This window comes from Parasteatoda tepidariorum, chromosome 2 (genome assembly GCF_043381705.1).
Source record: "Parasteatoda tepidariorum isolate YZ-2023 chromosome 2, CAS_Ptep_4.0, whole genome shotgun sequence".
NCBI classification, from domain to species: domain Eukaryota; kingdom Metazoa; phylum Arthropoda; class Arachnida; order Araneae; family Theridiidae; genus Parasteatoda; species Parasteatoda tepidariorum.
Genome location: NC_092205.1, coordinates 31,833,833 through 31,896,851, shown reverse-complemented (window position 1 = coordinate 31,896,851; position 63,019 = coordinate 31,833,833). Strand labels below are relative to the sequence as shown.

The following is a 63,019-nucleotide window of genomic DNA, read 5'->3' as shown; positions in this document are numbered from 1 at the left end:
CAAGAGCATTGGATAGAATATAATAGAATAAATTGAAATCGTTACATATTTGGGTTTTGGTTGATGGATAAATATAATACAGTTGTATAATCTAGACAAAGAAGAAAAACTTTAATAAACTAAGATAATTTTAATAAACTTTTATTGTACTTAAAATATTAAGATATAAAGTTCTAAGAAAGTCACATATAAAAAGTGAAAGATTTACAAAATAGAAAAATAAATCGAAATCATTACATTTTGAATTTTGGTTGATAGATATATATATAATACATTTGTACTATCTAGACAAAGAAGAAAAACTCGAATAAACTAGAAGATAACTTTAATAAACTTTAATTGAACTTAAAATATTAAGATGCAAAATTCCATATAAAAGGCAAAGATTTACAGAATAGAATAGAATAAATTGAAATCGTTACATATTTGGTTTTTGGTTGTTGGACAGATATAATACAACCGCATAATCTAAACTCTTAGAGAACCTCCGACATTATCTCTTGTGGTTATTACATATTCATAAGCAATCTGTTTGGGTTGATGAACAGCAAGTCACATAGTTATTTATTCTTTACGATGTCAATAAAAATACATCATAAAGATTTTTGTTTCTGTTTATATGGTAATCTAATAAAGAAGTTGATTTAATTTGGTTTCGATGTACTGTGAATGAACAAGAAAAAATAGACTATCGTTCAAAGCTGTGGACTTTAAAGAGGATGTTTTTATTATCATATTTTGAATCGTATGTTATTATTTTTCTTATTTTCTACAAATTGAATATCCATTGTTAGCGCGGGGTAAATAAAAAATTATTAGTCCTGCGGTATTAATTAAATTTAACACTACGCAAATTATACACGAAACTGAAAGGAATGTACCAAAACAATTAAAAAACAAAAATAATGTTTATTATTATTTTTGTTTGCTGCTTATCTTGGTAACTTTGCGTTATTAGATTAATAAAAAATATTTCAAAAACGTTAAATTCAACGAAATAAAGTTTACCCAGAAGCCTTCAGCACCGAATATGATATTATTTATTCACTATATTCATAAGAACTTACTACAATCAAACAATTGTTCCATTGAATTTAACAAAACTTGGATTTCTTATAGTAATCGTTAATTTTGCAATATTTAGAATTATAAGATCACTTTTCAAAAGACTTATTATAAGCAAAATAAATGTTATGGTTTCTAACATATTTAAGAATACTATTTCGGTAGTTTCTTCCAAAATAGTATTCTTATTCTTTTGGGTGGCTTCCGCTTTCACAAGTCAACCAAATTTTTTTAACTGAGCTTATCTGATACAACGAATAAAAAGTAACTAATTATGAAAACAAATGCAATAAACCACCAATGTAACCCGTTTTTAACACAGTTGAACTGCAAGCTAGAAAACATCATTAATGTGATCTTTTAATTAATTGAAATCAAGAAAGAAAAACATAAACTATTGGGCAAAACTAACTATTGCCACGGGAAACACAGGGTGACTAAATATAACAAGTGGTGATTAAAAAATTGTCTGTCAGTCACGTTTTGATATCGTTTTTATTAAATTTTATTACTTGTTAATTGATTGTTCGATGAGTTTTGTTTTCCTAATTTCACACTATTTAAGAAAACATACCAAAAGAAGGCTATGCGAAGTCGTTTCAAGAGTTGGCGCTGTTGATATATGTTCGCACTGAGAACTTGGCCTCCATTTAGTCAAACTTATTATAAGAAAACTTTTATTCACTTAGAAAAAGCAATGACAACAGCCTCTTCCCGTAGAGATAATGGTTTTTTACTTAACATGCACCAGCGTACAGAAAAAAATTATTCTATTTGTTGGAACATCCGAATTTTTATTAAAGCCTGTTTCATGTTTTTCAGGGAAAGATTGCATACATTTCTAAACTTTATTTTCAGAATTTTTGGGCTCAGATATATGGGCAGATAATTCGTTTTGTCTTTCATTTCATTTACCTTTCTTTACAAGAGCAATGCGAATCTATAACTGTCAAAAGTAAACAATGCATTTTTGAATTCAACGAAGTTTCTAAAAAATCAGAAATTGAAATAAATACTTTTAAAACGTCTTTTTGAGCAAATAAAATGCAATTTTATGTATTCTACTTGCATATTTGAATTCGTTAAACAAACAATTTTAACAAGGTAAAGAAATAATGAATTTCAATGTTAAAATTTTCAAAAAAAGTTTAAGGGATTTTAACTTACTGAATTAAAAGTTACTAAGTTATTTCTTTATACTTTTTTTTATTTATTTATTTTTAATTTTGGACAGTTTAACTCAATTTAAATTTGGACAATTTAAATTTGGATTTTTAATTTTTGATTTAGATCACTGTGTAATGGATATGATTAGGGTGAAAAACAGTAAAAACACATTTTGCCAAAAAAAAAAAAAAANAAAAAAAAAAAAAAAAAAAAAAAAACAGCGAGAAACCGTAAATAGTGCGGCAAAAATCTGGAAAAAAACGGGTATTATCTTGCAATATAGCACTAATTATTCAGGAGTTCAATGTATAAGAGATACACACACACTTAAACTCTTTTTTTCATAATAAATTTTTATAGTTTCAATTTTTTTAAAGATTTAATTCTAACTTTTTTATTGCACATGAAATCATATGATTATCTTTCTTTTCCTTTTAATTGCTTACAGTTCATTTGATGATATAATGTTGAAATATAACATCTGTTTATTGTTGCACTATTTTGATTTCTTATAATAACAATATGTAAATAAATTTAATGATTTAAAAAAAAGTACCTATTTCTTAAAAAAAGATTCATCAATCATCATTAATAAACGCAGTAAAAAGTGGTATAGCTCTGATTGCCTACGAAACAATTTGTTCAATAGTAATTATTACATGTTGTGCTTCGTGAAAATCGTTTATACATTGAACCATAATATCGGTAAACTGTTAGAAATATCTCTTAAAAATGGTTAAATAACAATGCTATTTTGTCATATTCAAACAAAACAGCCAAATAACCATAAATATGATGGTATTCAAACTGTTAACCGTGATAAAACCATTTATTAACTGCTTTAATTTAATACGGTTAAATAACCAGAATTTTATCGTACCAACTAGACCCACCTAATGAAGCCATTTAGTTCCTTGTAGCTGAGTAAAATTTATAACCAAGAGGGCTAATCTGTCAATCTAAGGACCCACAGAACAGAGGTTTGAGTCCTAGCGTTGGCAAAATATTTCTTCCATTTCATTCAACACATAAAGACTATTAGAATTCGATACTCTGATTCACTCGTAAATGGCAGCACCATAAAGTTGATAAACTTTCTCCAATGCGCAGGTAAATTTATTTTTTGTGATTTCGAAACCGTGCTGGTCGTAAATGGTTAACCGTATAATTTTGTATTTAAGTTTTTTTAACCATACTAGTTGTAAACGATATCAAAACCTTAAAGGTAAAAAAAGTCATTTACCGTACATTTTACGGCTAATTGGATGGACAGACGTCTGCCGGTTATTTTATTATAATTTTAGAATGAAATTTCTGTTGTGTTGTTGTTGTTTCTAATGTCACTTGCCACACGGGCAAGGCTTTTTTTTCCTTTCCTCCAAGCCCTGAGCATGTACCTAGGTTATGAAAACCCCACGGGCAAGGCTGCATGATGTAACAGAGCAAATTTAAGGCAGAGTGTGAGTTTTTTGTTTTTCGGTGGCCCCATCTATTGCCAATAATTCGACTTCTGCCACACCATACGTCGCACCCGTTTATAGGGCTTACCCATTCATAAATCCATTCATTCATCCACAGATCGTAATTTTGACCTGAATCAGAGAACGATCGATCTCCAATCCAGTACCCCCAGAGGTATTGATTTGTTATGGGAACATGGAGGACTTTTGCGACTCGACTGATTTAACGTGCATCAGTCACTTTACTACACGGGGAGTTTTCGGTCGGCGGGGTTCGAACCCGCGAACTCTCGGACATGGGCCCAGCGCCCTACCGACCAGGCTATCCCAGCCCTATGAAATTTTTAAAAGTATACATTGAACTATAAAACAAAACAAATTATCGTAAATTTAATAAGGCGTTTAGTTTAATCGGTTATTTTGATCACTCTGAACCATAGTATCATGCAATCAAATTTCAGAAGAAATAGATTGCTTAATCTCTTAGTCCTGTTTGCCCTGATCGTATTAATATTGTGGCAAATATAAACCGATACAGCAATAATGTTCTACTGTACTATACAATAGTACACTGATAAAAAAACAGTGCATAACTTTATAGTTTATTTAATATGTTCCTTAAAGTGTGAAATTATTATATTTCACAATGAGAAACATTTGTATATTTTATGGAGAAAAAAAAAATTTTTTTTTTAACTTAAACTTTAAAATTTTTGAAACTGTTTGAAGTTTTAACTACATTCTTAAAACAAACAAAAAAATATTTTGATAAAAATGTGTGAAACATTTGTTTTGTTTTGTTTTTTATTTTGTACTTAGGTCTACTTTTAAAACTAGTATCAAAATAGGAGTTTTGTTCATTTAATATATTTATTAAAGTTGGATGGTTCATTAAATTATTTTCTATTGTTTTTATAAAAAAATTAAATTAGTTTATAAAAAATCACATATAGTTGTACTTATTATATATATTTTAAACATTTGACAGTTTTTTATCTCAATTTTAATATTAATCTTAAAACTATTTTAGTTTAATCAATCTGATTAATTTTTTGTTCGTAAATGTTTGGAAAAACAGATAGTTTATCGTTTATTTTCATTTATTTTATGGCTCTCTTAGGATGAAATGTTAGAAGTGTAAATAAACTATCAATTCATGTTGAGTTACTGTCTAAAGGAATATAGATTACTTTTTCTCCAATGATTTATGGTCTATACTTCAAAAAGAATAGAAGCTTCAGTGAAAATTTATACGCTGTCTCAAGAAAAAAAAAAAATGATTTTAATTTTGAAACAATATTTCATAGATGATTTGAAAACATAAATTTCGAAAATCTATTAAATGTCTACTCATTAAAAAAATTCCTTATGTTTATTTTTTGTATTTATCAACAATTAAAATGTTTAATAGTATAGAAGAAATAATTTTTAAGAATTTATGTTTGTGAAAGAATTGTCTCACATTTTAAGCCTGACAATTTTTAACTTTAAATACCATTTGGTGTTGTTGTCGTCCATCACTAAGCAGGAGGGGTGTTTTCCAGTGGCGCCATCTAATTTAAATATCATTCAAAATAGTCTTTTTAGTAATTGCGCAATTGCTCATAGGATTCATTTGTTGCTTCTACGACTTTGCATGTCAAGTTCTAAATTGAACTTATACTTTTTTCCCTCTAAGTAACAAACACCATATTGAAAAACAACATTTTCTCAAAATTATAGTGCAAATTATAATATTAATTGCAGATAATTGCAGATCGCAGTTTTTCTTTATTTTCTGTTGCATGAGAATTTTCAACAGATCTTAAACACTTTTATATCACTGATTTCAAATCTGCAATCAATTTCTCTCTTCAAGCATCACTTTTTAGGACATTTTTAGTTTATTTTTTGTCGAAATGTACAAGTTTAAGAACGCTCTAGTTTACACGTGGTAGCATAAATGTTGTGACAAACTTCTAGGGGGTCTTAGGCACATTATCAGGATCACAATTGAATAGCAATACATACCCAGATACCCAGAAATGTCATAAACGCCGCTATGGGTGCTTCCTTGTTATAAACTGTTTTTGCGTGTGCATCTGAACAAGTTGTAATAGGGGAAGCGCCCCTAGTGGCATCAATGACATTTTCAGGTATGCATTCATATGCAATTTCAGTACTGATGATGTGTCCTAGATTTCATAGAAGCTTGTTGCAATACTTACGCAAGAGCCGTGGAGGCTCAGAGGATAGAGAACTCGCCTCCTAATGAGGTGACCTGGGTTCGATTACCAGTGATGGCTAGTCGATACGAATTCTGTAGCCGGCTCGCACCGCAGACCACAATGCTGCCTCAAAATATCTTAAGCGGTAGACGGATCATTGGTTAGAGTCCCATTGCCGTCAGGCGAACAATGGAAGGTTTTTGTAATTTTCTTCTCCATGCAACGCAAATGCGGGTTAGTTTCGTCCCTTAAGGTAAATTTCTAAAATTAAAGTTGTCCCTTAAGGTAAATTTCTCCCAATACTTGATCCACAAGTTCCCTTTTCTTCTGGATTGAGTTCAAAATTACAAGGCTACGGAGTTTAATTTTGGTAGTCGTTAGCCGAGTCGGTTCAAAATTAGATCTGCTGATTAACGATGGTAATTAAATATTCACGTGGACCCCTGATACACGTAACATTTTTAAACTCGTGCATTCGACAAAAAATATACTAAAAATGTCTTTTTGAATAAAATTTATAGTTTTGGGAGCAAAACTAACTTCAGATTCCCGAATTAGACAAGATCAAGTATTTGTGCAAATGCAACGAAAACTTTGTTTCCCAGTGCATATAGTATTCTGTGAAATTCGGGCTACATGACTGCATTTTTAAATTTTGAGTTCGATCATTTTTGCGGTCCAGAGAAACTTAAGAATATTGGCTTATTCATATACGCTGAATAATTAATGATCAATCTGTAATTCATTAAAATATTCCATAACTATTTTCATGCATTTATTAATATTCATATATAAATAATTCTAAATATAATAACTCGCACCTTTAAATTAAATGCATTCGTAGATAGATTATTTATAAAATGCATTATTCAAGTTTCAGAAACGGTCGCATCTGCTACAGAACCATATGAATGACGTAAACGAGCCGATAGATCAACAAACTTTGCAAAATTATTAATTTCGAATTTATCAAACAACTTAGAACTCTGAAATGTTTGTTTCGTTAATTTATCGATAAGCCTTACCTTCAAATGTCCAGAGATGTTGATAGAACAAAAGTTAAAACTTTCTCGTAAGTGCTTTCATACTTTAACCCTTTTCTCCATAAATGAGGGTAATTTAAGAGCTAAATTCATCGCAAAACTTTTCATGTCAGCTTAATTGGGTCAACTATTACAATTATTAAAGAAAATTATGATAATGCTTAAAGCGTAATAAATTTCTTAACTTAAAATTTGTTTTTAATTATTTTACATTAATATGAAATATTTTCAAAGTATGATATAACACAATATTCATTAAGGATCCCGTTTTTTTTAAGTAACAATGAATATCATGTTGTGAATAACAAGATCTATCAACCATAATTAAGAAACTTCATTGTGTAAGGCATAGAGCTGCATCATTTTAGTATAATACTAGCTGAATACAAAATTATTTGAGCATCATTGGTGTCGAAAATGGTACCACGATCTTTTACTTTTCTCCTAGAGAAAATAGTGCTATTGATTCTTTAATTTTGCTTTACAGTACAAAGCTTATTATTTTTTAAAAATTTTACTTAGTTCGTATTACCAAAATTAATTAAACATCATTGGCGTCAAAAAAGTTATGGCGATACTTTTACTTTTGTTTAAACGAATTAGGGCGATATCTCCATTTCTTTTGTTTTTCAGTGAAATAAAATAACAATACATATTTTTTTAGATTTCAGTTAGTACCTATAATAGCAAAATTAAGTAAGCATTATTATCGTCAATGATATGGTGATTTTATTTTTAATTTTTCACCTCAACGAATCAACACCATTTCTCCTTAAATTTTACACTTTTGTACATTGTTTTTTATTATTTCAAATAGTTCCTATTACCAAAATTAATTAAACATCATTGGCGTCAACAAAGTTATGGCGATTTTTTTGCTTTTGTTTAAACGAATTATTACGATATCTCCATTTCTTTTGTTTTTCAGTAAAATAAAATAACAATATTTTTTTTACTTCAGTTAGTACCTATAATAGCAAAATTAATTAAGCATCATTATCGTCAATGATATGGTGATTTTTTTTAAATTTTTCACCTCGACGAATCAACACCATTTCTCCATAAATTTTACACTTTCGTACATTGTTTTTTATTATTTCAAGTAGTTCCTATTTCCAAAATTAATCAAACATCATTGGCGTCAATAATTATATGACAATTTTTTATGTTTTTCCTAAATGAGTTACAGCTACTTCTCCTTTAATTTTGCTTATCAGTACATATTTTTTTTTTAATCTCAATTGCCATTGATGTGAGTTTTTTTTTAAAATTTCTTTCTCGTTTTATAGAAACACGTTTTAAAAGCATAATTATAAAAAAAAATTAACACTCAGATGGCCTTAGGAATTCTAATATGGTAACGTAGTCCGCTTACGTTCATTATCTGACATATTGAATAAAAAATAATTAAATGCTAAAGAACGCGCATTAAATTCATGAGAGCTATAACATAGAAAACAACACTGATTCTATCTAGAAAGAAAATTCTAATCATATCCCGTTTAATTTTTATCGGTGATGATATAGTACGAGAGAAATCGAATTTTAAGAAAGTTGTTAATTTAAAATTGGATTTCTCGGGAACTATTTTATAAATTCCGCTCAAATTTTGCATTTTACCATCAAAATTACATTCTTTAAAATGATGTAAAGATTTTTATACCTTACTAGTCAAAACTATTTCTACTATTATTAAATAAAATATTAGAAATGCGCGAAAAGTTATTCTTTGCATGGAATTTCCTTTGTTAAAAGAATTTTATAGTTGTGTGCAAAAGTTTTTCTATTCGCTTAAAAAGTTCTGAAGATATGCAAAATATAATATCAACAAACGACGCCCTAGTTTCTCCACCAAAATTGCAGGAAGTAATATGTGACAGAAGGAACGATGAAAAGAGGTGAAACATAACAGCGTGCTTATTCTACTTCTATTTCAGCTCTATGGTGTGAACAGGCATGATATTTTAAGAAGTTTTATTAATGGAATTGTATTAAAATTTACACGCAGTATTCATGAGATTTTTCTGAACATCATAAGATCTGAAAGGTCGAGAACTATAATTCAATTTCAGAAAATTAATATCTTGACTTAAATAAAGTTCCAAGCCAATTTAAGCAAATGAAGACGCAATACAAGCATTAGTTGATGCAAACAGGCGAACAATAACTAGTGAGATTGCTGAGACATTAAATTCGACCGTTCATAACCATTTCAAAAGTCTAAGATTTAATCTAAAAGCTGGACATATGGATTCCTCATGTTCATGTAAAAAGAAATTTGTGCGGTCGCGTTAACGTCTGTGATTTGCTTCTCAAGCGTCAAGAAATGATCCATTTTTGAAGCACATCTTCACTGGGGACGAGGAATGAATTGTCTAAAACAATCTTGTGGTCTCTACAAAATTTTTTAGACGGTAAAACCGTTACCTTGGAAGTATCCCCTTAGATCAGTTTTTTACCAGCTAAGAACATAAATTTCATGAGCGTGGAATCATGCAACTCTCAAAAAGATGACAAAAGGTATTGGACCAGATTGGACAATTCAACGAAATATTTATTCACTACAAGAAAATAGCCTTTCATTTCCATAAAAAAAAAGGAACGAAATTACTTTTCGAACAACTCAATGTTTTAATATTCTGAAAAACAATTTGCTGCACTTGAAATTTTATGGCATACTCTAAGTTTACCTGAACTCAACTTAGAATTTGGCCCGGAATGTTTTTTTCCGTGGTAAAGCGTCCTCTTAACGCTGATTTTTCGAAGTTCTTTTGCAAAATAAAATTTAAAAAAAAAATCAAAAAAACAAAAAAAATCCGTAGTTCGCGGGCCTTAAACTCTAAACAAAGCTTTAATTAGACTAGTAGACTAGGGACCTTAAATCTAATAAATAGCTTAAATATTGGAAAAATGTATTAAACTTTTCACAAATGGCGAAATTTTTCCGCTGTGTTCCCGATCGCATTATTAAAATCAATGAATAATTCTCAACTTTCATATATTTTATGAGACCAGCAGCGTTTTGTAATTTTTCACATATTAAAGAATAGATCAAAGCCCTTTCTTTTTTCCCCCCAAATGGAACTTTTCTTCATGTTTTCATCATGTGCCATTTTTTAAAATAAAGCAAAAAATTAGCTTGTCGATGGACATAACGTCAATAGTTAACAAACTAGCGGAAATCTTAAATATTTCAGTACTAAGTGGTAAAATATTTAAATTCAGTAAATCTGTTTGATGTCATCTGTGCAAATTAAACACAAAGCGTTTTCTCTTTTTACATGATTTGTAGAACATTTGAAAAGCATATACTACTATTATATTCCTCCTGTTAAGTTTCTATTCTTTCTAAAAAGGCTTTTATTGATTTCCATGAAATAGCTATAGTATAGAGAAATAAGATGTTGAGTAGTGAGGTCACTTTCGTAAGAAATCAGGTTCGATATTTCTTTGCTATTGGAAAAACTTCTTAGATTTTGTCAGAGACATTTATGAGTCAATTGTGTGTTCGCTATATTGATCCACTGTTTTGTTCCATTTCACCCTAAAAACTCCTTTCCAGTGACAATTTTATTTTTTAAGTTCTTCTTTGAAAGTCCTTAATTTTAATTTCTTCCATGTATTAATGATAGGTTTCTGAGATTTGAAAAAGGAAATGATTTATCGGAAATGCAATTGCTGTAAATTTTATAAGGGCTTATAAAAAAGTTTATAAAATCTGGAGCAAAAATATTTCATATCGTATCTAATATGTGCTTATCTATACAAACTGAAAAAAAAATAATAATAATAAAAAAGAGGTTTCCATTTTACAGGGAGAATAGGGAAAATCTGAAAAATATGGGGAGCTTTAAAATCAACAGTGAAAATTCAGGGAATTTTGAGCTTTTTTTTTTTTTTTTTTTTTTTTTTTTTTTTTTTTTTTTTGTAAACTGGGAAAATTTAGAGAATTTTGTTTTTTATTTTCGTGACCACTCAAAGCTATGGGATATTTAAGGATGATATTTCAGCTATACTTAACTATTTCAGCTATATTAAGCTATTTCATTCGCTATATCATTCTATAAATACGTTCAGCTGTTCTTTTTTTATTCAGAGTTTTTCCAGGAATTAAAACTAGTATAGTTAGCCCAAATAGCTCATTCAAGAGCACAGTAATTGTTTCCTTTAAATTTGTGTATAATACGCGTACAGGGAAAACACAGGGAATTTTTCTCCTAGATTTGAGTGGCAACCCTTAGAAAGGTTTGGAAACGGTCAAATGTCTCGAGAAATATACAGAAATATACGAGAAATATAGGAATATATTGAAAAAGATAAATAGACGTATTCAATGCCTTTTAAAAGCTATCTAATGACTCAAATCTCGAACTTGCACTCCAGCCCTGAGGGGCAGGATGGGGGAAATTTGAAATATGAGTTTCTATTTTTATTACAAAATTTCCTCGCTCTCGGTAGAATGGGAGTCTATAAAGGACAGACAGACCTTCATTTTTATTTATATAGATGTGTGTTGACTTCGTTTGGATTATTAAGCCTTTCAATGATTTTAAATTTAGTTAATGGAAAAGTGATTAAATTAATTAATGCTTTGTATTATAACTTAGCATTTGCTTAATATTATAACTTAGTGTTTCTTAGATTATGAAAAGATATAAGAATTGTTTTGATAAATAAGGTCCAAATTTGCCCCGTGACAACTTAATCCGTCTCTGTGTCTGTCCATTGATCTTAAGTATTGGTATGTTCAGTTAACTATTAAGAAGATGTATTTGCTCAGAATTCCTAGACCCTCTAAACAATTTCTTCCACATTTCGACTGTATTGTTCTAAATCTTTTAGCACCTCTTCGAACATGAATCTCCAAACTTTTTAGCCTAAGAACGAGATAGCTAATGAGCCAAAAATGTTTTAATCGGTATGAGGGAGGCAAGATGATCAAATACCTTGATTAATAGTTACAAATAAAACCCAAAGCCGCCACAAAAAAAAGATCAATTTTTTTAAATTTGTGAGAACAATCTGACCTGTGTACTGACCAACTTTTGGTTCCAGGGATTTAATGGAGAAATTATTTTTCGCCCATACAATAGGATTGATTATTATTTTATATGATCAATGTGAAATTTTGAATTAAAATAAACTGGAGCGGACCAGACACCTAGCATGTGAGGCCACTATTGGCAGTGACATCGAATTAAGCCTAAAAATAAATATCGTTTTTACACAGAAAAATATTTTTTTCTCCAAAACTTAAAAAATCACAATGTAGTAAATGGCTTATAGATAGGCTGTTTACTTACGTAAAAATTAAACATGACATAACGCAAAAAACTTTTTTTTCAACTAAGTTGTTGATCCAGTATTTTATTTTTTTACCATTTATCGCAAATCAACAGAACGAAAACCCATTCCACTAATAAACTCATAACATAATCAATCAAATTAATGCGTTTATGTTACCTCCTGCTGTTAAAAAAAGTAAAGATAAAGACCGCAAGAACGGCCATCCAACCGAGTCTTCCCGTCATTCAAAGAAGGTGGATGACTAATTTATGTGGTCATGTCACGAACTAATCTGTGTTTCGATTATCAGACTATTTCGAATTTTATGGTAGAAATAGTAGATCCGTTTCAATGTAAACATAATTTTGGGGAAATTCAGCACGACTGGAACGCATCTTACTTTGATATTAGTATTAAGATTAAAGAGTCTTTTATACTCACTTAGTGAAAACTTGACTAGACGAGTCATTGATTTTCAATCCCCTAACTTACGCTTATGTTATAAATAATGATGAATCTATCTATCAATCTATGCTAATGAAGCAAATATAAATATAATTGAAACAATTCGATGTTTTTTTTATAATAAAAATGGAATATTTTCTACAGGGTATGCCAATAAATTCACTCACGATGTAATCTAGATATTAAAATTGTAATTAATTAATTAAAATTTAATAATTAAATCTTTCTAATTAAAGGTAATTAACTTAAAATTGTAATTTTTTTTTCATTCATAAAATACATAGTATAGGATTATATATGGAACAGTATAACGGATAAATCGCACCTCTGGATTTAAAAGTTGCTTATGCTCTTTTTCGCTGAAATTTTTGATAAAAATCTTGACTATTTGTGGCCAAATTTCGCCGATAGCGCTCAATTTTCTCCTTAAAGAGAAGGCTATATCACGTGAGAAATTTTTCATAGCAAATTCTGTTTCCTCTACATGACTGATTTAAAATTCGAAGTATATAAAAAGTGAGTCTAGGCGAACCCAAAACAAACTATGCAATTTCAGTTTCTGAAAAAAAATCAAAATGCTAACAGATATTTGGAAGAAAACTTCATTGTATTTAAAAAAATTCTTTTCAGTATTTCAAATTTTACGGCTTACCCTAGGTTCACTTGAAATCACTCTTTCTATAATTTAAATTACTTATGAAAGTGAAAAAAAAAATTGCGATGGAAAATTTCTCCCACGGTAAAGCGTCCTCTTAAGGAATGAGGGGTTATGGGGAGTTAGACTTGAGGGAAATAAAAACAAAGTAAAATGTCCTATGGTGTAAAATGGCATAAACAGGGAGGTCGACATTGGTTACTCAAACGGAAAATTTCAAAATTAAAGGACCATTCAAAAACTCTCAAACAATATAGTTCAACTATGAACATGAACTGTACTTTTGCGAGTCGTAGTGGCTCAGGAAATAGAGCGTTCGCCATCCAATGAGGTGAACCGGGTTCGAATCACAGCTATGGTCGGTCGATACGAATTCCGTACCCGGCTCGCATCGACCACAGTGCTGTCGTAAAATATCCTCAGTGGTAGACGAATTATGGGTTAGAGTACCCTGGTTATCAGGATAACTATGAGAGGTTTTCCTCTGAATATCAAGCAAATGCGGATTAGTTACGTCACGTCCATCCTCCACGAAGGCAAAATTTCTCCCAAAACTTGATCCAGGAGTTCCCTTGTCTTCTGAATTGAGTTCAAAACTACAAGGTTTCGAAGTTAAATCAAACTTTAATGAGGTTTATATTATTTCTTCNCGAAGTTGATAATTTATGGTTATGAAATATACCGGTGCCTCATTTGCGTCAGAGGTTTAAAACCGGAACGGAATCTTGAAGCATCTTTCCTCTCTCATTTACGAGACAAAGTGGGAACATGCTTGATATTCTAGGCATGGGCCTTAATTATTGATATTTCACCTAAATTTACATGCGGTTTTATCACTTCATAAGAATTTTCTGTACTTTATTTATTCTAAAAAGTCGTAAGCCATAAATCGATTAAAGGAAATTAACGTCACGTTATAAATGAGGGATGAGGATTTGAAATGTTTTGAATGTTATTTTCAGCTAAGACTAAATGTATTTACAAACTAAATGGTGGGGCAGGTCATACCGTTTTTTATAACCTTATCCTTGAACAGTCGACCCAAATTTGGGTCAACGGCCATCTATGTTCAACTCCGTAACTTTGAACCCAATCCAGAAGACAAGGGAACTCTTCGATCAGTACCACTAGAGGTATTCATTTGTTATGGGAACTAGGAGGACATTGTGACCCCGACAGATTTAACGTGCACCAATCACCATTTAATACAAAGGGATTCTTCGAACTCCCGTTTTCTCAAACAAGAATCCAACGCCCAACCAACCAGGCTATCCCGACCTAGGCAGGTCATACTGTAAACAATATAAAAACAATAATATAGGGTAGAGAGTTTTCTGAAATTTTACTCTCATTTTATGCGTACTACTAGTCACATATTTTTTAAATTCATAATACAAAAATTTTAGGCACAAATTTATATTTTATTTCATTTAATAATCATTAGTGCTAAAACAATTACAAAAAAATTCGCAATTTATAGATTGATTTACAACTTATCTAAAGATAATTCAAAACTAAACTGTTTAGTATCTTTAAAGAAAATTTTTAAATTGGTTTTTCTGACTAAATTGAACAAATTTCCAAACCAAATTAGAAATGTCTGTAAATTATCTTAATCCATTTTTTGTGAAAATAACTGGAAAAACATGATAGTAGTAAATATAACATTAACGAATTTTGTATCTATTGGTAATGAATGCTCTTTGCGTGGAGTTATTTTAAAAATTAAGTGACAAATTTTTAAAATTATGCGGTTCACTTAGAAAGAAAAAAAAAACAGAAAAATAAAATTTTGATTTGAAGGAAAAAAAATACTGTTTATTTTCTCGTTTGCTTTAAAGATAATTTTTAAAAAACTAACCTAGGACAATCAAAAACGTTCTTAGAATTGAAAAAGTGTAAGTGCACGAAAAAAAATCCATTAAAACTAATTTATCTAGTAGATGAAGACATATTGTGAAAAATCAAATGTTTTTGATATTTAACGATTACGTGGGAAATTTTAAACTTCGCGGTTTTTCTACCTTAGCACAATTTCTTAAATCATATATATTGATTACATCTACTTTTATGACAGTGATGTTTATCAAGTAACTGCTCATATCTTTATCTACCTTAATAGTATTACTTACAATTAGCTCATATTCTAAATTATTCTCCAGAAAAAATAAAGATTGCCATTTCTTAAAGTTTTCACTAAATCTTTAAACTGATAAGTTGGATATTGTAGTGAAAACACCGCAGTACTATCTTCACTAATATTATTGAAATACTGACTTTTTGCTTAGGACAAAGCTGGTTAAGTTTATTTTTCTTAAAAACAGAAACGTCATTAACTCTTAAAATTAACAGGACTTATGCAAATGAAAAAGGTGCTATATGAACTTCATAGTAGACACACATGGTTAAAATAGCCTCGTTTATCCCAGTAAATTAAAATTTTTCTATGAATTGCTAAGGAGAAATAATCACAGGGAAAATAAGTTTATTAAGAGTATTTCTAATATTTCTCACAGATGGCGCTCAGTGCAGTTAAGTATTAATAGTCAGATACTAACATATTCTTCTTCATTATTATTAAATATATATTTTTCTGTTATAAAGAGTTTTGTTATAACTTGTGCAGATCACTCATCTTATATGAATCAATGAAATACAGATTCATGAATGAATAACCTAGATCAGGGATGGCGAACCAATGGCACGCGTGCCATTTATGGCACTTGACACAATATTTTGGGCACTCCACCGATCACAATTGTTGTTACACTGTGAGGCACGTGTAACAATTAAATTAAAATTCACAAAAAATAAATATTAACAAAAAAAAAACTAAAAATTAATGCTAAAAAAACAATTAATAACCATAAAAAACAAGCTAACAATAAATAACTAGCTAAAAAAAATTAACAGTCCTGCTTAAACTAACATATTACAACCTAATATAAGTTATTTGTCATCTAATCTGCATCAACAGAAGTCACACTAATGTTACTTGAAAGTTGAATTACGCGTATAACAGATATTGCACAATGTATTTTTTCAATATAAATAAGGAGTTTTGAGTTGATAATATTTACTATTATTATTTTCTCAATAATCACGAAGTCAAAATTCTTTAAATGCACGTCTATTACCTCATTAAGCAGTTTTTTTTTTAGAGAAAATGGCACGTTGGTGTATAAAGGTTCGCCACCCCTGACCTAGATAATCTTATTTCAAAATATTAATCTAAGTTATATTCCTCAAATGTGAAATAGTAATATTTTTTTTATATGTGTCAGGTTAAAATTTTGACTGGCAATATAATCTGTTGGTTTAAAATTGGTTTAGTTTCGTTGAATGCAGGATTTAATAGTACAAAATCTGCTACAATCAGGTTATTGTTGTAACATGCATAACCCAGCACAGAGTTGAGATTTTAACATTCAAACAATCAAAATTGCGATTGCACAAAGAGGAATAAAAAGCAGTAGCAGTTTTAGCTAACTTTAAGCAACAATTTTTTTGCATTTAAATATCAAATTGTTTTGCATGTTTGAAACAACTGTCACAATTAGAATGATACAATAAAATAATTTTAAAAAATAAATTTTCTATGGTTCAGCAGGCAAAACTGTCTGGAAACATTGTACTAAATAATTTTCCAGTGTCTTTGGAAGAATTGTAGGAGTAGTAGCTTTCTACAACTTTTAAAGCACATAAAATCCCAGAAGAAAGAACTTCTTTCCCCAAAGCCCAAGAATCTTCTAAAAAGATTGAGGCAACAGGAGAGCTGAAGGCAACAGAATTTAAGGAATCCGATCGCTCAAAAAAATTTTCAAAACGCCAAAATAAAAAATATTTAGCACTCAGAAGAAATTTAGCACTTTTTAGGCCTTAAAAAAGTAGGAAAAAAATTTTAGCACTTTNGGAAACCGATTTAAGGAATCCGATCGCTCAAAAAATTTTTCAAAACCCCAAAATAAAAAATATTTAGCACTCAGAAGAAATTTTAGCACTTTTTAGGCCCTAAAAAAGTAGGGAAAAAATATTAGCACTTTTTTTGGACAGCAAGAACCTTGAGTAGGTTAACTACACTAGCTTCAATTGCTGGAAAATTGAAAGAAATACAAAACAGCTCAAATATTATCTTTAAATATTCCCCAAATTGTTCTTTGAGAGATTGCCATACTTTAAAAGTTGCAAAGAAATAAAATTTCCAGTTTGTAAGGAAAAATTCTGAGTTATTTTCAGATGATTTTTAATTTCCCTGTATTTTCTAGATTATTCTTGTTTAGTAACAACCCTGAATAAAAATAAAAAAAAATCTAAAAATATTGAAACATACTACAAATGTTAAACACAACTTTTATCTGTTTATTATAAAAAAGTTTCATAAGTAAATTCACATTCTAAAAAATAAGTTTATGAAGAATACTCAGTAAGATCTTGGTTATCCACACAACTGTAACTATTAACATCTTAGATAACATTAAAAAAATAAATCATTGACAATTAAAAAAAAGCATATAACGTCTTTTAAAAGTATAATAAGAGTTAAAAAAGTTATTCATTTCTAGTAGAAAAATCCATTCGTTGGCCCATTAAAAGGGTTTGGTTGATGAAGTAGGTTTGTATATTGTGGAGTTATGTTGGAAGATCGCTGAGGTATGCTTGAAGTTTGCAGAGGTATGCTTGATCTTTGAGAAGCACTTGAAGGTATGTCAACTAGGTTTTGTGCTAGCCGAATAAAGCTAGGTACGTTTGAAGCTTGATGAGGCATGTTTGAAGCTTGATGAGGTATATTTGAAGAAAGATGAGGTAAGTTTGAATGCCGTTGATGCATGCTTGAAAGTTGGTCCGCCATTAAATGTCTTCGCATTATGGCTGAATTTCTGTTCAGTATTGACAATTCAGAAATTGTATTTGGACGTAGCTGGGCAGAACTGTAGGTTGGAAAAGGGTACAAATTTAGAGGTGTAAATTGAGGCACGTTTGAAGGTTGGTGTGGCTGTACAGGTGGCTTATGTATTTTCTTTTCTAAAACAGAAAAAAGTGCTTTCAGGATCTGGAACTTTCTACCGTTAAACATACAAGTTTTATTAAAAATCTATGATTTTATTTCTTAATTATTATTAGTAGCACAAATGCCACATTGCGCTATTAGTAGAGTGAGAATTGATCCTATTCGATCACACATTGCTTTCAGTTTTAATTTTTTGAAATTATTTGACTTTAGCTCATCAAACCCTAGGACCTCTAAATCATACACAATTTAAATGTATAGAACATCTAAACTTTACTGAAGCTAATATTTTATTAAATAAAGGAAGTAGATTTTATAATTATTAATTATAAAATCTACTTGATAATTAATGGTATGACCAAAATCATAAAAATTATATTCATTTTTTAAATTTTAACAGGGTCAGCAAATTTTCATGATTTAAACTAACATAATTTTAATTATAATTTAAAAATATACATTAATGCTTGTATTAGGAATCCATATCTAAATGATTAAGGAAAAAATTTAATTTTTTTCTTATTTCATGCATACAATTTTCACATAAAATAGCTTTAGAGAAATGTTTTTCAATTAAATTTATAACTTAAATGTTATAAGATTTTAAGAAAAACAATTGTTACTTTGAGTTATGTATAAAAGTAACATTAAATTATTTATTAAAATGTAATTGATAACAATAAATGAAAGAGTCGCAGGATAATTACTAAAATATATGTCTGGTAACATTACAATGTGACAGTTACGAGTCATAATTCATTGAAATAAATTTGAAAAACAAAACTTAAATTGCTGATCACAAAATCTTTCGAAGTCAAAGGTAAATTTCCCTGAGAATTCTAGGTTTTTCATAATCTCAGAGTGCTTGGCCACTGTTTAATTAAGTATATATCTCTAAGATATTAAGTTAAACGTAGAGCAAAGCAAATATTATATGGCAGGGACATTTAATGTATTTATTGAAAAATGGATATTATTTCAATCGCAAAATTTTAGAAATGAAATTTAAAAAAAAACAAAACAAACCGGACACAAAAAAACCGAACAAATTACGGTTTTAAGAAACATTTGAGTAATTTAGCTATAAAGTTTAAACAATGACAGTAGGAAATAAAGATTGATCCTTGATGCAGCCTTTCAATTTATTATTCCCAAGCTTACAATTAGTGCAATTTAAAACTAAAAAAAATCAATAAAATTTTTTTTATTTTATAGTGTTGGTTTCTTTAATTTTTTATTTATTTGTTGTTAAAAGGCAGGCTATCAAAGGTTAGTCGACTGTTTTCTGAGCCTTCTATTTCAAAATCAATCAGTTTCAATTAAAAACCCTCAATTAATGTCACAAAAATTTCAAATAGCAATCGACAAAATAAATCTTGTACAAGACTAAAATAAGATCTCTACCCAAAGAATCTATTTTTTTTTCTTTCAAAAATGAAACTTAGAATTTTTTTTCTACTTTTCTTAATGTAATTAACCCCCATAACTCAAACAATGAAAGACTTAATTACAAAATAACTTAAATTATAATAATAAAAAAAAAACATAAAATATAGGGTCAGTTTGTCTCTCTTCAGCAAATATTTATTTTGTGAAAACTAAAAATATGAAAAATATAATTATACATTTCAAGAAAGAAATTCTTGATGAATTATCTGTTCCATTAATATTTCAAATATCCAAAACCAAGATTTTTTTTTAAGAATGGCTAACCAGCATTTAATATAAATAGCACCCCAATAACATTTGCTTGTCATAATGACATACATAATATTTTATAATTTTCATGGTTTTCAAAAGCTTACTATAATTATACAATAGAAATCAGGAAAACTTAGGAGAGTTTAGAAATCTTGAACACTTAAGAACAATAGATTAAAAAATATTAAAAATGAACATACTTTGTTCTTCCTCTCGACATTTTATTATTTCTAATCTTTTTTCAACACTAGCTGGATCTAATTGCTCCACAGCTTTGCTTATAAAATTGTCCAAAAATAGACAAGGTGTTTCAGTTTTAATACTTGCTCGACACATTGGACACTGCCTTTTCTTTTCTTTCCATTCAGAAATACAAAATTTACAGAATGTGTGAGAGCATCCCAAGGTTATTGGCTAAGGAAGGAAGGCAAAAATAACACCAATAAATGGACACTTTTTACACATAAGCATTTTTTTTAAAGATAAATACTTGAAAAGTTTGTAGTGAATTGCTTAAGTATAACCCCTCATTTGTACCCTCAGTCCCTTCTCAGCATTGCATCAAAACAAAGGATTTATTTTTGTGACTAATTATATCATTAAAATCTTTTCTTTAACATAATAGGCATTTAAATGATGATCAAATGTAAGAGATTTTGGAATTAACAAATTAAGATTCTCTGATGTCATTTTTATATATAAATCAAAATATTAATGCTTATATAATTTTCATCACAACTAGTTACTTAGAGATAACTCAAGTTATTCGATTATGTAAAAACGGGCAATTTTGCCAAAAAGTTAGACTTAATTAATTATATTTTATTTTATAACTGTTGAACAGCCGAACCGATTGAGTTTACGACTACCAATGTTCATCTCTGTAGCCTTGTAATTTTAAACTCAATCCAGATTTTGTGGGGGACCATTTTAATGGAACTAAAGGGCATTTGGCTTACATGGGGAAAACCATCACCAAAACCTCACAGGGCTAAACTGACTGCAAGGACCAATGATATTTCTACCACCGAGGATATTTTATATCAGCACTGTGGCGGGCAAAATTCGAATCAACTAGCCACTGCTAAGATTAGAGCCAGGTTTACGTAATTGAGAGAAGGCTTTACCACCAGAGATACCACGGCTCCTATAAACCAAATTTGACTTCAGTAGCTTTTCAAAACCATTTTAACTTTTGATCTCCGATTTTTAGAAATGAAGTCAGTTATTTTTCGTATGTTGATTAAACAGGAAATAAAGTCTTGAAAACAAAACTAATTTTGTTTGTTATGCTTCGAGAATTTTTCAATAAATATTTTTTAAGTCAAATAAAATTCATTTTCACGAACTAATTTTGAAATATTAAATTTGTAATCAGAATTTTTTTGCATTTGTTATGGATTTTCTGAAAAACATTCATTTCTTGCTAACACACATTATAAAAAAAAGTTTGCCTCAGAATTCTTTGAATTTATGTTGGTAGATTTTGTATATGTTAGCAATGTTTTAAACTAAAAGCTCAAGTCTAAATGAAAATTTATTATTTTTTATCAAGCTTTTAGTAATAAGATTTATAAATTTTTTCCTTAAAAATTTAAACTATATTTATTTAAAATTTCAAAAAGGTATTGAAATATAACTCTAAACACTGGTAATTACATTATTGATTTAGAAAAAATTTTGTAATTCACGCATTACATTTTGTTGTAGAGCTGTTAAGAGTGAAAAAAAATGTGTAGTTTTTTTTAAACTTTACATTTGATTAAAATAATCTTAAAAAAAAAAAAAACCTTCAACTTATCAAGAATTCATTCAAGATTATCAAGAAGACATTCAGTTTTTCTTTAAATAACAATGAATGGAACCTCATATTACGTATCTTAACTTTTATTTAAAAAATAAACTAATACCTTTATCAAAACCTCTGTGCAAATATTACAGATTAACTCATCTTCTATGAGTTTTTTAAAATCTTCTTTAACATTTTCAACTTCTTGTTTGGCTTTTAACTTCTCCAACTGAAAAAATAAAATGAATATTATGCATTGACTCTTAATTATAAGCAGAAAAGAGTTAATTTCTATTTTAAAATAAATAAATTCTGTAATAGATAACAGATAAGGAAATCATAATTTCTTTTTAGTTGAATAGATTTATTTTAAAATTTTAATACACACTATACTGATAAATTTCTAAAATTACCCAATTAAGGTCCTATTAATATAAAACATAATTTTCAAGTATACCACATAATAAAAGAAATAGTATAAATTATAAATAGTACACAGTACCACAAATTCAGAACATTGCAAATCTGATTTCAAGAGAAATCAATGTAACAGAACCTAAAAATTAAATAATGGTAAATACCAGGGTTGTCATGATTTAAAACACTTTTTTTTAATAAAAATCATTAACTTAAGTAAAAATATTTTGATACAGTATAAATGGTACATACCATAACATTACAGTATAATTTTTGCTTTGTTTAATGCCTGATTTTGTTGATATAGAAAGTTTTATCCCCAGTTATCTACTAAAACTGTATTCACAGTAATTGATATTTCAGTTTGAAAATTCCTTTCTGTATGGTTATATGCTTCCAAAAGTAGAACTATTGTCAGAGTTCTTTTTGTTAATAACTTAATTTCTCCTAACCAATATATGAAAATGTAAAGACCTAATTTTTTCTATAAAAAATCCTAAAGCGTGTATCATTAAATACAATAAAGCCTGAGTTGTAATATGGCGGTAATTTGCAAACCTAATTTCCACTTCGAAGCACTCCAACTTTAAATTTTATTACTCAAAAATTAATAGAGAAGGCAATTCACTTTTTTTGGCAACAGGTAATCGATAAAACACAGTTCCTTTAAGCAATTATACTAAACTCAATTAATATTTTCTTTTTTCCCCATGTTTCATATCCTTTACATGCTGATGATTAAACGAATGATTATGTGCAAAATGAAGATTTAGTATTTCAGGCATTGCATTATTAGCAATCTGACTTTTGGATTATAACACATTCTAATTAGAATTTTTTAGTAGAATAGCATAAAAATGGCCCAAAACTAAGATTTAATTGCAAACTGACTGTATGGTTCCAAATTGAATAAAAATTTCAAAAAGGATAGATTCTTTTTAAAGAAAAAAGCACACCAGAGATGATATAGTGTCTAATTGGAAACAGAAAATGCTTGAAATATGAGGAAATTAAAAACTTACTTCACTATCTTTTGGACTGCTATCAAGAGTGATAAGCGGAGGAATATCATTGGAAACTGCAAAAAGAAAATTCACCAAGTCTTAATAAAGTAATTTTTATAAATACAAATTGAAAGCATATTTGATATTATTTCTCCATTACAGACACATAGTTTTAAAAACTATTATTCTTAATTTGTTTTATAACATTTTGTACAATAAGAAGAAATAAATATTTGTAAAATGGTAATGTTATATCTTCAATAGATAATTTTTTTAATTTTTATAATAAGGGTATTAACATATTTTTAGCTCTTACAAAATGGAATAATTTATTTTTGCAATCTATCTCCTGAAGTAAATACAAAAATCTCTTGAAGATACGAAAAACTAAAAAAAATTTACAAATTAGAATTCATGCTAATTTAGCAAAAGATTTCAATTATAAGTTTAGGACAATTTTATTAATATAAGTCTAAAAACATTATGCATTTTTATGTAATTAAAAGGAATTTGCAAACATAAGAACTCTTTAGAAAACACAGTTGAAGAGAAGAAACTACAAATGAAAAATAGAACCATAGTGTTTGAGGGTTGAAGATGAATTTCTATAACAAACTGCACATTTTTAAAATTTAGGAGATAAAAATTTTTAAAAAATCCAATGAAGAAAAAGGATCAAATTTTTTAATATTTGAAAAATTTGATCTCTAAAAATAAAATAATCTAAAATTGTGATGATTTCATCAAAAGATGGTTCGAATAATTTAATGCTTTATAATGCAATGATTTGACTTTGAAAAAGGGGTTATAATGGTTTCCATCTTATTTCATTTTCACTCACTTAAAATACATTATTAAGGTTGAGGTACCAAGTTGCAAATGAATGATAAGACTTAATAACTGAAACAAAATATGCAAATAAAAATTATGCAGCAAAATAAATAACTCTTGATTAAATTTTAAACAAGTTGAGTAATTACCTTCCTCCAATATAGGTGAAGATGGTTTGCTCTTCTCAAAAGAAGGAGTATTTTTTAGTACCTCATGAATTGAAATGATTGAGGATGAAGACGATTCATCGCTTTCTGAAGTATCATTAGCAGTTAAATTAGTAGAAGCAATTTCATCCAGATCAGGCCACACACTATCCAACATCTGTGCAAATTCTTCAGCAGAAAGAGGATTATGAATTGTTGAAGAACTGTCTTGAGTAGTTTGGTGAGAGCTTTGATTATCCAACTGTCGACCAGGTTCAGAGATAGTTTGCATTGAAGAGCTTAAACTACCATCTAAAATTAAACTACCATCTAAAATTACAGAAGGCTTATGATAGCTTCCAGTTGATAATGAACTACCAGAAGCAGATGAATGACCTGGCATAAACAAAGGGAAAAAAGAATTAAAATTCTTTTTCGATCTTTAACAATAATATGTTCTAAGATTGAATACTTCGCATATTTTTTGTAATTGGACAAGAAAAATATGCACAGTAAGTATTGGATTATACAAAGTGATTGGAACGGGACATTGTTACTGATCCTGATTTTTCAATTACCCAATGTTTTTAAAACTATTTTCTCCTGGTTCTCACTTAATTTCAGAATTCTTTATTTCTCAGACTCCAGGTATTTCATGAAAATTTCAGTGTAAATCCAGACCATTTATTATATATACCATGCAATGAAAACTGATTTTTTAAAATTATTTTTTAGTTCAAGTATTCGATTTTGTGAGCAAACAATTATCAGTGAATGAGAATGGAAACATCAAAAAGTTTCACTAAAATGTGGGATTTCTACCAACAAATAATCTTAATAGATGTTAAAATTAATTTAATTTAATCTCCATAATAGATTACTGACAATTCTAAGATGGGTAATTTTCCAGGAATGATGCAAGAATTTTCTGGGTGTGTATGTGTGTATATATATATACATATATACATACATATACATACTTTCCCAGAATATTTCTAGCTTTTCAGAGTCAAAATATAATTCCGTACAAATTCCAGGTTTTTCCTTTTCCCCATGAAATGTGGAAGCTCTATTTTCTTCATTAAACACTGAAAAATCTAGATTTTATATTTTTTTTAAAAACAGTGCTATACATAGTTTAAGCAAGTTTTAAGCATAACATTTCAAGAAATGTCTTATCAAATAAGTCTAGAAATATTTGTTTCTAACACTGGCATCTGATAGCACCCTTTACACTTTCATGTCGCATCAGGAGAAGATATTCCTCTTCAGTACATTACTCAAAACTTTTACCTCTTTTCAGGGATGAGAGTAGTCAGAAAGTAAAAAAGAGGAAATAAAATATTAAAATATATATNATCGCCTGAATAAGAATCGCAACGTTCAACTTTTAAATCAGGTAAATACGAAAATCGAGATTTGATAATAAAATCGAGATTTTAAAAATGCATAAATACAAAACACGATATTGGATTTTTAAATGTCGTAAATAAGAATCATAATATACGATATTTAAATAGCGCAAATATGAATCGCAATGTGCAACTTTCAAATCAGGAAAATACGAAACTCGATGATTGATATTAAAATCGCGTGAATAAAAATAGAGATATTTGCAGAGTCTGGACTTGTGATTTCTAATAGCTCGTTTGTATTGTTTTTGTTTAGACATAATAAATAAAAATTTACAAGATTAATTGAATGAGCAAATAAATATTTTCACCGCAAATCCACCTCTTTTTTTGTTTGTTTTCACGCCAGAATACAAGAAGCAGCGACGCCTGAATTATGAAAATACGAGCTATCCAGCCGACGGATAAAAAATACGAAAAATCTTATTTTCTGTGCGTGAAATCGGAGAAAATAGCTCAAATAAGTAAAAATGCGGAAGGGTTAGTAGCTAGAGCGTAGGTTGAATTTTCTGTTTATCTTTGAAAATCGTAAATAAATATAATTATTTTACTTCAATGACTGAATTTTAAAAAAAACGGGATATTTATTAAAAAAAACTAAACTTTTAGAGAATCGGAGCTTTTGATAAAAAGGCTGAAATTCGAGAGACAAAAAAAAATCTCATCCCTGTATAAAGGTCAACCAGTTTTATGCCAAGGAAATGATTTTTAGAGAAACTTCAGAGGGAGGAAAAGGGACTTCAATAATTTCCCTCCGCGGAAAATTAAATTCCTCATAAAATATTTTAACTTGAGCAAAAAAAAATTTCAGCGGAAATTAGCGGGAAAAATGGAAAAATCTGAAAAAAAAAAGCGGAAATCCGCGGAAGAATCTCATCCCTGTCTTTTATAAGTAGTCTGCAGATTTTTTAAAATTTAGAAATTTTTATAAAAATACTATACTATGATGTTGAAATGATTTAGTGTTTAAATTAGTCAAAAAAGTATTAAGTAATATAGGTGCAAAAGGTTAGTTTTAAACCATTAGTTGATTTTACAAGTTTCTTTCATTAATATTTTTTGGAATCTTTGTGAAGTTTTTTCTAGATTCCATGCATTTAAATATACTATATAGATACATATATATTGCACAATTAACACAAAATGCTTCCTTTTTAGAAAGATTTAGTAGAAGTTATGCACAAACTAAATTACAGAATAATGAAAGTACTAAAATTCAGATTTCTTTAATAAAACCAAAACAACCAATCGAATTCAACCAAAATGCTCATTTTTAACAGAGGTATTCGGATGACTGAGTATCTGATAAATGAAGTTCTAATATATTTTCAAATATCCTGATAATACTTCTAATAAAATTAGAAGGCTGAAGACATTTCAATTGAAACACAAATAAAATTGCAGCAAAAATGACAAATAAAATCATAGGACCCAACCCTTAGTTTTGAATTTAGAACTACCTGTTTAACTTATAACAATAATTTTCTCTATATTACATACCACCTAAATTTTGTCAATTTCAATTCTTCCTCAAATAATAGAATTTTAAAAATGCAAATAAGAGTATAACATACTAAATATTTATCTTTAATTTACGACTTTAAAATTACCAAAGACCAAACTACTGCAATATACCTACAGGGACAGCAGCCAAAATTCAGAAATTTTTTTTGGAAAGGATTAAAAAAAAAAAAAAAAAAAAAAAAAAAAAAAAAAAAAAAAAAAAAAAAAAAAANNNAAAAAAAAAAGGGGGGGGGGGAGGAGAAAAAAAAAGGAAAATTAGAACTGTCGAAAAACAAATAAAAAAATTTTAAAAACGGTAATTATTTTGATGCCAAATTCTGCATTTTGTAAATAAAATATTTTTGCATTAAAAACTATTTCATAAAATTTAAAAATATTAATTTTATATATATGTATACCTTAAAAAAGGTCATTTTGGCACAGAAATTTTTCTACGCTAAAAAAAAAAAAATTTAGATTTTATTTAATGTTCCATTATTTACTGAATTTTAAAATTAATACAATTATTAACCCTTTGTCAGAATTTTTTCTGGCTTTCTGCAGGATACTTTTATTAGCAGATATATAAGTTACTAATTTAAAGTAATAGAAACAGGTTCACAAATTTTTTTTCTTCCCATAAAATAAAAGTGGATATAACTTTTTTGAGTATGTAATATTTTTTATTCTAATATGAGGGGTGATATTCCCGCAATTTGTATGAGAAGAAAGCACTTGAATTATTTCCTTTTTCGCATTTTGTAAATTACCACATATTAAAAAAATAGAAAATTGTGAAATCCATAATAGTAACTATCAAGAAAAAGATCACTGGTGAAGTTACGAGAATCAGACTCTTTAAAAAGGAGTTACTAATTGCCCATTTCGTCCAGAGATTCGATTGTTGGAAAAATTTCTTATTAAAAATATCAGATTTTAAAAACTATGTGGAAATCAATAGCAATAATTAAAATAAAATAAAAATATATAGAATCAATTCGATTTCCCCATATTGTCAGAAATATATTGGGATAGTAAATAACCCATGTGTATATATATAAAAAAAAAACCAAAAAACATATAATTCTGGATGAAAAAATCTCAAAACTTTCTGGAGAAAAGGAAAACCAAAAATATTAACTTCATCATTCCTTATTTTTCATACAATTCTGGGGAAAAGAAATAGAAATAAGTTTAATTTCTGCAGAAAAGAAATTTAAAATATTTTACTTCCCAAATGAAAAATCTTCCTGCAAAAACTATCGTTTTGTGACAATGTCTGCATGATTTTTGGCACAGGATTATTAGTACGATCTAGAATTTAACTTTGGTTTCAACATTTCGCTAAAACATTAATTGAAATCATAACGAAAAACGCACATATCACAATCTTATTTCTGTTTATGCAGTGCGATTTCATTTCTCCTCCATCACAGTTGAACATTAATTGGCAAGCTGACACAGAAGCTGATGTGTACTAAAAACAATTCATGTTCTATCACATTCTGCTCCTCCTTAAACCCCATTCAAAATGAATCAAAAAACAGGTGCAGTTGCAATACTTGACCTTGAGCCATTATTCTATTTCCTTGGATGTCACTATGTTCAAAGGGGGAATAACAGAAATGACATGATTAAGGGGAAGAAAAAAAGGACGGGCGTCGAAATAGGAGGTCTGCAGTCCCTCTATTTAATCCTTTCACGACAGGAAGCGTAAAAGCGCGTTTACTGCTGAGGCCAGCAGTCTCTCCAGGGCTGGAAGGTTTTTTGTTGTAAGCTTAATTTCATGAAATTACCGAAATATCGATGCATTGTTTAATACTGTTCTGTTAAGTTTAAATGACATATGCTTTATATATATTTCTATGGATACTTTGTTTACTTGAGTTATTTCTTGTTTAAATATATATTTCACACATTTTATTTTCATTATGTACTTATCATTTAACATATCTGACTTATCTTATGATCTTTTTTAGAATGAAAAAATTTTAAAACAGGGATCGACAAGATCCACCTATCCACTAAAAACTAAACCAAAAATCGAAAGCAGCGAAGAAAAAAACACCTCCTGCTTACTGTAAACAAATACCACGTGCGAATCTAAAAGAGCCGTCATAAAACATTCCTTCCCCCTCAAAACCACGTGAATGTACTCTCATCTTGAGTAGAAGGTCAAATCTACATGTATCTGAAACCATATGGACATACAATGTCATCTTCTGGAAGAAATTTAATTTTTTAAAACCTTCTGAAACGCTGGCACAAATATGTGATGGCCGGGGGGTGAACGAGAAAACGCTCTGGCAAGCGGGTGTGTCAGCCGGGAAGTGAGCGCGTTTCTTGCTGGCACGTATATGTGAGTCTGTGCGAAAGGGTTAATATATATAATTAAACTACAATAATATTTTTACTTGTCTCTGGCATTATTATCTGTACATCATCATCAGAAAGTTCTACATAGGATGGGCTAGCAGACGCTTTGATTTTCTTACTCTGGCTACTTATACTTTGTTCTTTTTCTACACAATTTGAGCTTGATGAAGGAGCTGACAAATAATCTGAATTGTTCAAAATTGGAGATGATTTGCGCTTGAAACCTAAATTAAACATTTAAACATGTAAATTAAACATAAGTTATGTGCATTTCTGTTACTGGAAAAGTATGAAACATGGTAATTATTACAGACTGCCCTCCTATGCATTGTATATAACACCCAAGCATTTTAGAGAATGACAAATGCTATTTACGCAATGTAAGAAAACAGTTTTTATAAAGCTATTGCATAAATGATGAGTACTTCTCAAACACACAAATGAAATTCTGAAAATAAATTAAACCCATCACAAAAGTTTATTCAAATATGGAAAGAAAAATGAAATTTTAACAATACAAATTTTATTCCTTTAAGGGAAACAAAATTTTCACATAAAAAATAAATTAAGATTAAACCACTTGTAGCAACATGGATTGAATGACATTTCATTATATTAAAAAAAAGAATGAGATTTATCCCATACTTTGATGTGCTATAATATAAATTTTGACACTTAGAGTATAATTATTTATATTACGGTACCACAATAATATAGTGTTCTTTACATAAATATAAAAATCAGTTAAGACTTCTTTTAGATACTGGATCCTATTAATTAAAAATTTAATAATAAGTTTCTTAACTCAGTAATTTATTTTTATGTATTTTCAAAACAACATTAATTTTTGACACTGCTATTTCAGCTTGTATCAAGCTGTTGCTAAATTTATAAAAAAATTAACTGAATAAAAATAAATTCATTCAATCTTTGTGTAAGTTCTCAAAACTTGAGATTGCATACATTTAAGACTTGCTGCAGAAATTTTTTTAGTGTTCTTTTTCATCAGTATCTACAATTTAAGTTTACAATTTATGTCTTTTATTATCTTAATCTGTACGAATGACGTAAAAATTCATCACTGACAAATCTGTGCTTATTGCATCATTAAAAATTTGTTTTTAAATAAAAATGAGATCAAACTTTGAAATCACAAAAGATAAATCCTGTAAGATTTTTATCTGCATTTACTAATAATGCATATTATATAAGTGAAGGTTTTTTAAAAATCTCCCTATGAAATGAAAAAAAAAATCAATTTTTCACTTTAAATAAATTAAGTGTATATAAAACTTTTACAACTACAAACACACCAAGATAAATAGGGTGCCATAATACGTTGAGGACAGTCCCTAAAGTCCAAACTTCATTATCTCAGATTTTCAAATATGCTACAACAGTTTTGGAAAAAAAACTTCGCACTATAACAGCATATTTTTGAAACTAGAAATATAACTATTTTAAGGAGTTATTACAGCAAATAAAATATAGATTAGAAACTATTTTTTGTAAATGTATTTTGTATGTTATAATCAGAACCTAAAATTTTTTTTTGAGGAATTTTGCTAATTACAATTGTAGCTTAACATTTCAATTTAAATAACACCTCCTCACATTTGACAACTTTTTCTATAATCAATAATTATATGATCAAAATCATTTTAAAGAAACAGTGCTAAGAGATCAATTCAAATTTTTGAAATAAAGAATCTTAATTATACAAGATTTGTTTTTATCTTCTAAAAATAGTAAAGTATATGACCCTGAATTCACCTTTATAAAATTCCACATATTTTTTTTTTTGCACTAAAATTTAAAACAAATGCAAAAACAAGTAGGGTAATATTTTCTAAACTCACAAGGAAAATCTTAATTTGTGAATGATCCCTAGGTTTAAAGATTATGGTGCTGATCTATTAATACAACAGTACTATGTTATTGACTTTCAAATGAAGTGAACAATGGGGGAGAGATTGGCAACCAAAGTTAGAGATTTTAATGTACTTGAAAAACTTCTTTAAACTGATTTTTATGCCATTTAAAAAAGCACTTTACTCTAAAAAAGTGGACTTTGGGTTGGGGATTAAAACCATTTGAAACTCTGCAACTGTTGCATTGTGACAAAGTAGAGAAATAAACATTTGCGTTATTTTGGGTCATTCACACAGATTTTAACTTTAGATAACTTAGTAAACTACTGGTTACATGTGCTTCATCCAGGAATACACAGAGTGGATTGGTCAAGAAGAAATCCAGTACAAAGATTTAAAAAAAGAAAGCAACACTAAAATAGTGAAAATTCTAAATGTTTTGATCTATAATTGTATTTTCGGAAAAAATAAGATTTAATCGGAACAGTTGGTAGCTATGCAATACATAACACAGAATTTAAATAGATGTGCCAAACATAAAAAAGTATTTCTTAAGTCTTTTACCTATGTAATACAAGGCATTAAAATTAGGCACACTATCAATCCAGTATTACGATTTTTGAATATACTATTGTGACTATGAACATACATACTTAATAAGACAAAAGATAATATTCATATACACCAAAATGCAAATCCTATACATTTTTTTCCCTTCAAATTTTCCCCTAAACTACACTGATGAACAATCAATTTTGCTATATCTGCCTAAAAATTTTTTTTTTGCTAACTATGAAGAAGTTTGACTGTAAAGGAAAGGGATACTATTTACATCAGTCAAGACAGTCTGTAATTCCCTCACTTTCTATGTTTAGCAGGAGTTATTCATCACTCCTTAGTTTTCTACTAGGTCAAAGTTAAAACTGATGTCTCGCTCACTAAAGATCAAAAATTGAAAAACAAAATATCACTTAATGTTACTTACATGTATTTGTAGTTTATTATTTTTTTCAGAACTTATTTTGCAGTTTGTATAACTGATAGATGTATTTAGATCCACTTGGAGGGAGAGAATATTGTTAATTTTTTTTTTTTCGGNTTTTTTTGGGGGGGGGGGGCTAATGACCATTTCTGGCAGATTAACCAAATTGCTAGGGTAGATTGAAAGGCAGCAAGTACACTGCCTAAAACAAACCTACCAAAACATTAATTACATGAAATAATAAATGTTTCTATTCTGGAAATATTACAGAATTTAGAAGCCCCAATTTAAAATTTTATTTTTACAAATGAAAACATGACTGGGAACTTACAAAATATCATAAGTTGGGCTTTATTCATTGGGAAATAACTTAACACTTAAAGTTATTTAAAACTCAAATTTCAAATACGGATATGAATAACTAGGAAAAATTAAAATATTTTCAACCATTTCATTATTACTACATAAACTAAATATTTTTAGTAAATGTGAAATATCTGAATCGGCATACATTTCAGATTTTCATTTTCACTGCAAAACAAGTGATAAATTTATTATGTACTAAATTAAAAAAAATAAATGATAAACATCAACTCACAATAATGACTTAACTGTAAAATTTTTTTTCCAAAGATGTATAATAGTGACAAAAATGGATAAAGGAAAATTTTTTTAGAGGAAAGGGAATAAATCATTAAGCACAGTATGCAAAGTTAACATTGATTACCTTTTTCAACATATGGAGATTTGGCACTTGTTTCTGGTTCTTGAAGATTCAAATGATATGAGGATACATGTCGCTGAGGAACGTTGTTTGCTGACCAGAAGGTATCACTGAGTTCAGGATTTACTTGAGGCAACCTCTTTGGTATGCTAGTTGTCTCAGGTATAATACGACAAGTTATTTGCTTTCTGACACCATTTACATAGTTGGAATTTGCTGGTTGAACAGAGGAATAGCTTGAACTACTTGAAACAGAAGCTGATGCATGTGAATGTTCTGTAAGATACATAAAAACAAGCATACTAAAAGGTAGTGTTGCATTACTTCAATTAAATTAAACTATAAACACTTTGTCACAGAGGTAGCGACATAGCTTAGAAATGGTTTGACTCTTGAGTTGCTAAGTCTGTCAAATTGGTCTCCAGTCAAGGGCCAAACACATTCCAGTTATCAGAGCTGAGGGACTAATTTATACTTATTATGCTATTGCATTTAAGATGGTTAATTCTAAAAATTTAATTTTCTAAATTTAACATTTATTTGCTAATGATCTAATTGGTAACCATTTACTACATTTAATTGTAATCAGAGTATTATAAGAAAAGGAAATAACAATTAGAGAATTACAATGTTGAACATTCAGTTAAACTATTTCTTTTAACTAAAACCTTTCTTTTTACAAGGCAGTAAATTCATAATTTAATTCGTTGCTTTTTTAATTCAGATTAAATGTAGTGAATAGTAATGAGACAACTGTTCAATGGTACTTATTATCACTAATTACCTTCATTGCAATGCTCTTAATAAGAGCATTACAATGAAATTAATTTGTGGTGTAATTTAAATAAATATAAAATTTTTTTAAAAAAATATTTCATTTAGAAATTTCAGTTTTTTATGTTATTGTACCTTCATTTTCTAAATTTTTTTTATCTTTTGCAAATTTTCTCTTAATTTTTTGTTTTACCTTCTTCTGAAACTTTTTTTAAAAATTATTAAGATAAAGAATTTTGTGCATTGATATATAAATCATATTACATTTAAAACAAACAGTATCAAAATGTGCAGTATCAATTGATTTCTTTTAATTTTTACGGAAACTTAAAAAGTATCAGTATTTATATTAATACATATTGCATTATTTTTCTATATTCCGTAGTTAATTGATTATGAAACATTGACAATTTTATTTTATGCACATATTAGTTAGATCTAAAACAAAAATTAAATTTAATCTCAGATATTAAGTTTTTCAAACAAATGTTATTAGATGTAAGGTAAAGCTTTTTAAATAAGCTTCACATTCTATTAAAAACATTTTATGTGATATTTAAAATGTCATGATAACTAGTTAAAATCTTTTTCAGGGGTCTGTCTAGGTTTTTCTGAGAGGTACCTATTTTGTGAAAATTTAGACATAATTTATGAAAAATTAAAAACTATTAAAAAATCAATACAAAAATATGGATTTATCGTTTCTTAAGGGATACAAAAATAAAATTTTAAGAAAAAGTATTTTGTGAAACTACCGCTTTTCCTAAAGTTGAATTTGTAAAACTACCGTTTTTTCTAAAGTGAATTTGTGAAGGTACCGCTAATCGGTAGTAAATTCGGCCTGGACAAACCCCTGTTTTTAGTCATAACAATAAATAATCAACATTTAGTATCTCAGCAGCTTTAGTGTTACCAATTCACTAAAGCACTATGTCTACTCTTATGATTTTTACATCCATACTTGTAACAGAAGTGAAAAAAAAGCAGGCTTAGTTACATAATTGAAATTCTTAGCACAATAAATAATAGCTGCAAATTAAAATAATTGTTTAACACACTCTTTAACACTTACATTGAATATGAACATTAAAATATATCAATATTCTTCAAATTATTGTTTTTATTTTAATTAAAAGACAAAAGCTTTAACTTCTAAGAAAGTATTTTTGGAATTTAAAATTTTTTTAAATTATAAATATGAATAAAAACTGAAGATTTTCTGTTCAGACTTCTATGCTTTTTAGTTTTTACATTGAGTGTCATTAAAATAAGATTTTAATTTTCTATTTTTCAAAGAATAAAAGTGGTCTTAAATTATACAGTTGCACATTTGAACACAAGTTCTTTAATTACATACAAGAATAGTTTTAAATCTATATCAGAACGTCTCAATAATCAAGCTATTTACTCTATTTTTCAAAGTGTAAAATCGTAAGCTAACAAAAATATATTACAATAATCATAGATTACCCAATATTAAATTAAAAAAAATAGCAATTACTACTCCAAAATAATTCTTAATTAATAAAACTTTAAAAATTTAAAGATGAATGGGAAAAGTATTTTAAAACTTTTAATCAAAAAGTTAATATTTTTGAAACATTTAACTTCAATTTTATCAAACATAATTTATTAAAATTTTTACTAAATGAAAATGAAATTTTTACATATTCATACACTCAAAATAAAAATTGATCATATTTCATAAATTTTCTATAAAAGAAAACAGAATGAGCTTCACACATTAAAAAAAAAAAAATTTGATTTTAACTTTACTATTAACTGAAAATGAATAAGATTTATTAACTTGGGAAAAAATACATATTTAATGATCTAAAATGCATATAAATGGATTTCTAACCTATTTTAGGAAGAGGAGCCAATTCTGAATTTGACTTAGAAGCTGCAGGTATACTGGAAGTTGAAGCAAAATAAGGCATCCCAGGTTTTGAATATGGAGGAGGGTTATGACTATGAAGTTCAATAGAAGTTTCATAAAAATTATCAGCGCCACTGCCTGAAGACAAAGAAGAATTTTGATAGTGTGCAGAAGATAATGAATCAATTAAGTTATCTGTGTTGGAAGTTGATCCACTTTTCTGACCTGACAGTAAAAAAAATAGAATAAAAACTCAATCATATTAACTAGTCAAACCTGGAATAAACATTGATATTAAATTTTACTTTTTTAATCAACATAATCATTATTTAATACAAATTCCGAATAATTTTACAAATATAAAGGCATAGATGAAGCAATTAATTTTGAAGTAAAGAAAAGTGTATTGATAATAATTTTTTTGTTTTTCTTGAATACATTGCTCAAACGTATTTAAGAAATTATGACTATGAATAAATATGGAACATATACATAAATACAATTAGCATTAGTCATCATTTTGAAAGGTATTTGATATCTTTGCAAGGCTGAGAATTATCTGTAGCAGTATTTTCAGAGTGCATAGCCAGATTTTTCAACAAAAAATAAGCACCGTTTAAGTTTTAAGCACTCAATGAATATTTTTAATCACTTTTCAAAAAAAAAAATCCTAGTTAGGAATTGTGCAGTAATAATTTTTTTATTATATGGTTTAAAGTTCCTAATTTATAAACATAAAAATCAATAAAATTCAAAAAAAATTTCAAAAACTTTACATTATCATGATAAAGTAATTAGTTTCCGATAAATATTGCAGAGAAAAATTACGAAAAATCGTAAATTTTTTGTAATTTAGAACGAAAATCGACACTGAAAAGAAAAAATTTTTTTTTCAAAAGATAAAAAGTGCTTAATTTTTTTTACAAACCTCGAATAAAAAAGCACCTTCAAGAGCTTTTAAAAAACGTAAATCAAAAATAAGCACCTTTAAGCACTTTTTAAAAACACTATGCATCCTGATTTTTCAAAAGGCTCCCTAAAAAATAATTTAAAATAAAGCAATTACTTCACACCTGATCAACTATTAGACAAAATGTCAGGTCTTGGAACTTAGATTAGTAATAGGTTATAGATAGAACTAAGCTGATGTAGAAAAATACATAATTTCTGATTTTTTGAACCCCTATTTTCCTCAATCAGGAATTTCGAAATTTTGAAAATACAAAATTTTACAGTTTTATAATTTTTAATTAGCTATAGCTTGAGAAACAATTGGTCTAGAGAGCTGTGTAACTTCGTGATATATTTAATTGTATTTCATAAAATAAATAAAAAGACCATGCTTAAAATAATATTTTTATTATCTTTTTAAAAAACTTCTAAATTTTCAAAAAACAATTACAATTTTTTAATTAAACCTTGAAAAATAAATTCGTTTTTATTGTGGACAAGGCAGGCTAATTTTTGAACTATAAGAAACTGCTTCAAACATAGAATAAATTAAGTTACTACTAGAATACATACTCCCAACGTTAAGAAAATTATCAATCACATTCTTTACTATTGTTAGAACTCTTTCCTCTTGAACTTTCAGGAATAGATCAAAACATATAAAACAAATTCTATATTAAAATTCGAAATTCCGAATCCAATTAAAAAAATATGGTATACAAAGAGTTAAAATCTAACTTTATACCGAGGGATTGAACAAGAGAAAAATATACTTATAATACCTTAAGATAGAAATTATATATTTATATAGACATTAGTACTTTTTAACTAACACATTATTATTATTTTGACACAATTTTTAAATACTTCAATAAATAGAAAAACTTTAAAAGAACTTACTTCCTACAGCAAAGTTTATAACACTTTTCCCATTATTTTGATAACTTTGACTTCTTGACGAACTATCAGAAATTTGAACATTTCTATTTCTCCCTAGCAATAGATACGATAATAAGCAAATAAAAATATAATATAAAAAATATAAACAAATGAATGACTAAAAAATAGAAATATACAATTTAATAAGGATTATTTAAATAATACTTAGAAATCTTTAAACTCAGGTTGGTTGGGAATTTCAGTATCAACAATATAACTATCTTGTGAAGAATGATTTTCAAAGAAATCATTTTAACCACATCTTAAAAGGTCATGTTCCTATAGCTATCCTTTTCAAGATAAAGATCTATTTTGGCTTTTATTATTAATTAACACCAGGTTTGGCAGAATTCATGATTCTTTTAAAAATATTTAAAAAAAAATCAGATTTGTTCGCCAGATATTTTTGATTTTATTATATTTACAAGGTAAATCATCTTATAAAGCATATTAACAGTATATAATATTATTTATATAATATATTGTAACAGTATATAATATATTGGTAATATTATTATCTTCGTTAATATTGGTGAACACAGACAATGTATTTAATAGATTTAAAAAGTACTTAAAACATTTAAATTAACATAAAAATAAATAGGTTTAGATAAAATATGCTTATTATCAACAAAATATTTTACATACCACTAATGGAAAATTATAATTTAATAGTTAAATGTTACTTATATCCACTTTAAGTCTATTTATTACCTATTTAGAAACATAATAATTTGCCATTTCATTATTTCTTTGGAGAAAATCTATATTGTTAATGAAACTAGTCTTTAAAAATAATCACACCTTAAAAAATATAACTTTACTATATATATATATAAATAGACTGGGATAAATCAATGATTTTCTCTAAAAAAAAATCTCATTTGATTTAATTTAAAACTAGTTTTTTCACTGAACTGATGGGATTGGAGTGGGAAATCATTACTTTAAAGCTTACGTTTTCTTTTCTTTTTAAAAAAGGTTTAAATAGTAATTTTAACCATGACTTAAATCATGCCAACCATGATTAATAGATATTAACTTTTAAATTGATAGAAATGACATTTCTTTTGGAAAAGTAAACAAGCCATGCATTTAAATGATGTTCTGTTATCTGTCTTGTCCCCATAAGAAAAGGACATCCCTGTTAAAGATATATCAGGAAGAATAGTGTTCAGGAAAGCTTACTTGGATGAGTCTGAAGCTGAATTCTAAATCTACTAGACACACTGTTACCCGTAGTTGAATTGATGAGAATATTTAAACTGCTAGAGTTTTGATCCCTGTTTGCAAGCCCTAAGCTAGCATCAAAAGAATAATCAGGGCAAGATGAATCTGGTGAAAAAAAGGTAATCAATAAAAAGATTAATTACAGATTAAAATTAACATAAAAATAAAATATTAGGTATATATTAAAATACTTATAAGTGCAAAATTCCCACTAATTACGATTTTTATTATAATTAAACTAATGTGTTATTAGGATGCATAAATGTAAACATAAAAACTAATCATTGTACTATCATATTTAAAAATATCTGCTAAGATTACAATATTAATTCAGTTAAAAATTTCTCAATATATCTGAAAAATGAAATACCTTTAGTATGTTGTAATCATGCTTTTTGTGGCAATCACAACAGAACAGGATGACAGATTTCAGAAAAATTATCGGTGCACACAGCTAGAATTTAATTTCATTCTGGTTGTGAACCTTGATTAACAGGTATTTAATATTGTTTTCAGACACATCACCCAACATAGTCAACCACCTAGCACATTAGGGCTCTATCCTGTAATGGCCATGTAAGGCTATGCTAGGTCTACAAAAGCTATTGCACAGCAAAGAAATCACAATTACTTCCAAAGGTGAACAAACTGTTTAGGGGACACAAGGCATAATTTATTGCAGCAACCTTCCTTAAAGCACAAAAAGTCTCATTTTCATATTCTGCAGAATTTTTTAAGATCATTTATGCAATACTGTAATTTTAGTAAAATTAAATTTTCTTCAAAACTAATTAATAAACATATTTTTTGTTAGAAGTTTCTGTTGGGTCCCACAACAGTTGTGAACATTTTGACAATTGTCCCTCCTCTTGATTATGGGTATCACTATATCACATGATTACATGCATAATTTTCTGAAATTGCCAAAATAGAAAGGTTTGTCATTTTTTCACTAAAATTCTAGTAATTTTAAATTTTCCATAGAGCTAACATGTATACCCCATCTCATTCCACTAAGTGATATAACTATTTCTAGGGGAAAAAAAAAAAAAGTTGCACATTTGACTTTTCAGGAATGATGGATTGTACATCAACTAAATGAGGAATATCTTGAATTAATCTGACAGGTTCCAGATAAAATAGTTTAGCTTCAAGAGGCCTTCGAATTTTAACTACCCGATATTACACCACTTTTTGGTACTTTTTTTTACAATTTTCAAGTGCTCGTTTCAATAGGTCTATGGCAAACTGTACTAGCTATTCGATTTTTTTTAACACTAATTAAAGGCATCTCAAAGGCTATTCGTTGATGCAATCCAACATAATATAAAAATCTTTTGTATTCGTGCTAAAATTTACAAAACCTTCGTGAAACTACCAGGGCAATTTCCACTGCAGTTTTTTTGACATTCAAAATTTATGTTTTTTTATGATTCTTTTTCCCATTGTTTTTCAAAATCTACAATTTATAGATTACATTTTAAACCATAATAACTGTGACTATTAGTGCCAGATACTTTACGAATCACATTCCAATTGATAATAAATATGAAATTTCATTAGAGAGATCACATTTTAATAATTTTATTACCCTTTAAGCAAACATATGTCTACAAATAACAGATTTACTAATGCCAACTGAATGTCTGTGATGAAAAAATTTCGGGTTCATGCAGAGACAATTTCTTACTTACTAAAACACAATCAAAATTGACAGAATACTTTTAAATTTGAACATGAATTTATTTAATGTTTACATTTCTTCTGTTTTATACACATACATAAAAATTTTATAATATTTAAATTTGAGGAGAATAAGAAAAATTATTTAAACAGTCAAATGTGGAAAAAAGGAAAAAATATCTTAGGCTCAAAACCACTACGAGTATCACCATTTATTATTCTAGGAACTATGAACTGTACTATCTAACAAATAAAGGAGTAAAACATCTTAAGTGCCTGAATTAGTTATATAAACACATGCATTATGCCTGCTAATTAAATAGAAATTTGTTTACTTTGCTACTGTAGTTTTAAAAAAGTGCTCCGTTTCAATATTTGAATATCAGCAATAAATTTAATGCAGTATTTATCAACAGATTTTAATTGTTTACAATCAAATTTAACTCATTCAACTAATTTAAGCATGGGATTATAGAAGACTAAAAACATCCATAAAATAAAACACTCAAAATAATTTAAAATGTATACAAAGGTATGTATGTATCATGAAATAAATTCTTGGGTATGATTGATAGCAAGAATTATTCCTGCAAGGTCAATTTCTAAGAACATAATGCATAGTGTATTTCTTTATGCAACAGAAACTTGGAAAATATAAAGTTAAACATTGTTGCACTGATTAAATAAAGTTCAACTGAAAAAGAACCTTTCAAATTGTTAATTTTTATTAAGTGGTTCAGTTAAATTATTGAACTTTAGTTTGACTAAAATCTCTTCCATTAAAGAGAAAAGATTTGTTATTTTGCTTATTTTCGTCAACAGTGGAGACTGGGATGAACAATGCTAAAAATAAACTAAGGCCCTATTATCCAAAAAAAATTACTTTTTCAGAAACTAAATTTGAAAAAGAAACATATAATGAAAGCATAAGAAAACTCAGTATTAGTTAACTTTTGCTAATTAAGGTAAATGAAGGTTAAAAATCACCACAAAATATGTTTACATTATATTTAAATATTTGTAGAAGAATGATTTAGCTTAATGGAAAAACTACAGAGCCCATCAAAAAATAAATTCTAACGGGAAAAAAAAAAATATATATATATATATATATATTTTAAAAAAATTAAAATATCTCGCTAATCTTATATGTCTAAGCAAAGCATCCACTATAGAAATTAAGGTATTGTGGACACGGCAATAAAAAAAAAAAATTAACAATGTTTTGTTTCGTAAGCATTTTATATTTTTAATATTTAAATAAAGTTTACTTCATCTCTCGATTATCTCAATTTTTTAGACTGAGAGCGAAAGCAATTTAAGTTACTATTATTCTGCAATTTTTTATAAAAGAAAAAGTCCCTTCGCACTTTGCACCCACCAACAAAATATCTTATGTCATTGGTATTTGTTTTGCAATAACAATGACGTGCATCAACGCCACTCCTTTTCTAAATTTCTGAATGAAAACAATGCGTGAATGACTAGTCGTGTCTTGAATAACCGCTGAGTCAGAGAGCCGCAACGATGTATACCTACATACCTAACATTAAATTTTATCGGACTCCTATTTAAATAATAAACTATGTTTAATTCATACAATTAATTGTTTTTGCAATAAATACGTCAATAACAGCTGCTGCTATCTTACTTGCGATTAGTTTAAAGAATAAACAAAATTTAAAACAGACAATGAAACATAACGTGAGTAAAATTTGTTTAAATTGATTTAAAACAAAACTTGCTTGCTAACTTAATGTTCAAAACAGTGGATTGAACGACTTAGTAGGCTTGAGNCCCCCCCCAAGCTCTTGGGCAAATTCTAAATCCCCCCCCAAATTATGTTTTATTTAGTGTAAAAATTCCCCCCCCAAGCTATAAGTGGGTGCATTATGCGCCCACCTTCCCCCCTGATCCTGTAATAGCCATGAAAGTCTATGCTAGGTCTACAAAAGCTATTGTGCAGCAGAGAAAACACAATTACTTCCAAAGCTGAACAAACTGTTTAGGGAACACAAGGCATAATTTATTGCAGCTACTTTCCTTAAAGCACAAAAAGTCTCATTTTCATATTCTGCAGAATTTTAAAGATCATTTATGCAATATTGTAATTTTAGTATAAATAAATTTTCTTCGAAACTAATTAATAAACATATTTTTTGTTAGAAGTTTCTGTTGGGTCCCACAACAGTTCAGAACGTTTTGACAATTGTCTGTCCTCTTGATTAAGGCTATCACTATATCACATGATTACATGCATTATTTTCTGAAATTGCCAAAATAGAAATGTTTGCCACTTTTTCACTAAAATTCTAGTAATTTTACATTACTAGAAAGTTAGAAAGAAAAAAGTTACACATATGACTTTTCAGGAATGATGGATTGTACATCAACTAAATGATGAATATCTTGAATCAATCTGACAAGTTCCAGATAAAATAATTTAGCTTCAAGCGGCCTTCGAATTTTAACTACCCGATATTACACCACTTTTGGTACTTTTTTTTTTTACAATTTTCAAGTGCTCAGTTCAATAGGTCTAAAGCAAACTGTACAAACTATTAGATTTTTTTTAAAATACTAATTAATGGCATCTCAATGGCTATTCGTTGATGCAATCCAACATAATAAAAATCTTGTGTATTCAAGCTAAAACTTACAAAACCTTCGTGAAACTACCAGGGCAATTTGCACTGCAGTTTTTCTGACATTCAAATTTATATGTTTCCTATGCGTGTTTTATTCCCATTGTTTTTCAAAATGTACACTTTATAGATTACATTTGAAACCATAATACTAGTGCCACATACTTTACGAAACACATTTCAATTGATAATAAATAAGAAATTTCATTAGAGGGATCACCTTTTAATAATTTTATTACCCTTTAAGCCAACATATATGTCTACAAATAACAGATATTTTAATGCCAACTGAATGTCTTGGATGAAAAAATTTCAGGTTCATGCATAGACAATTTTTTCCTTACTAAAACACAATCAAAATTGGCAGAATACTTTTAAATTTGAACATGAATGAATTTGTTTAATGTTTACATTTATTTTGTTTTATACACATAATACATAAAAATATTTAAATTTGAGGATAAATCAAGAAATAAAATTATTTAAACAGTCAAATGTGGAAAAATATTTTTAGGCTCAAAACCACCACAAGTATCACCATTTATTATTCTAGGAACCATGAATTGTACTCTCTAACAAATAAAGGAGTAAAAAATTTTAAGTGTCTGAATTCATTATATAAACACATGCATTATGCCTGCTAATTCCATAGAAATGTGTTTTGCTTGCTACTGTTATTTTTAAAGAAATGCTCCGTTTCAACATTTGAACATCAGCAATAAATTTAATGCAGATGTTATAATAAAATAAACAGATGTTAATTGTTTACAATCAAGTTTAACTCATTTGACTAATTTAAACATAGGATTATAGAAGACTAAAAACATCAATATAATAAAACACTCAAAATAATTTAAAATGTATACAAAAGTATGCATTTATCATGAAATAAAATTCTTGGGTATGATTGATGGCAAGAATTATTCCTGCAAGGTCTATTTCTAAGAACATAATGCATTGTATTTCTTTATGCAACAGAAACTTGGAACATTGTTGCACTGATTAAATAAAGTTCAACTGAAAAAGAACCTAATTAATTTTTATTAAGTGGCTCAGTTAAATTATTGAGCATTTTAGTTTGAATAAAATCTCTTTCATTAAGAATAAAACAATCTAACGTCAAATTGAAAGAAGAAAAAAACACAGACTGTTAGAAGTTTAAAATCCTCGATTTTGTACGATTCTGTACATCTGCCGCCATTTAAATTTATTTTGGCATATAAGAAAAAGGATTTGTTATTTTGCTTATTTTCGTTAACAGTGGAGACGGGGATGAACAATGCTAAAAATAAACTAAGGCCATACTATCCAAAAAAGAAAAAAAAAATTACATTTTCTGAATCTGAATTTGAAAAAGAAATACATTATAAAAGCATAGGAAAACTCTGTATTAGTTAACTGTAGCTAATTAAGGTAAATGAAGGAGAGAAATCACCAAAAAATATGTTTACATAATATTTAAATATCTGTAGAATGATTTAGCTTAATGAAAAAACTACAGAGCCCATAAAAAAAAAAAAAAAAAACTAACGAAAATAATTATATTTTAAAAAATTTAAAATATCTCGCTAGCCAAGTTATACAATTTTTTTTAATATCTCTAAGCAAAGCATCCACTCCTGAAATTAAGATATGGTGGACATGGCCAAAAAAAAAATTACATTGTTTTGTTTCGTAAGCAGTTCATATTTTTAATAATTATATAAAATTTACATCATTCCGCTAAGATAATCTCAATTTTTCAGACAGAGAGCGAAAGCAATTTAAGTTACTATATTCTGCAATTTTTTATAAAAGAAAAAAGTCCCTTTGCACTTCGCACCCAACAACAAAATATTTCATGTCATTGGTATTTGTTTTGCAATAACAATGACGTGCATCAACGCCACTCCTTTTATAAATTTCTGAATGAAAACAAAGCGTGAATGACGAGTCGTGTCTTGAATAACCGCCGAGTCAGAGCCGCAACGATATATACCTACTTACCTAACATTAAATTTTATCGGACTCTTATTTAAATAATAAACTATGTTCAATTCATACATTTAATTGTTTTTGCAATAAATACGTCAATAACAGCTGCTGCTATCTTACTTGCGATTAGTTTAAAGAATAAACAAAATTTAAAACAGACAATGAAACATAACGTGAGTAAAATTTGTTTAAATTGATTTAAAACAAAACTTGCTTGCTAACTTAATGTTCAAAACAGTGGATTGAACGACTTAGTAGGCTTGAGATATGAAAATGGGAGTAATAAAAAAGTATAACTTACTTTTATTTTTTCAGGGTTTCTATAAAAATAATCAACCTTGGCTCTAATAGCAAAAGAGAATATCGAAAAATAATAACTTTATTGGTTGCCGTAGACAGTATATTTTGGGCAACTTTTAAATGTCAATAATATTCTACGAACGCACATTATAAAGATAAATTTCTCAAATAAATAAACCATAAATAACGCAAGCACTATAAAAAAAAAAGAAAAAAAGAACAGACTTGTAGGCGCAGCGATCACCGTAAATAATTCATCTGAACATTAGACAGCCAACTGAAGCAAACAAGTGGTCAGGCAAGTAGTAAGGGGGAGCGCAATTCTAGGGAGTGCTAACCCCCATAGGTTCCTCCAGGAACTAAAACTATTTACTTAAAAATGAAGCGGGTTTCTACTAGGATATTTCTCAAAGTAATTTTGAGAGTGACAGAAAAAATTCTCAGCTACTTGATACAACTAACTATTATCATTATAATAATTACATAATATTAAGCACGTTTTCAATTAAAACGATCACAAATTCTATATCCAACCCAAAAAAGTAACCTAAGTAAATGCAAACATAGTATAGTAAGAAAAGAGACGTAACAATATTTTCCTACAACAAATAATCTAAAATCGTACTACATAATTTTTTTTCTTCTTATAGCAATCAACAGTTACTTTTATATGTAATGTTTAATAATTACCATTTAACATAATCATTATGTTTTTAAGATTATTTTTAATACTTATACACAAATATTAATTAGCAACACACAACAATCATTAACTTTATTACCGGAAAATATTTTGTTTCTTAACAGCGTGATATTTACTCGAGACTTAATATCCTCAGTAAAAGGGTTTCTAAAATATTTTAAGCCAATTTTTAACCTTTTCAAACGCCGTATCAATTTTGCTAACCTCCTGAAAAAGAAATTCTTTTAACAGACGAAAATAAAAATTTAGTTACTGTTTTGAGCAATAAATTTAATATTTATTAAAATTACAATGTCAATACATTCTGTAACTTTAAGTTTTATGGCTCATTTTTAATGACTTTAAAAACTATGAGATAGAAATTTGTTATTTAATGAGAATGATCCATATAAAATATTTAATTACGGAAATTAAAAGTAGGTGTTTTCATTTAAATTTAAAAACAAAAATTACTAAAAATATTGACACTGGTCCATTTTTTAGGTTCGCCTCCGATTTCAATACAATTGATTGAACAGAGCGAACTATTTAAAAGGAAAGGGGCGTTGGGAGATCTGGACAAAGGTCAAAGAAGTCATGTCAAGCCTAGGGGTCATGCCTACGGCTTTTAAACCGATGGGACAATACCAATGGAGGCGAAACAGATTTTGCCAAGAAAAGTTCCTTACGCGATATTGCGTCCTCTTAAAATAAATTACCGTTTTTATTATTAGAATGAAAAATTGCGAGATTAGTTAAGTTATACAGTTGGTGTTTTAAACAATCACGAAAGTTTAACAAAACATACGTATTTTCTCCACATGCTGACGGAACAAAAGCCATACTTGCTTTCACTAAATATATATATATATATTTTAAGTATGGAGCTTTATGTTAATCTGCATATACAAAAGGAAAAGCTTTGACTCATCTATAATGCTCTCACTTTCCATGAAATTAGACAACTATATTTTTAAAACATGTAATCTTTAGGAGATAAATGGAGAAATTAAAAAGTTTTGATTTCAATATTTAGTAACTATAGCGGCAATTAGTACAATCGACAATAAAGCTAAAAAAAAAAAAAAAACAGGATCTCACCAAGATGGAAAGCTTAAATTTTAACCATGAGTTAATTAAAAGACTAACTAAGTAAAAAAGTAAAAAAAATCCTTTTTTTTTTGTACTCAAGAGTTAATTACCGCAACTGAGAATTATGCAGATTAAAAATTACCACTACTATAATTTTGACCACGTGATCCTTATCAGATAAAAGGAAAAATTGAAAGTTTTATTTCGATATTTACTAATTATCAGGATAATTATGGGGTAATTAGTCAGAATGACAGTGTTAAATAACACTTTTTTCATAACAGAAGTCTCTAATCTAAATCGCACGTTCCTTATAGTTTTCGATATTTGGTAATCATCATAATTAACCTGATTACGTTTAGCTTTAACATCGTCAATTCTGGCTCTTCTATTAAACCACGATAGTAGGTAGACTACTTTTGTGATATGGCAAAACGTATCAGTTGATGTATTCGAACCCGCTGCACGTGTCTAGTGTTTAAATAAAATAAAGGCGAGAATACTTTCTTTTAAGAAATATAAACATTCTCTAATGCCAATTTTTCACCGAATCTGCCAGGGTCTTATCCAAAGAACAGCATTAATATTGCATGAAAATGTGTTCGTATTATCAAGTAATTCGATAATATTTCAACTGTGCTTCTGTCTCTATAAGAGCATATCCTTTCCCCTCCTCGCCTTGACGTCGCCAACATGCACCGACGTCAAGGCTATCTTTTTTACTTTCTTTTATTCATTTGTTAGGAATTATCTTTCATTTTGAATATTTGAGATTTGAATTTTTAATTACATATATATGCAACTTAAAACGTTTCTTTTACGTTAAATTTGATAAACAGGGTGACAATTTAAGATATCAGAATGAATTTTTATTTTTTAATCTAAGCTTATGTAATTTCCAATTTTTCCCCCAGATACATTTGATAATTTCAACTTAAATTCCTAAGAAAAATTAAAAGAATAAATTAATGAAAAAGAAATCTAAGAAATGCTTTTTATGAGAATTTTTATTTTTGGTTTCTAAACCTATTAAATGTAGTTGTATTTTGAATTTTTTAACACTGGTATGTTATTTAAATTTTTGGTTAGCGTGTGATAAAAAAGCATTAGTTTTTGATTTACTTAATGTCAAAGTTAGTTTAATTTTATTTTCTGCAACCACTTACTCTTACATTTAGTTCAGGAGCAATTTATTATTCAGTTATTAAATAAAACCAAGGCGGAAAGGGCGAAACTGTATGTAATAAACTGTGAGCAGTTCCGGGGGCTGGTGAACGATGCAGAGCACAGGGTTGTCACAGTAAATAGTTGCTTTTAGTAGCCTACAGCATGAAAACAGTTGCCTAAATAACAAATATTTTTCAATAATATGACTAAAATTTTATTAAATGACTTAATTGTTATACCATGATCTATTTAGTCAAGTTGATGGCAAATATGATAATATTTATATAAACGTTAGTGTTCCTAAATTTTTATATCAAAAAAATTAGTATATTTTCAGAAAATTAAATACTTTTGATTACAAAAATTCATTGAAAAAAATACTTCTCCATTGTCTAAAAAATTCCCTTTCATCAATAATTGATTCAACAAATTATATATATAAGTTCAAAATGTAGAGAAAACGTGGCAAAAATTACAGAACAATGAAACTAGGTAAAAAGAAAAATCCGAAGAAAAATAAAATTACTAAAAATCAGGAAATTAAAAGAACCTTTTCATCAGCTCACACGATTATATCCGCCCCCAAATTTCATAAAAACGGACGTTCTTACAAAAGGAAATAACCGTCCCTGCCTACCAGTTATAGATAGCTGGTACTTTTTTTGTTTTTAAATCTAATAAAAAGTTGCTTTACATGAATAATAGAAAAAAATATAGCACTGAATGCAATAGCTAAAATTAAACTTGAAATAAATCAATTACCTGGAGACCTGGGAGAACTTTCCATTCCAGAATCTAAAAAAATAAATAAAACTTATATTTATTTCAAAACATTTAACCATTTCCAAAACAAAGAAACAGAATCGTTAAAAAAATAAACTGCAAAACGAAACTATTTAACCTTGAAAGTCTGTCATTTACAAATTAATTTCATCCTGAAAAATGAATAATAGATTATTCAAATAAACACTTCCAGTTTCACTGTGCAAATAAAACCCTCACACTAAAGATAACAGATAAATGACTTAGTCAAGGAACGTTTCCTGATTTACATAGGTTATTATTTGTTTCCCCTTTGACAATTAAGACTATTTTTGCTAGCAACGAAGAACAAAATTTGTAAAAAATATGCTTACATACTATTTGAATAACCTTAGTAATTCCAAAGAAATATATTGAAAGTAAATTTAAAAATTGACATACGGCAAATTTGCCAAAAACGCATGTACCCGAGTAGAAAAAGAAAAGGCAAAGCACTAACTTTAAAATAAATCGAAACAGACTGAAAATTGAATGTAAAATAATTCAATTCTCAAAACACGATAAATTAATATATCGATTAACATTACATACATTTGATAGTTAAAAAAATAAAATTGCAAAAGATATAAAAATAGCAGTAAATAGTTAATTGCATAAAATAGATTGAAAACAAAAGCATAAACAAATTGCAATTCATTTCAAACAATATTTTTAGAATAAAAAATGAGCAAAATTAATCCAGTAATATTAAGACTTTTTCTAAGAAAAAAATAATATCCACGATTCTTTTTTTATAGAATTATATCCTCTTAATTCAGTGTTTCTCAAACTTATGACTTTTGTGTACCCTTTCTAAATTTTTCGGAACGCTGTGTACCACTAGTAAAAAATGAATGTAATTTTTTAAAAATATGCTTTTCTTTTTTGGTACAAAGTTTTGTTAATAAGTTTCTTTCTATCAGTGAGAAGGATGATATTGTATTTGCTGTGATAAAAAAATTGCACTTAAGTTAAAAATCATAACTAGCTGTTGACACCACTAATTTTATTAACTGTCAACTCTGCAAAAAAAAGCCAATAGAAAAATATGTAATCGTAAATTTTCATGGCTAGCTCAGGCAAAGTGAGGCATTGTTTCTGATGTATTTTTTCACGCTGAATGGAATGAGACCAATATCACGAGACTATAGGATGAACAGTCTAGTTATAAGAGCTTCATGTACACAAAGTAAAAATTTGTACATGTACCCATCTACTTATATATCTAAGCAAGAATTTATTTCCTATTTATTCCTTTACGCTGAATCGACAAAATTACATTAGAGTAAATAGAATGAAGAATTCAGAATATATAAATGTTCGTGTATAAAAAGTACTATTTTCGACAAGACTTTTGTACACTTTATTCATACTTTTGACTTGCATAGTCTTAATCGATTAAGCGTAAGAAATCACATTAGGAACAATGTTTCGCTTGCTTAGATATCAATGTTAGTACATAAATCGACATAAGTACAAAAATATACATAAAACCCTTTTAACAACTTAACTATTGGTCCGATCATCTTTTCATTGTTTTCATTAGATTGAGCATAAATAAATGCATCAAAAATACCTCACTGGCCTATTACCTGTATAAATGCTATACAATTCTTTAATATCACTCTCATGTTACCTCTGAAAAGAATGAAGCATATAGAAGAGAATAAGAGTTTCCAACCATTGTTTATAATGACATAAAGCTGTCTTTGATGAAAAGTCCCAGGTATTAATTTCTCCAAAGAAACACCCTTTTTTTTTAGAATTACTGGACTAAATAAGATTTAATTGATTTAAATAATGAGCACCATAACGTTAACCTAAAAGCTCACGAGTCAAGTCTGTTGCAAGAATGAGTAAATGATTTTAAATCAGAAATATTAACAAAAGAATAGAAAATGTTTGGAGAAAAATCTACCAAAATCCTGCCAATAAATAAATGAATGGCAACTCAATTGAAACAATATTTAAAAAAAAGAAAGAAAAGGAGCAAAGTAAGATTTAATTTAATGGTATTTTAAAAATTTTTTAAGATAGGAGACTATGTGGAACTTAAAACTGCATTTTTTGGAATATATTTATTCTTCACCTCCCCAGATGACATATTTGAGGGTCATTCCACAAAGAGAGAGAACAAAATATATATAGTAAAGAAAAAAACTTATTTTTCTGACACTACAACTTATAATATTTATAAAGTCAAAGGTTCAAATTAATTGAATTTCAAGTAGTTTTTAATACATTTGTTTCATTTTAATAGCAACAGTCAGTGAAACATTGAGAGACCCAGAACATGCAGTTAAAACTGCTTTTTGACAAATTTTAAGCCAGGGAATTTTATTTTGACAAGTAAATCAATTGCACTCAGATTAAATAATTAATTGTTCTTAGTTTCATTATTCTTCAGTGAATTTAAAATAAATTTTGTTTAAGAAATATTTTGTTGAAATTTCATTGAACATCTGTCCTGCACATGAAAGAAAATGGATTATTTTTAAATAAGGTAAAGGAATATGCATTATGATTTCAAATTTTATATTTAAGCATTGATTTAGCATTCCTATGGAATGAATTTATAGATATACAACTTTTACCAAAACAAGTTTTGAATATATTTTGCCCCGCACGCCCGAATAGTTACTCATGAGAGTGCAAGAATCCTTCTCACTGAATCCGCTCTCGGCGTATGCATGTGTGGACCTATATGTCTTTCAAACATACAGTTAAAATGATTGGCGCTTCAATACACTAAAGACCGATGGTACATCAAAATTGATTGTGGTGGAATGAATTGTGAAAACTTAGAATAGAACCAGTCGAAAACTCTGCTTTTTGCATAACTCTGGGCGAAAATTGAAAAGGTAAAGAAAAATATATCACTTTAAAAGGGAAAATTAAGCATTTTTTAAAAACACTAAACGAAAAAAAGCCCCTTTAAAGGCTGTTAACATAAATAAGCTGCACTTTAAAAATGCTATGCACACTCTAAAAAATAGTTTAGTATTAAAATTCTCACACTATAAGTGATGCATTTAAAACTTATGGACATAAAAACTGTCTCATATTGGTTTATATAAAACAGTTTAGGGATATAAAGAAAGTTTAAACTATCCAGAAAAGTTTTTTGGCAGCATCACTGTGCTGTTATATATAGAAACCGCATCTCCTAGGTAAAACATTTATTATACATCAATGGAAATTATTGGCTCTCATACCAATACCAAGCACTCAATAGATCTGAAAAACTCACGACATCTAGTTTTTGTGCCAGCAGCACAGTTTGTAAGGGAATAGAAATAGTGGTTGGAAAAGGTAAAGAATATTCTCAGACCAATAATATTTTCCAAGAACAGTTTTATCAGTTTGAAATCTCTCTTAAAATTATAGCGCTCTTAATGAATACAATCTTTTTCAAAAGTAAAATCTGATTATTGTTATAAAATTTTAAGTTCTTCTATACAAAAATAGATAAAATAAGCCTTTTGATTATACACAATTTTTTAATAAACTAAGATGTGTTAAAAATAATAGAAATCAAAATATTGTAAAACTGCAGTTAATTAGAAACTAAATTTAAGGTCCCACTTTAACTAACCAATAAATCCGCATATAAAGTTATTATATTATATCAAATCAATTATCTAGTTTTCTTCCTTTATTTTATTATTTTTTCTTCACAGCAAACAAGATGAAAATAACAGCTAAGTTTGTATATCTTTTTACATCAATCACTCAATAATAAACCACTAATTTTTTCCTCAAGCTATACACATCTAATTTTTTTACTACTCCATTATTTAGAGTCTTTGCCCTATTTCTATAAAATAAAAATAGTCTATTTGACATTGTCCAGCATTTCAAAAGGTGGGGGGAAAATAAAAATAAAAATTTAAATACAATAATAGTACAAATTTTGTTTCAGCATGCAGGCGTTAAAGTTCAATCTTATTCATTCATTACTGTGCTGCATCATTACTTGATCATTTTGCAATAATTATGAAAATTAACTATGCTTACATTTAAACGTAATTTTTATTTCTATTTAACAGAAATATTTGTATCATATTTAAGGAAAAACAAATTTTAATATTAAAAATAAATGAAAGATTTTATGAATTTTAATCTACTGATTTTCTCTTAAGACTGATTTCAGCCCCCAGGACTTAAGAGTGGCGTCACACATGTAATAGTTCCACACTTTATGAAAACATAATAAAATAGCCTTCAGCATAAAAATATCAGTTTAAGGAATCTATAGGTTTGAAGCTTTAAGAATTATAGGTCCATTCCATGATAATTCATCATTTTTTACAATAAAAAAAATTATAGCAATAATTTATACAAAATTTCCCCAGGGTGACATGTGCACCCTTGCTATTTGGAATTGCAGTACTCAGAATAGTAATAGAATATAGTACTTGGAAGATAATATATTTAGCAGTTGTCAGCTTTTGTATTTTTTTTTTTTTTAACGAAGGGTTCGGTAGAAATGTTAACAAGGTGGGAACTTAGTTTTCTATCCTAGCAATATAAATCAAACTTGTTCTTCGATTGTGAAATTCTATAAGGGTTCGCCAAATACAATAAAAAGAAAGTAATTTAGCATTAAATGTTAAAACATCCCCCACCAAGGGCGCAAGGAAGTTCCATTGAATAAACACAAACAAACGATGTTAATGCTCAACATAAAGTAGATAATTTCAACATAAAGTAGACATTCATTAAATTTGATCCAGTTTAGTTTCACAATGAAATAAATTATTAGAATAGCAGAAAGAGTAAAATTATTCTTACCCCTAACTAATTACGACAGCAGCTTTAAAATTATGAAAATATGCTTAAGAAAGAAGGAGTCAGTAATCCGGTTAAGGAAACATTTTGTAATTAGCAAATTTTCCAACTAAAATCTCTGGACCCGCACCAATAACCAACAAACGTGACCAAAGGGAAATAGTGAAGTAGTGAAGTCAGCTGCCAAAACTAGCAAAAGGGTTGCCAAATGCTTGAACAATAGCAACAATGCTGCCAATGTTGTTCTTAGAAAGCTGAAATATGTTGCCAAAAAACCCAAATCCCTTATAAGACAAGTTGTGTGCGATTATTATTGTTATTAGTTTGTATTAAAGATTTGCACTCTTATTGATTCAAATTTCATAAATTCTTGCTAAAGCTTCGAGATTTTTTTTAAAAGTTTACAGTGATGAAACACCTCGCAGACCCAAAATGAGGCCATAAGAATATTTCACACTTAGAAAACAAATTGGCGAGAAAACTTTAAACTAAATCTAGGGACACAATTTTTGTGCTGGCAACCCAGATTTATAATCTTTCTAAATGCTCGGATTTGATTGGTCGAAATCAAAAACGTAAATATATTTTTGCATATAGCTTTTTTATTGCAGTAAATATGATAACGCAATAAAGAAAAGATTTAAATTCTATTATGATCTAGTATTCAGAATATAATTTCATTTCCTTAAAATTTCGCAAATCCTTCTCGAATTTAGTAGCTGAAAATTTGGAAATTTAGAGTAGCTTACATTTTTGAAGGCCATTTTCTCTGTATGCGGCACACGCACTTTCGTTAGCAATCGAGGGAAATGAGAACCCGGCGAATATCGCAGGTGCGTGAGAAGTGTGAACAATCCCTATTGGCGAACTCTCTTCGCATGCTTTCCGCGTGTGGAAAGTCTTGGAAGAAAGAAGTACGTCAGTTTCTGTTTTGGGTTATTTAATTTTATTATATTTTATTTTATTACCCATTGTATGGTGACCTCACTTTTCAACTTCATTAATCAAGATTAATAATAAACAGTGCGCATGCTTTTTTATGGCGACCGCTGCTATATGATAAATTTTAGAATTCTATTTTTCACTTTTAATTTTGTTATGCATCAAGTTGATGAGTTTATTTTTCAGATATGGGACCAGAGAGATCACATAAATACTTCTTGAGTTGTGAACAAAAGAGATTTTAATTATTTGAACTATAATTTTGTTTTTATTGCAATCAGAAATTCTAACCTACAATTCAAACTGGATCGTTTTCAATACTAATTCAGGTGAATATCGCAAATAAAGAGGGAATACCTTAAGCGTTACACACAAACAGAAAAACGAAAGGATTCCGTTCGCAAACGCAAGCATGAAGCCCGTTCCTCACAAAAGCACCAAAGTGGTTGAGACAATTGAACCCTACCGAAGAACGAATGGTGACTCTCCAAACCCCTTTCATGCAAATGCGAGAACTGGGTGTTGATCACCTGTTAGGGATAAAAGAATCCAATGTCAACGTACCCAAGAACTTGCACGAGACTGTAAACTGTCTTCAGCGCAATATAAATGATTCATTCACTATTCGTGTAAAATTGAATAAAAGCCTAGTTTTCAAATCATATTTCATGTATGAACTTGTGAATTCGAAGCGGGTGTATGATGCGACTTACAATCTCCTTCAAACACCATTGTACCAATCCGAAAATGTTATTGATCTCGATCGGCTGTTCATTGTCTATTCAGTCATCAAAAGAATTTACACAGAATGTGTCTGAGCTGCATTTAAATATGTCTGCAAAATTGTGTTCCGAGCAGTTCAGGATTAACAGTTAAAGATGTACGATATGAAAACACAATAAAGTTTCTTCTCCAAAAAAAATTTGACAACAACCATTTTGCCAATTGGTAACCCGTGATAGACCTTGTGGCTATCACAATTTTCTTCATTTTGTAGTGAATCGTAATTTTTAAAATTTTTTTTATAATTTTATTTTATTTTAATCTAAAGAATTCAGTTTTATTTTGTTTTAATCTAAAGAAATCATTTTGTAAATTCAAGTTTTTTTTTCATTATCAACAAATGTTTGTGACAGCTTTGTTTTCTAGCAATTGGTTTCAGTATTTTTCCGAACTTAATGTAACATTTGAGTAAGAACTGGAATGTGGTGATAGAATTGAGATTAGGGCATTTAAGCAATGATGCAAAGAGGATTAATTTTTAAAAATTTATTGTTTCTTCAGGTTATTTTTAATTAAAAAATAAAATTTTATTTCATATATTTAACTTTTTTTTCGTTGCTAAAAATTCGGGTTTATACGTATAAGAAAAAAAGAGTAAGTCAAACTTATTTTACTAAATACGAATAATTTTTTTTATGTGAGAACAAAATCATATTAAAATTTTAAAATAATGCCCGTTTACTTAGTTTGCACTCATAATAATTTCGGGAAAAAAGTCTCTCTCTCCAATGTGAAATAGTTAGAGCTAAAATTTGTTATCACTAAGTAAAATAAAAAATAACTGGAATAAAATATCTCACCTATCGTTTTCCTTTTTTACAAAAAAAAGAGGAAAAAAAAACTCATCTTGATACTGAAAATTTAAATTTTCGCTTTGTAAGCAATGCTAAGCCTATCTATTGTAGAGGTACTCCTTTACAGACTACAGATGTTTTTCTGACTATTTCAACATTTAGAATAAGTGAAATTAGAATAATTTCATACAAAAATAGAGATACCACGATGTTGAAACTAATAAATATTCAAAATGTGACTCAAAAGATAGCAACATATTCATTTTATTTTTATCGCCTTTTTAATTTAATATTCAAGTTCAATTTAAGCCTGGCTCAGTTTAAGGTTGGAAAATCTTAATGCCGAAACAACTCATATTAATCGGTGAAAGGATGAGCCGGAAGCTTTCTGGTAAATTACCAAGTTATCTAAGCTCCAACATTAAAAACGTTAAACATTAAAAAAAAAAAAAAAAAAAAAAAAAAAAAAAAAAAAAAANTGTCTTAAAAAAAAAAAAGAAAAGAAAAAAAAACAATATTTATCACGTAAATTTGACCAAGCAATGAAAAAAAAAAGAAGATTTTCTTACCTACGTTATTTTATCATATAATTTTGACAATTTTTGTTACTTGTAATTTAGTAAATTATTAAACTACTTGCTGTCTACGACCTCTTGCTAGCTATCTTTCGCGAAATCCAGGAACAGCTTTCACAGTTCCCAGGTGACCCGAGTTTGCTTAGCTCGATTATAAAACATAGCAATCTCGCATTCTTGTTTTAAAATTAAATGCTGCGGGTACATAGATCAAAACTGTCCGACTTTTCGGCATTACTCAAACATCAAACTTGCGCGTCTTTAGTCACTGAAAAATGTAATGCATACAATGGTTAAAATCTTAAAGTACAGATCAAAATTTCACATTTGTATTTTTATACAAAGTTTTATACAAAATTTCACATTTGTATAAAAGTAAACTGACATAATTCAGCAAAAAGAACACAAAACAATAATTTTTTTTAAAAAAAGAAAAAAATTTGGATCAAGAAAGTTTATTTTAATTTTAAATAATATATTATGCTGATGTTTGACACTTATATTAGGTATGGTAGGTAACAGAAATCAAAGGCCTTAGTGAATAAACATCTTCATGCTTGTTTATCGATCAATATTTAAAAATTAATTTATAATGAACTATTTATGTTTAAGTGCTTTTTTCTCAAAAGCTACACACTAAATTTTCAAAAAATAATCATTATGAATGATGTTTAAATTATGAATTATGTTTATTTATTTATTTATTCTGGTATCAGAAATTAATGGTGGATAACAAAAATTAAAAACCTTGGTGGAACAAATAACTTCATGTTTGTTTGTAAATCAAGTTATTAATTATTGACTGCTTATATTCAAGCACTTTTTTTGGCGAACGTTACGCCCAGAATTTGAAAAAAAAAAACTAGCATTATGTTTAAAGTATAAATTACGTTTATTTGTTTATTTTAATGATGAAATTATGTATTATATTTATTCATTTATTATTAATCCAAATTGCTTAGTTTTCAAAACAAATATTTTAAATAATAAAAAGCTTGTGTCAATTTATTTCCTTTAGTACGCATATTTCAATCATCTGTTTGGTATCGATTGCTGTTAGAATAGAAAAGGAGCAATACGAAATTCTACAATAATTTAAGTTTGAATTTATTCGTTGCAAACTGGAGAAAAGGAGAAAAAAAAAGAAAAAAAAAACTTGATTATTTTCTTATTCTTTGACCTGATATTTGAACTTCTTTCGTTAGATTATTGCTGTAACATACTATATTAACATTTTAAGAGGTATTTAAACTTTCGTTTTTTAATGTAATTGAAGCATAGTTGTAGTCAATGGGACTAAGTAAATTCAGTCCATTTTCCAGGGTAACATAGATTTATTATAGATAGACAATAGATTTTAGCAGTAAAATTTTATTTTAGTAGATTTTCCTATAAATTTTTAAGTCAAATTATCAAATGAAATTTTGCCAAATAATTGTTACGAGCGAATTAAAAAGATCGTTCAATTGTAATAAAAGCATGCATCTTCTTTAAAAGAAGAAATTTGCGCAATTCTTTTGTTTTAATTAACTAAGAGTTTAGAAGCAGTAGTGAAACGCCATTTAAAAGAAATTTTTTTTGAAGNAGCTGCAATAAAAATGTCAAAACCTTTTCGATTGCCAGTAAGAAAAAAATTTGTAACTCCATTATTAGTAACGCCTCTAAGTTTTTTCCAGCAACCACACCAGTTTTGAAGCTTTTCTGCTCAACTTCCTCAGTATTGATTCAACAATAAACAATGCAAGTACCTGAAGGATTGCCATTATTTGGTGAGAATATTAGCGAAACATTTACAAACGTTATTTAAAAAAACAATGAGAAAATATTCAGATTGAACATATTGTTAAATTTTAAAACTAACTGATAATAATATGTTTGCTACAATACATACGAAATGTCACTTGGTTTCTTGCAGCTAGGTACATACTTTAGCCGAGAGGGTTAATTTGTTAATATAATAACTGGTTGAACTGGGGTTCGAATCCCAGCGTTGACACCACATTTCCTTCATTCTTTCAAAACATGAGGAGTTTCCACTGTCCTGTACTTCTCAAATTTAAAAAAAAGCAACAAATATATTAAATATGCATAAAATGCATTTATGATATAAAAACTGTAATTACATTTTTATGCTTCTGTTCGGTTTGGAATTGAGAGCCCATTGGAATTGTTGGAATCTGAGATTTCACAAAAGGAAAAGAAAGAAATCTCATAGGATCGACTTCGTAGTTCTTGCTCATCTATGTTAAGTATGTAGATCTACATTAAATATTGCAAATTCAATGAGGAAAATAGAATATTAGATGAAAATTTATTCAGAATGTTCGAGCCCCATTTTACTTAATGAAAATATGATTGAATTGCATACTGAGATAAACAGACTAAATAACGTTTTAGTGTAATAAGTATGAGATATAAAATTCCGAAAACTTATATTTCATATCTGTGAAACATCGAAATTAGATTGGACTTCAGAGATAGAATATATAAAAGATGGAACATAAAAAAAAACGTGTGGTGACTCATAAATTCCAGACAAATAACAGAGCTGTAGTAGATAAATCGAAACTATTACTAAAAATAATAATTGTCTTAAATTTTGGCAAACAGTTTAAAAAATGTTAAAAATAAAATTGCAAATTCCTGATTCCATTTTATTATTAAAAACTATAGGACTATTTATTATAGGTCGAAGTAATAGTTAAGGCACCGAAGAAGAAAAAAAAGATTTCTTGGTTGAAAAAATTTTGATTTTATATTATTACTTAATTCATCAATGGCCTATCTACAATATATAGGGTAGATATTATTTTCGTAGTTCCATAAAAGTTGATGGAGATCGATTCGGGCGTGAAACGTCTTTACCTTTTAGTCAATCTCTGGAGAAAAGTTGAGCAGATTTATTTCCTTAGGGCTTACTTCTAATGTCAAAGGTAGCATGGCCATAATTATAACGTATTATGGAATTTCTATCAATAATGGTTATTTATGGGGTGTAGGGCTATTGATTGCGTTTTTGGTGGAAAGGAATAGTATAGCCATTAACCTTGCCTCAAGAGCAAATTCATTCTTTTAAAAAGAGAAAAATATGTTCGTTTAATTAGAGCACTGACTTTTGATTGATTTTTTTAAATCTTCCTATACATTTTTTATATTATTATTTCACATTATTGAATTAAGATGATTAATTTTATTGCAAATTGTATCAGATATTTTGAAACTTATAAAAAATAGATTTCGTTTCATTTTGAGTTATAGGAACGAATATTCTTTATTTTTTCCAATTTTATCAATGAGCAAAAAAGAAGTAGTATGCAGTAGTACTTCAGTAGTACTTCATGCAGTAGTATACAGTAGTACTTCAATTATTTGCAGTTTGATATTGTTCTGATTGCCTTTAGCATCCAAAATAGAGTCTCGGTGCTGCCATCTAGTGTGGCAGAAACTAGACGTCCAAATTAACACGGCCAACGGTATCTCACCCATTGTGGTGATCCTGAAAGAGTGGATACCACTTCTGGAGAACGCACTAGGTCTGCTCATCGGGAAAACTGATTGTGCAGCTCATGGGCAATAAAAGAATATTGTTCTGATGAAAATTAAAAGGTGTTAAAAAAACTTATTTTTTTTAAATGTATTTCTTCAGAGGAATAGATGGTGATTTAATTTTAGTGTAGAAACAGTATTCCACCTGTTCTTGATGTTATTTTCTGAGTTTAATACAGCGGTAAAGCCTTTAGTGGAATAGGCGTAAACTAATTCTGGCCAAATTACAACGTTCCCTTTGTTTTTAATTTTTTATTGCTTTTATTACCACTTTTATTGCGGACAAAAAAAAAGCTTCAGTGAAATAGGTTCGAATTAATTTTGTACAAAATACAGGGTTCCCTGTATTTATGATTCCACATCGCAAATTAGGTACTGCTGTAAAATTACCAGTGGAATAGATTCAAGTTAATTTTGCTTAACTAAATTGTTCCCCTTTTTCTTCATATCATTCTCAGTTTTAATACTGTGCCGTACTGTGAAGTTTAAGATTTTTGTATCTGTAAGGTTGGATATCCTTTGCAAATGAAATTTTGACCACTTTTCGACTTACTGGAATACTCCAGTCTCCAAGGAACTGTTCACACTGAGTGGGAATTGTTTGCATGCGAATGAGAACCTTATGGTGAAAAGCTTCAAACGTGAAAAATGACCAATCAAATTCTCTTTCGTATGTAATTTTGTTTTGCATATGGTGAGAATTGTCCTTAAATGAACTCCATGTTTGATGAAAATGCAAATCAATAACACGAGTCTGTTACAAAATTATTAGATCAACCCGAATATCACTTATTTTCCTGGTACACTGTATAAAATTAATAATTTTAAATTAAAGAAGCAACAGAAATTTATATTCTTTCAAATACTTAAAAAAAAGTGGAAAAATCGAGTTAGTTTCACACGACAAAAGATTTTTTTAAAAAAAATCTGGGTGTTGCATAAGTATAAGACCACCTATTTCTTTTTCAAAATCATTTGAGTTTTCAATATCCTTTTATTTTTTCTTTGAAAATCGAAATTAACAAAATTATGTAAACTGCAACTTTACATCGTAGAAAACTCAAACCAAAATATTATAAAGAAAATGAGAATTTAATTTATTTGCTTTCGTAATAAAAATTTGAAAAGAATTATCTGCTTTGGAGAATTGGAGGATGAAACATGTAAATGAATTAATTATTCTAAAACTGTTGTTCATGATATTTTAAACAAAACAGATTTTTATGGAAAATAGAAAAGATCTAGTAAGAAGTGTAAGTTATCAGCTCTGGAAATAGTTAGATTTTCATACTTGCAAAGAAGCACAACATGTCTCTTCGCAAAATAAACCAGCAGACAAAAGGAATGATCTCCTATACAACAGTATGGCACACTTTGGAATCAATTTCGATTGCTTCGAAAATTTAAAAAGAAAGCAGGAAACATCATAAAGAAGAAAGGCAGTAGTGATCAAAGGATGTCATGACCTGGGATATTACTTGGAAAAGTATTATTTTTTCCGAACAAAAAAGTTTAAATTTGGATGGCCACTAAAGTAATGATTACTACAGCTATGATTTATGAACAGAACTTCATGATTTCATCGGTAGGCAGATGGTGGGAGACTTGGTGATGGTATGAGGATCTTTTGCGTATGGTAAATGCAACCAACAACAATTTTTTTTGGATAATTTACTCTAGTTGTAATCCGCAACTACTTTACCAACTGATTTTTACTTACTTATTTTTTGGTTCACATATAGGAGGGTTAGACTGGAAATTTCAGCAAGGCAATGCTCTATGCTTTGTGCCCCAATCAACTTCAGAAAGAGAGAATCGAGGTCTAAGCTGACTAAACCACAGTCCTTAACGCAGTTCTATGGAAAACTTGTGAGCTATTTAGCAAGAAAAGTGTATGCAAATAAGCTCCAATATGATTTTGTATACGAATCGGAGCTAGCTATCATGGATGAATGGGACGAAATCCCTAAAACTTAACTTGAAAACTTGATTTAGTCAATGAAAAATCGACTCTTGGAAGTTATTGAGAAAAATTGTGGATCGACAATCTCTTAGTTTCGTAAAAAAAGTTTATTGTAACTATTGTTCATTGCTGGGCTTATAACTTTGCTACAGGTATTTGAGAGAGAAAATTTTGACACTGTTGGCGAAACATTTATATTTAAATATATCTCTTAATAATTTTATGCATACTTTTTCTTCATTCAGTTCCATTAATTAATTTTATTTCGGAAAATTTATATTACTTACAATAAAAATCACAGAAATCACAGGTGGTTGAAATTAGGTCTGAATTTTGCCACCAAATAGAGTTTACCCTCAAACGAACTTTCGACCACTTTTTGATTATCTAGAGTGC

The 63,019-nt window shown here is 28.3% G+C and overlaps 1 protein-coding gene across 2 annotated transcripts; it reads right to left on the bottom strand.

Moving 5' to 3' along the window:
• Positions 1 to 17,686: 17,686 nt before the first annotated feature.
• On the bottom strand, positions 17,687 to 54,524 carry LOC107450426 (uncharacterized). 2 transcript variants are annotated; one of them, XM_043049234.2, is made up of 12 exons: positions 54,024 to 54,524; positions 49,191 to 49,223; positions 38,844 to 38,990; positions 37,617 to 37,709; positions 35,748 to 35,990; positions 33,116 to 33,388; positions 29,574 to 29,759; positions 24,248 to 24,640; positions 23,286 to 23,341; positions 21,968 to 22,075; positions 20,258 to 20,471; positions 17,687 to 18,370 (listed from the first exon to the last, which is right to left on the bottom strand). In XM_043049234.2, the coding sequence occupies exons 2-12, from the start codon at positions 49,213 to 49,215 to the stop codon at positions 17,907 to 17,909; spliced, it is 2,202 nt and encodes a 733-aa protein (XP_042905168.1). In that variant the 5' UTR covers positions 49,216 to 49,223; positions 54,024 to 54,524; the 3' UTR covers positions 17,687 to 17,906. The 2 variants fall into 2 exon arrangements, with proteins under 2 accessions (XP_042905168.1, XP_042905169.1); XM_043049235.2 differs by lacking the exons at positions 49,191 to 49,223; positions 54,024 to 54,524 and adding an exon at positions 45,489 to 45,794.
• Positions 54,525 to 63,019: the final 8,495 nt, after the last annotated feature.

Bases quoted from the DNA above. Each gene is read 5' to 3' on its own strand.
- LOC107450426 (XM_043049234.2), bottom strand. From the start codon at position 49,215: ATGGAAAGTTCTCCCAGGTCTCCAG. The intron at 38,991-49,190 runs GTAATTGATTTA...TTTTTTCACCAG, and splicing joins AAGTTCTCCCAGGTCTCCAG to ATTCATCTTGCCCTGATTAT. The intron at 22,076-23,285 runs GTAAGTTTTTAA...TTATTTTTTCAG, and splicing joins GCAGTCCAAAAGATAGTGAA to TTGGAGAAGTTAAAAGCCAA.